The sequence below is a fragment of the Neolamprologus brichardi genome, chromosome 3 (genome assembly GCF_056152115.1).
Source record: "Neolamprologus brichardi isolate AB-2024 chromosome 3, ASM5615211v1, whole genome shotgun sequence".
In the NCBI taxonomy this organism is placed as follows: Eukaryota; Metazoa; Chordata; class Actinopteri; order Cichliformes; family Cichlidae; genus Neolamprologus; species Neolamprologus brichardi.
The window spans coordinates 5,365,798-5,437,376 of NC_142106.1; the positions used below are offsets into that span (position 1 = coordinate 5,365,798).

General features: G+C 42.7%; 3 protein-coding genes across 6 annotated transcripts in view; 2 read left to right on the forward strand and 1 right to left on the reverse strand.

The window, feature by feature from the left end:
• The first annotated feature begins 1,751 nt into the window (after positions 1-1,751).
• Positions 1,752-29,579, forward strand: camta2 (calmodulin binding transcription activator 2). 4 transcript variants are annotated; one of them, XM_087831476.1, is made up of 26 exons: positions 1,752-1,797; positions 2,774-2,865; positions 5,857-5,960; positions 7,916-7,983; positions 8,076-8,211; positions 8,515-8,586; positions 9,849-9,996; positions 10,092-10,220; positions 10,307-10,517; positions 10,714-11,743; positions 11,836-12,507; positions 14,564-14,690; positions 14,775-14,909; positions 19,121-19,290; positions 22,262-22,443; positions 22,529-22,607; positions 23,002-23,269; positions 23,352-23,567; positions 23,645-23,847; positions 23,944-24,125; positions 24,210-24,414; positions 24,846-24,917; positions 25,022-25,042; positions 26,809-27,002; positions 28,887-28,961; positions 29,038-29,579. In XM_087831476.1, the coding sequence occupies exons 2-26, from the start codon at positions 2,832-2,834 to the stop codon at positions 29,090-29,092; spliced, it is 4,788 nt and encodes a 1,595-aa protein (XP_087687602.1). In that variant the 5' UTR covers positions 1,752-1,797; positions 2,774-2,831; the 3' UTR covers positions 29,093-29,579. The 4 variants fall into 4 exon arrangements, with proteins under 4 accessions (XP_087687602.1, XP_087687608.1, XP_035771516.2 ...); XM_087831482.1 differs by lacking the exon at positions 1,752-1,797 and adding an exon at positions 2,015-2,378; XM_035915623.2 differs by lacking the exon at positions 1,752-1,797 and having other exon boundaries at positions 2,807-2,865; positions 23,645-23,838.
• Positions 29,580-43,163: 13,584 nt separating this feature from the next.
• On the forward strand, positions 43,164-45,027 carry LOC148103245 (nuclear factor 7, ovary-like). Its single transcript, XM_087839086.1, has one exon. The coding sequence runs from the start codon at positions 43,210-43,212 to the stop codon at positions 44,593-44,595; it is 1,386 nt and encodes a 461-aa protein (XP_087695212.1). The 5' UTR covers positions 43,164-43,209; the 3' UTR covers positions 44,596-45,027.
• A 10,423-nt stretch (positions 45,028-55,450) lies between these two features.
• The window catches only part of LOC102779340 (protein NLRC3-like), a 334,346-nt gene continuing 318,217 nt past the window's right edge, over positions 55,451-71,579 (reverse strand). The window contains exons 2-8 of the mRNA XM_087831536.1: positions 69,410-69,541; positions 69,224-69,325; positions 68,592-68,658; positions 68,225-68,429; positions 66,283-68,068; positions 56,501-56,547; positions 55,451-56,346 (exon numbers count right to left, since the gene is read on the reverse strand). Coding sequence (XP_087687662.1) covers positions 55,814-56,346; positions 56,501-56,547; positions 66,283-68,068; positions 68,225-68,429; positions 68,592-68,658; positions 69,224-69,325; positions 69,410-69,498 — 2,829 coding nt within the window. The 5' untranslated portion in view covers positions 69,499-69,541 and the 3' untranslated portion in view covers positions 55,451-55,813. The remainder of the gene's footprint in view (positions 56,347-56,500; positions 56,548-66,282; positions 68,069-68,224; positions 68,430-68,591; positions 68,659-69,223; positions 69,326-69,409; positions 69,542-71,579) is intronic.

Here is a 71,579-nt window from a genome sequence, read left to right on the forward strand (position 1 = left end):
ATCCAGAATGCCCATGGTGAGAGGTTCAGAGTGAGGGATACTAGAGTTATCCTGGAAAGAAAAAGGTAAAGCCTTTTTATTTTTGCTTTTGCACAAAAAAATCAATCCTGAAATCAAGAGGTTTTTTTTTTTTTTTTGGGGGGGGGGGGATTCTAGTAGTGCTTTGCACCCAAACACACAGACAGACATCACGTTCATATTGGTAAGTTTTAATTTCCCATCACAATCAAGACAAACAGGATTATTTGAAAGATTCACCCACTTAGGGTGGTGGAGTTTATATGCCCCTGATGATCAGGGTCTCATAATTCTATGCCTGCTTTGTACTGAAGTCTATAATCAGCCTCCTTAGTCTTGCTGATGTTTAGGAGGAGGTTGTTTTTCTGGCACCAGTTCTCCAGGTTTCTAATCTCTTCTGATGTTGTCAGAATAACAGTGTCGTCAGCAAACTTGACAATGGAGGTGGTATCTGATTGGTTACACAGTCATAAGTGTACAGTGAGTACAGCAGGGGGCTTTAAACACAGCCCTGAGGCGCTCCAGTGCTGAGTGAGATGGAAGGAGACATGTTTTTTTTTTTCACTGTCTGTGAGGAAGTTGAGGATCCACTGACACAGGATCAATGACACCTAAATCCTTCAACCTGGTGAAAAGCTTTGAGGGAATTATTGTGTTAAACTCTGAACTGTAGTCCATGGACAGCATCCTAGCATAATTCCCTCTGCCAGCGTCCAGGTGACTCGGGGATGTGTGGAGCAGGTGTGATATGGCATCGTCTGTGAAACGATCAGTCAGCTGTTTTTTGCTGAAGGATAAAATATTGGTCTAGACCTAATATCTATTATTTTCAAGATGTCTAAAGACACACTCCCACCTCTGTCACATTGCAGTGAAACAGAACAACCTTTTTGAATTCAGAACTTTTATGGTCAAAGTTCTCAAATGGCTTTTAGCTTGATTCACATCCGGTGACTGAGGAGTAGCAGGTCTAAGTGCATTGTGGGACAAATTCACTCGAATTGCATTAAGATGAAGTCCGTGGCTTTCAGGTAACAGCTCATGCAGAAGACTGTGCTGTTGGTCTTTACCCACCTGTCACAAGTTTTATCAGTGCACATACTCTCAAATATTCTGGGTGGATGTTGGATGCTATAAAAGGGGGAAGAAAACTGAGTTTCTGGATTAAAATGTTTTCATATTTTTTACAAAGTGATCACAAGGAGAGAAAAAAAAGTCCATAAGAAGAAATCATCAGACTAGCACAGACTACTACACCAAAAACAAGATTTAACAAGAACTGCACTAATACAACATGAACTGTGGATTGTTTCCCCCATATTTTTTTGTTGAAGAAAATTTCTTTAATCCAGATTTAGTACTTTTTGTCACACTTACAACAACAACAACAATAATATTGTTATACTACTATATAGCACTATTGTTTCTATTATTTGAAACAATGAGATCAAGATCTCTTAGTCAAAAGAGACCTGTGTACAAAAAATACAAAAGTTGAGAAAAAGAGCCACATAACAAAAAGACACATTATAACACACACAAACTCTGGAATAGTCCTTCCAGATAAATAAAACCTTTAAAGTGTAATCAGAGAATGCAACTGCATATTCTTTTACGTTTTTCATAAGTACAATTAAATTAACACAAGAAAGAACTTAGTATTGTATTTTTACAATATGCTAGTAATAAACAGAAAAAAACGAGTCCTCCCTCCCGCCAGACGTTTCTGCGCAGTGACGTCATAGCCAGAGAAGATGGCGGCTGTGCTGAAGGCGGAAGGTAAAGGAGCTTTAAACAGATTGTTTTACCTCCGAACTCTGTGCTGCTCTCGACTGTCTGCTCTCGTCTAGCTCGCTCTGTTTTATACGGTATATCTGGAAAGGAGCCACCGCTGGCTGGCTCGGTGTAGCGTGCTGTGACCCGCAAGTGAAGCCCTGCAGCTGGGCTCCGGGACTGCTTTAATCACCGCGGAGGCGAGCCTGTTACCAGCAGCTAGCCGAGCTCCGCCGGTGGAGTTAGACGGCTAGCAGAGCAGCTAACACCCAAACATCCGCACTCGCATCTGAGTTCCCCTCCGAGTGTAGATCACGAGGGCTTGAATAAATACAGCGCTGCGTTAAAACCTGTTGTTGTCTGGGTAACTGTGCTAATTGTTAACGCAAAGGCGTGAAACGTTAGCTTTGACCAGCCAGCTGCAGCTGAGCTCCCGCGGGCGGGGTGCTGTGCTCTGCGAGGCGGCCATAGCACCCATGAGAATCCGGGGTCTGAGCCCGGCCTGTGGAGACCGAGCCTGTGTGGGAGGAGGATGGATCCTCTACACGAGAGGCTCAGCGTCATCTGTTATCTGTGAACCTGCCTCAGTGAGCGTCTTGATGATTAGAACTAAATCAGATATCGATCAAGTGACAGCTGGCATGTTTTCTATGTGTGTGTGTGTGACAGCAGGTGATGTTTGGGTTTTATTCACGAATTAATCAAAGAAGTCATTCTGTGGGTTAATCATCACACACTCACACCGTGAAGCTGTTGTTATGTAACTAAACACACTCCTATCCCAACACACACCCACTTTACACGCTCTCCATGTAAAGTGGGTGCAAATTCAGCTGTTGCTAGGCAACAGGGAGCTATTGAAGAAGTGCGTGGCTGTCTGTGTGTGTTTGTGTGGAGCTAGCCAGTTCAGATATCAGATGTGTGTGTTTGCAGCTCTTGTTTGTCATTGATCACACTGATGACCTGTTCTGTGTGTGTGTAGCGGGGCAGTGCAGGCCGCCTTGCCTTGTGTGAGACTCATCCTGCATGGACTCGTCACCATGAGCAACAAGGAGATGGTTTCCCCGGAGACAGGTCAGTCCCATCCACCTGCACACAGACAGTTATTGCGTTTGTGTGTCCACCAGATCAATGAGTTCTTCGTTAACGGATTTCTGATTTCCTGCCAGGCCTCACGAGCTGCTGTGTTTGGTGCTGTGTGTCTTACTGTAGGTGTAGCTGGTTGTGTCTTTCATTGTGAGTCAGAGGATCAGTATGTCACTTCTTCTTGCAGTGGAGGTGTTTTAGCTCTTTCTGTCTTGTCATGTATTTGTTTGTGACTGTTTGTCCAGCTGGACCGGCTCTTAAACTTCGCTGACCTTCTTTTATTATTTATGTTGTTTCTTTGTTATTGTGTCTGTTTTCGCTTTGATATTTGTTGTTATTTACCTTTTTTTTTTTTTTTATAAAACTATTAAATAAATGTAAGATTACGTGTGTTTATTCTTATTTATTTAACCGGTTTTGTATTATTAGGTTTTTTGGTTCTGTCTCAGGTATATTATTACTGAATTGTATATTTTAATATTACTGGACCTAGTTTTATTTCAAATAAACAAAGAATTTTATTTTATTACTGATATTTTATTACTATTATTGTTAGTAGTAGTTATAAATTATGCTATATTATTTTAACTTCTACCCCTTTCCTTCAAATCTGTTCTAAAAAGGTTTATTTTTATTGAAGTGAAAAAATGAAAAAATAATTATAAAAATAATTATAAAAATAATTTTTAAAATAATAATTGTAAAAAACAAATATTTCAAGTTTAACATTTATTTACTGATTTAATGTTTTTTAATTATTATTATTATTAATATAAGTTGGATAATATTTTAAGCTTGTTGTCCCCATTAGCTCTTTAGATATTGTCTAAATTTCGTTTTCATGTTGTATTACTTTCATTTTGTTTTTATATATTTACTGTTTAGTTTACTTGATCATTTTAACTTTATGTAAAAAAAAATTGTTAAAAAAATTAAATCATGATTAAACAAAATCATTTCATAGCGTTTATTCATGTTTTAATTCATGTTAAAAAAGTTTAGATATTATACAATTTGTAATAATTATTATTATATGTATATTAACATGTAGTTTTTTTTAAATAATAATAACAAACATCTAGTCGTTCTCTTCAGAGCAACGGCTAGATGTTCTTAAACTAGCTGCTTACGCGTCACTTCCGTCATTAGTCGGTTAAAAGATTTATTTTTGTTTAATTAATGTTAGTGTTGCTAGTGTTGCTAGTGTTAGCAACACTAACACTAGCAACACTAACACTAGCAGTGTTGCTAGTGTTAGCAACACTAACACCGCTAGTGTTAGTGTTGCTAGTGTTAGTGTTGCTAGTGTTAGTGTTGCTAACACTAGCAACACTAACACTAGCAACACTAACACTAGCGGTGTTAGTGTTGCTATGACGATGTAATGGCGCCCCCTGTGACCTTTGCTCTCTGATGGAAAGCTGTAAATAAGACAGTAAGAAGCCGTTTTGTTGGTGTTCTGTGGTTTTCTGCTCTGTTCACGTGTGAAATGACTCAGTGAAAGGCTGAACGCAGGTCCTGTACTACAGGACGGTATGAAAACAAGAGTGCCTTTAAACATTAAGCATGCAGACATATTAATCTGATGAAAGCAAATGATGAACCTGGTGGAGGGCAGACGTTAGGAAGCTCCTCTGAGGGAACATTAGAGACGCTTTGGTTGCCGAGGTGTCTGCAGCTGTTTAATTTGACCTGTTTTAAGTCTTTACCAACGCTGTGTGCAGCTCACAGCGTTACGTCGTGTAGGATTTCATTGTGTGTAATCTGTTTCAGCTACCAGTGACATGGAGATGCAAAGGCTTCAGTCAGATAACGCCCTGCAGACTCACTGTGGTCTGATGATGTTTGCTGCTGTAGAGCTCTGTTGTGTGAGCTGTGTCTCAGTAAACCAAACAGAAGAAGAAGTCAGTGCTGCTCTGACTCTGTGACCTCATCCACTAAACTCCGTTTCAGTGTTTCTGAATGCTTTCCTACTTTTAGACTCAGTGACTTTTTCCTCTCGATGAAATGAATGAGCTCCTGGGTGCTTCGGTAACATATCGCGGAACAAGTGTCCCAGTTTCCTGCAGTGCATCAGAGTTATAGTGGGTCCCCGTGTATCTTTACTGGTGGAGGAGGGGTGGGGTTTGTGAGATCTTCAAGCTCGGCTCCTCTGTTAGAGACCTGAGAGTTTGAGGGTTACGTTTCTAATTGAACTTGTTTATATTGTAAACCCAGTGACGGTGCATGAAGCCCCTGACGGGCCATTTTCATACCTTTAACTCGTTGAACTTTGGCACGCAGTCGCCCACACCGACCCCCGCGCCCAGCTACACTTGAGTTCGGCGTCTTGGTGGCTTTTTGCTGCTCGCTGTGGTCAAACTGAGGTTGCACACGTTGCCGACTCAGAAGCGTCTATTTTTAGTCTCAGTTGTGAGTGAAGCGCTGGCTCTGCCCAGCTGCGATTGGTGGAACGTGTCCACTGTCTGACACTTTGTTCATCAGTCCTGGGTCATTTTGTCCTTCATGTCATATCCTGTAAAAACCTCTGTAAAAAACTGTTTTTACCTAAAATGTGACTGTTTTCTGCCGTCTTTGCTGAGATCCTGAGATATTCAGAGATTAATGTTCAGGATTCGGGCCTTTGATCGGTGCTTCTTCCACATCGCATCATCTACCTCCACCTCTTCCTATCCCAGCATGCTCCTCTGTTACACCAACCCTCTGCATGTCCTCCTTCATCCTTGAACCTCCTCTGAGCTCTTCCTCTGTTCCTCCTGCCTGGCAGCTCCACCTTCATCCTCCACCCTCCCTCCTCTGCACATGCTCAGACCTTCTCAGCCTCCCTGACTGAGCTGTCCCTGTGATGGACTCACTTCTAATCGTGTCCTCTCTCACTGAGGGTGATGATGATGAGAATTTGAGGTGTTTGTCCGCATCAGAACCAGCAGAACCACTAACTGTGTGTGTGTGTGTGTGTGTGTGTGTGTGTGTGTGCAGAGAACAAAGGACAGAGGAAGGTGTTTCTTCCCAACAAGCTGCTCGAGTGTCTCCCTCGCTCGTCCAGCCTGCCTAATGAGCGGCTCAGGTGGAACACTAACGAGGTGAGTTCTCGTGTGATCCTCGTTTCCTGTTTGACGCAACCGGCGGAGGCAGGAAGTGACATCACACGGAGAATATTATCATTATCACTGTTTAAAACAGACCTTCCCAAAGTGTGGGGCCCGCCCCCTAGGGGGGGCGCAGAGCCATTGCAGGGCGGGCGCGGAATGAAAAGGGGGGGAAAAAACAAAACGCTTGGACACTGCTAGCACGGGGCGCCCACAGAAACACAAAGCAGGAGATGAAGCATCGCTGAATATGTTTCCAAACCAACTTCTAAGCCAAAGACTAGAAAATATGATGAAGCAAATCTTCCCTTTGGCTTCACCTGCACAAGTGCCGAGGTAGGTCTCCCTGCAGGATTGGTTTTCCCTTCGTCAGAGCGTGCTGGGCTGTTCAAATCACGGACAAACAGTATCCTACAGTTGTTTATGTTTTTAAACCCATTTTGCACAGAGAGGCATTTTTTGAAAAATATTGACAGCAATGTTGAATATTATTACGCATGAAAAAAAAAACTACACGTAAAATAATCACATCGTGACGCCTCTGCCTTTCTAAATGGAAGGACAGTAACTGTGTGTGTATGTAAGCGTTTAAACCTGCAGATAGTCAGATTAACAGTATTTCGTCTCTATCTGCCATTCTGCAATTCATCTCATGTAAACAATAACGTGGCCACAGCGTGACGTGAAAATAGCCACATATCTTTGATGTTGCGTGATGAACTCTGTATTCCTCGTCCACACGTAAACACAAAAAGGGAGTTTTAAAAATCTCAGTTTTCGGTGATTCAAAACGCCGTTTACGTGTTTATGTGTGAACGAAACAGCTGCGTTTTCAAAAATACCCGTGTAGGTGTGGACGTAGTGTAAAAGAGTTAGTAGTTTATTTTCTTACTACCTGTAATTTATTGCAGATTACTTGTATTTGCTTAATTGTTTACTAAATGTTTGAGGTGTGAAAAAGATGTGTTTGTGCGCACGCGCGAGAAGGGGGGGGGGGGGGGGGGGGCGAGGGGGCGCGAACATTTTTCTTGTAAAACAAGGGGGGGCCCAGCAAAAAAAGTTTGGGAACCACTGGTTTAAAACAACACACAACAGACAGAGATAGGATCAGAGAAGCAGGTTAAGGATGAAAGCAGAATTTCAAACTTTAAAGGTAAGCTGTTCTATTACATTATTATTATTATTACATTCGTTCCATCACTGCTGTTATCATCACTTTTAAGTGAGGACTTTCGGGGCCAGGCTCAGAGGTGCGATCCCTTTAAAACTGGTGTCAGGCTCTGAGGAGGATTCGGTTTACTTGCAACTTTCCCCGCAACCCTCCCTGCCCCAGAAAGACAGTCAGAGAGGCCTCGGGTCCCCACCCACTGTGAGCGTAGGTGACTGCATCAGGTCGGACATGCACGTGAATACAATGGTGACAATAGCAGAGGGGCCGTTCTTTAAATGTGAGGCAGAAACCGTCAGTTTGAGGAACTAAAACCTGCACAGGCCTCGCTGCTCTGACTGTTTCTGCTCTGATAATCGAGCTGCTCTGATAAATATGAAACGGAAACTCAAGAAATCCCGTTATTTATTCAGTCTGCACACGCCACACTGTCTAAACCTGATGAGCCTGTTACAGTTGACAGTTCCCGCCGTCACCATCTGTGGGGTTTTCTGACTTTGAAAGGAAGATTTGGCAGTTCCAGCGTCACAGATGTGGCTGATTGTTTTATTTTACATAATTATAACTCGGATGTTCTGGTCGTTCTAACAAACAACTAACTGCTGCTCAGTCCGATGTTTTACTGGGACATTGAAAGCCTCCTGAAGTTTTCGGGGTCACGAAACGATATGACAGAAAGTGTTTTCTTTAGCGTGAGTAGAAAGCGTTTCATCCCGTATGTCGACTGTAACAGTTCACTCTGAGCTCTACGTGTGATTTTAAATCGTCTTTGTTTCTGCAGGAAATCGCTTCCTACCTGATATCCTTCGACAGACATGACGAGTGGCTCTCCTGCACCCTCAAAACCAGGTACAGACCCAGAGCACACCTGTCATACGCAAACAGCTGAGGGCCTCTCTCCTGTTGGATTTTATTGATTGATTGATGGGTTTGTGTGTCAGGCCGAAGAACGGCAGCATCATCCTGTACAACAGGAAGAAGGTGAAGTACAGAAAGGACGGATACTGCTGGAAGAAAAGGAAGGATGGAAAGACGACGAGGGAAGACCACATGAAGCTGAAGGTCCAGGGCATGGAGGTCTGCAGCACGTGCACACACACACCTGAGCACAGCTGCTCCCCCTGCAGGACGCGCAGCGTCACAGCACAGCAGATGGAATACTGTTTGTGAGATTATTGTGGGAGGAAATAAGATGCATTTGCTGCCCTGAACATTATGAATAAAGACGAAGCTCGTGTCCACATCCTGTTTTAGATCAGTTAGTTAGTCCAGGCTGCAGCGGCGACACAGCGTCTGCTCTTATTTTGAAAGGATCGTGCTGTTCTATTAGCGAGTGTCGAGGCTGATCCCTGCTAAACTGTGCTGGTCTCTGGGTTTCAGTGCCTGTATGGTTGCTACGTCCATTCCTCCATCGTGCCAACATTCCACAGACGATGCTACTGGCTGCTGCAGGTCAGAATAAACACCCCGCCACACACACATTAACACACACCACGCTGACACTGGTTTGCAGCCAGTTTTCCAAGTGGTGTTGATTCAGCACTTACAAGGAACCGTATAGAAAGAAGTTCTCCTCAGCTTGTTTACAGGTTCCTTTATTTACTGCAGTGTGTGAGCGACTGGGCTTAAACATCATTAAGATTAAACACTGAGATTAAAATGTTGGTGTTTCCACTGACAAAGTTCAGAGCTCGAGTTACTCCTGAAGTATGATGCTGAGTTCCCTAGTTTATTGATAGATGCAGTTTATTCTTCGAGTTTAGTTCCCAAATTTATTTACTGTTTTTAATTTAAAAGTAAAGTTTAGGTTTTAGTCTCAGACTGGTTCACCAGTTATGGTACCGAGTTTAGCTCAGAGTTTAGTTCCATGTTTTTCCAGTGTTTTCAAATTCTAGTCTCTCCTGGGGTTTAGTTCCTTACTCAGAGTTTAGTTCCCAATCTTGTCGTTTAGCTACAAAGTTTAATCTAGTATTGGTTCCAACCTGTTACCCAACTTGTTTCGTTCCAAATTTAGTTGTAAAATTTAGTTCCCAGTGATTTAGTTCTTACCTTAAGACCATGGTTTGTAGTTCCCAAACTGAACTTTTGGTTCCCAAGTGGTTACAACTTGTTTTCCAGTTAGTTAGAAAGTTTAGTTCCCAAACTACACCTTTAGTTCCAGCGTTAAGTCGAGAGTTTAGTCCCAGACTTATTTCCATGTTTAATATTTAATTTTTAATAATTTAATAATGTAATTAAAATTTAATTTAATTTAATTAATATTTAATTTAATTAATATTAAATATTTAATATTTAAATAAATATTTAATATTTTTAATATTTAATTCCATGTTTCATGTCTAAGTTTAGTTACCTGGGATTTGGCTCTTGACTTCAGACCAGAGTTTAGTTCCCGAGTTTAGTTGCTGTATTTAGTTCCTGGTGTTAGTTTCCAAGTTTATTTACCAGTGTTTGATCCTAGATTTATTATTTGTTTTATTATTTATTACTTGAATTGCTGAGTTTAGTCGCCAGTTTAGTTACGAGGCTGCAGGAGCAGAGTGTGAGGCTCCCTAAAACTGCAGAACTAAGACATCAACTGCAGGCTATAGTAAGTGTACGCACTTGCAGTTAGCAGTACTTCCCCCTGCAGACACACGCACACACATGCAGACACAAAATAATAGGAAACGTAAACCTAAAATAGTGTTAATCAGTGTGTTTCTGTGCGACAGAACCCAGACATCGTGCTGGTCCACTACCTGAACGTGCCGTCCCTGGAGGATTCTGGGAAATGCAGTCCACTGCTTTGCGCGGTGGCCGACCGCCATGACAGCGTGCGCTGGAGCCGAGACGACCTGCTGAGCCAGCTGAGGCCCATGTGTATGCACGAACACCTAACCGCATGTGTTTGCCTCATTGTGTGGATGCAGAGTGTGCGTTTTGTAGTACTAATGTGTAGTTTTACTGCGTTTCAGTCCACAGTATGAAGTGTTCAGTTGGTGCGGGAGATTTCAGTATTGAGGAGTTGGTTCAGCAAATCCTGGACCGACAAAGAACCAAACCACAGCCGCGCACGCACGCCTGCCTGTGTAACACTGCCCAGGGTGAGCCCTGAACACCTCGACTTCACTGTGACCTCGCTATGACATCACAGAGTGAAACTAACCACCCTGTTTATCCCTGAGCACAGTATCATCCGGAGTGAACATTCCCCACCGATGTAACAGCACCAAGCATCGCATCATCTCCCCGAAACTCCCGCCCTCTTCCTGTAGGCCATCCGCCTCGCCGGTGTCCTCTGAGCTGGGGGAGGTGGGGAGAGGAGGAGCGGGAGGAGAAGCCAAACTGCCTCACCTTCAGGCTCAGACCAGCCCGGTCTCGTCGCCCTGCCCCTCGTCCACGTGAGTCATCCGCACAGGAAAGAGAAGTTATCGGTCGAACTGTGAGCGCTCCTGCTCGAGTCCTTTTGGTTTGGTGGCTCGTTTTAAGCGAGATCGCCCAAAAACGACTAAACTGAATCTTGTGCCAGAAAGTCAGAGGCTATTGATTATGAGCTCATTTCCTGATTGATCGATTGGTCCTGTTTGTTTCCCACAGCTCCTCCTCCTCCCCGCCTCAATCCCACCGAGCCGCCGTCACCATGAGCAACAACGGTAACGGTTTCTACGGAGACCGCCACGGCAACCTGACGACGGTGGCGCTGCCACAGAACGCAGTCATTGTCATGGCGACTGCTGCCATAACAGGAGAGGGAGGAGGGGGCGGGGTGGCGAGAGCGGAGGAGGCGGGTCTGCGGAGGAGCCTGTCGTTCACCGGCTCTGGGCAGCTGCTGCTTTCCCCGGCCCTCCCTCCCCCGGGCATCAAGCCCACCTCCCCTTCCCCTCCAACTTCCTCCTCCTCACCCGCCCCCCCTTCCCTCCCCCCGCCTCCTGTGCAGGCACCAGGCGTGACCACCCTCTCGCTCACTCTTCTGCCCTCCCCGGTTATTGGAGGCCTTCTCTTAACCCCGTCTTCCTCCAACACATCCACCTCCCTCTGCTCCCCACCACCTCCTGCTGCCGCCGTTTCCCCACCCTCTCCCCCCTCCTCCCCCTCACCCCCGCCTCCCCCATCCCTTCCCCCTGCCTTTGATCCTGACTCGTTCCTCAACTCCCCCAAACAAGGCCAGACGTACGGCGGCCCCGTTCCTCCTCCCTCCTCCTCATCCACCCCCACCTCTGTCACGTGCACCACCTCCTCCCCCTTCTCTCCCCCCTCCCTCGCTCTCTCCCTGTCCCCCACCTCCACCCCTCCATCCTCTGTCTCCCCTCCTTCCTCGCTGTCCTCCCTCTCATCTTCCTGTGAAGTGGACAGGAGAGACTCAGTCCTCCCTCTTTCTACCTCTCCTTCCTCCTCCTCCTCCTCCTCTTCTCCCCACGTTCAGTCTACAATGCCCCCCTCCCTCTCCCTATCACTGTCTCCCACGTCCGCCGTGGCCCCGCCCCTGCTGCCGCTCTGCTTGGAGCTCGGAGCTCTGGGGGAGTCGGAGGCAGCGAGGGAGGATGCAGAAGAAGAGGTGAAGGACAGGAGAGGGGAAGATGACGATGATGAAGGAAGTGCTCCTCCCTCTAAACTCGCCCTCCTGCAGGTGAGCATGTGTCCTTCAGTGACTGTTTCCTGTAGCAGAAGCGTGTGACCCTCCTCCTACATCAACACCCTTTTTATTTCTGTGCCTTCCAGACAAACCACGCCTCCTCCAGCTTGGCACCACGGCAACAGACCATTAGCAGTTCTGCCTCCCTGCTCCTGGTGTGTCAGAGTTCGGCGACCCAGGCCTGCCAGCCGGCCAATCAGACTTACCGACAGGCTGACGAGCATCAGCATCCGCTAAACCCCGGGCAACACGCCAACCACCTGTGTATACCCGAGGCCCCGAGCCCAGCTCAGACATCCCGTCAGCCCTTGTTGCTGCAGCAGCAGTCGTCAATATTTGCCAACAGTGACGCTAACATGGACTCCACACCTGCTGCTGTTGCCATGGATACCGCTATCCAGGTGAAAGAGGAGAGCAGGCGGGGCTCCGACTCCGAGGACACCTGCATGAACACTCAGCTGGAGGAGGAGGCGGAGCCCTGCGAGCGGGGAGGGGAGGAGCTTGACATCTCCTTTGACAGTCAGTTTCCCGACCTCATCTCTGACCTCATGACAGAGGAGGCCAATCCCGTCGCGGCTCATTGCGCTGCCGTCTCCGCCGTGCCGAGCCCCGCCGTGTTTCCGGCAGGAGTCCGCTACGTCGTTCCTCCCCAGCCCTCCCCTTCCTCCTCCTTTCTCCCTTTTCCTCACCCGCTGCCCGCCTCCTCCGCACGCCTCGCCTCCATCACAGACTTCTCCCCGGAGTGGTCGTACCCCGAGGTAATCAGTCGCCAATAAATCAGCTTCACAGTCGAGCAATCAGTCAATAGAAAGTCAGTCAGAGAGTTTACAGTGAAGGAAGTGATCGGGACATTGATCAGACGAGTCAGTGATTGATTCTCTAAGCTTGGGTGGAGTTCAGCTGCTCGTCCACAAGAGGGCAGCAGAGTCCAGCAGCTGATTCAGTCTCTACCTTCACTGTCGTCATTATTTATCGTCAGTGAGGTTTTATTGATTTAACTGGTCAGAAGATTGAACCTGATGTCCATAAAACTGCATGATGCAGCTGACTTTGATTGGCCTGTTCACTGTGGTCAGACCCTCCTGCTGCTTCTTGTGGTGTTGGACATTTGTACAGGCCACGTCACACATCATAAGCCGCCCCCAGAGAGCGAGCTCGTGGCATGATGATTTCTTTGTGTTCTTACTCGTCTCTCAATTGAAAAATGTTTTTGGTTTCATTCTTTCTAACTGAGGGAAAGATGGTACAACAACATCTGCAACCAATAACAAGCAAACAACTTCCTCATTTTAAACTGAAATCTGAGTCAAAAAACCATATCCAATAATGATTTCTTACATCAACCCTCTGGGGTCTACAAACACACCGGTGCATCACGTGACCAATTTAAGACGACACAGCTACAAGATGCAGTGACCCAGAGTCTCCATTTCAAATTGGGTAGAAAGGGAACTTGAAACTATAGTTTTTAAATTGTGTCGATAGTAAAACCAGTTATGATTAAAAAATGGCGACGGAAAGCGGGCGAGCGGAAGAAAGAGAGAGAGTGAGTTTTCATATTCGAGACATTAGTGACGTTTAGTGTTTGGAGGCTGTAGTTAGTTTGTTGTGTTTTGTGTGTCAGTTATACTGCTGGATTTCATATTTGCTCTAAAAAAGCCGTCAAAGGCAGATTCCAGTGTAAACGCTGTTCCCACATGGAAAACTGGACTGATGCACCTCCTGCTGTCAGACCTGGTTTAGGCCTGTGCTGTTCTCCTCTGTCTTATACTGAACACAAACTATTTTTTTGGACTGGCACAAATCATTTGTGTGCCTTCTTATTTGATGCAGCACAGCTGATTGTTCTGGAAATAGATTTAAATGGTTATATAAAAAAACACCTGAGGCCTTGGCTGCATTTTTAGGTAAATAGTACCAAATAACTTTGTTGTATTTGCATTCCAAGTTATAAAAATGATTCGTTAAACATGTTTGTGGGTTTTACAGTAAAAAATATAACTTTTTTCTACTCGGATTTAACATTTTTTGTCTGAATTTAGATCAATTGTGATAATATAGTATGTCAAAATGAAAAAATAACTCCAGTTTCAGATATTTGAGGTTGTGCTGAAAATAGTGATACCAGACAAGGCAAGAAAAACATATTTTAAAGGTGAAATATAGAGGTAAAATCAAAAACGGCCAATTATACCCTGGACCCCAGATAGGTAGGTAAGGTATCTCAGAAAAATTCTGCGTAGATGATTGTAATAAAATATTATTTTTTAATATTTTTTTCATCGCTGTTGTTGTTGTTTTTTTAATGCAGACTCTCTATGGGTTTTAAAACACCCTGTACGTGATGGAGGGAACACAACTTTCAATTTATCCAAGATTAGACGCGACAAAAAAGATGGAAATCTTTGCTGGATGTAATTAAACAGATTGTCGTCTGCTGAGTTGGTGGTGTGGGCACCCGAGTTTGTGAACACGATAATTCAACAACGAAGTGATGTAGGATTTTGAAATCGTGCCACAGGTGCTTCTACTAAGAGGCTGAGGGGTAGCAAACTTTTAACATCTTTAATAACAAACTTCTTCTTTTGTACTTTGATCAGTAAACATGTCGATTGTCTTTGGAGACGAAGTGTTGCGCAGAGTCAAATGTCAGGCAAGAGGTTGAAAAAGTTATTGTCAGAATTACAGATGTGTCATCGTCACGTCAAAAGGATAAAGTAACTGTGTGTGTTATTAAATACATAATCAATATTATGTATTTAAATACATGTATGTAAAGTGATGACTCATCAGTCATCGTCGTGTCCTCTGCAGGGCGGAGTAAAGGTGCTGATAACGGGGCCGTGGAGCGAGCCGTCGGGTCGGTATTCATGCGTGTTCGATCAGAGCACCGTCCCCGCCTCGCTGATCCAGCCAGGGGTGCTGCGCTGCTACTGTCCTGGTACACACAGATTGTCCTCCTCCAGCCTGACTACGCTGATTGAAATGGCGCGTGTGACCTGACAGACTCTCCCATCTCTTTCAGCCCACGAGGCCGGCCTGGTCTGTCTGCAGGTCCTGGAGTCTGGAGGTTCGGTTTCGTCTTCGGTCCTGTTCGAGTACAGAGCGAGGAACGCCAGCTCTCTGCCCAGCTCTCAGCTCGACTGGCTCTCACTAGACGGTCAGATTTCCCTCTCTATGTCGCCACCTACACATGACAAATAATTAACGTTGAAGAGGGCTGAAAGAGACTTTAGAGATCCTGATATTTCAGATTTTGTACTGCCAAAAAACAAAAAACAGATGATGCTTGATATGTTTGAATCTCAGGCATTACAACCCCAACACAAGGCAGTCTGTATCCGTGAAATCAACCAATCAAAACCAAGCCTACAAAACATCGAAAAGTCAGTTCAGTCAGGTAAACTCTCAGAGGTCAGATACACTTCTTCAAAGCTCACTCCAACCTCAAAACCAAACTTTCACTCAGTTTAGGCTGTTCCAAAATCCCAGTTTGTTCTTATGACCGTGAAGAACAGCCACAAACCCACAGAAACCAACACAGAAGGACAAAAAGCAAACAGAAGTCAAGTATCTGGAAGATTATCCACCAGGCGAAGTGTCCCATCAGAGGTTAACCTCCTTAATCTTACTTATGAGGCGAAACCAGCCAAAATGTTAAAGATGTGAGGACCAACCAGTCTGTGGGCTACAGTATTTTTGTTGTTGATGGTCCTTATTCCGCAATGCAAACTGTTCCAATATATAAAGAGCGTCCAATTTGTTAAGCAATCACATCCTCCCTACACACATGGTGTCATCACCATTACACTCCCTCCAGTTGGTTCTCTGGAGGACTGTATGGACGTCTGTCTGAATATGTCGTTTGTTCTTGGATGAAAAATGATGTAGTAGAAAAAAAAGTAGTAGTAGAAGTTTTAAATAAGTTGTATCAGCATTTTGGGTTCAGTCCCTCTGTGCTGTAGTGGTTTACACATCACGTGTTCGTGGGTTCATGTTTGACTCATGCGGTCAGGAACAAATCGCCTGTTAATCAGAATGTTGATGGTTTGAAAGCATTTAAAGGCCAAAGTGCTGTATGAATGTGAAGTGTAGTTAGAAGGTTTACAGTGGAGGAGCTACTGTTCAGTGATCGGGATATTGATCAGACGAGTAAGTGATTGATACGCTGAGCTGCTCTGCTACAGTCAGTGTGGGCTTCAGCTGCTCGTCCACAAGAGGGCAGCAGAGTCCAACAGCTGATTCAGACCAGCCTCTACCTTCACTGTAGTTATTGTCATTATTTATCATCATACAGTGAACTTTTATTTTAACTTGGTCTTTTCTTCTGTAACTTTGCGTCTGGCAAAGATTTCGTTTCATCCGGGGCAGCAGCCTAAGCAGAGAAGCCCAGACCTCCCTCTCCCCAGCCACCTCCTCTAGCTCAGCGGTCCCCAACCCCCGGGCCTCGGACCAGTACCGGTCCGTGAGTCGTTTGGTACCGGGCCGCGAGAGTTGGTTTTCAGGGTTTTTTATCGGTTTTCAGTGTTATTTTGTTATCGTTTTTATCGTTAACTCGGTTTTCCTGGGTCTTTTCACGTGTGTTATGAATAAATCTTCTTTTTTTGGTACTGGTACTAGTTTTATTTTGTTGTATTTATCTGCGACACCTTAAAGGCCGGTCCGTGAAAATATTGTCAGGCATAAACCGGTCTGTGGCGCAAAAAAGGTTGGAGACCGCTGCTCTAGCTTATCCAGGGGAACACCAAGGCGTTCCCAGGCCAGCCGAGAGATATAATCTCACCAGCGTGTCCTGAGTCTGCCCCGGGGCCTCCTCCCGGATATTCTAATATTTATTCCTAAATTCATTTACAGTCCTCACATCTGTCTGCTGCGGAAACCTTGTAGCAGTATAGTGATGCTTCCTATTAGGAAGTCTTTCATCAGTGACAGTGGCTTATTGTTTTGTTTGTATTAATTAACGCTGCACTCACCGCTGTACGCTGGCGTCCACCTCCTAAAGATATAACTGCATGTTACGTCGATGCAGCTCACTGCAATAGTCTAATTTTTATTGAGCCAGAAGTGACCAGGATATCAGCTAATGCTAGCTGCCTTAAAATCAGATCCATCCTAATCAGCACTGAGTAACATTTAAATAAAGTCCTTGAATTGCACTCATTGAAATTAGAGCTTAGAATTCTTGGACAGAACATTTAACCACACAGCAGTCATGTTATTTGTCAGATTATTGGATTTAAAAATGCTTCGAGAGGATCCCACAGCACAAGTTCTAGAGGCCCAGTACAGGTTAGCTGATGCACGGCCTAGCAGACAGCTAGCAGCTACAGCTACCTGTCAGAGATCACGCCCCTAATAATGAATTATCATAACTTTAACACATGAAATTTTTTTTAAAAAAACACCCTCTGTACATTTGTAGAAGCAAACAAACAAGATGATATAATCTGAATAATAAGTAGAGGATCGGTAATAGAGCCTTGTGGAACTCCATTCTGAGTTTTCTCTGTGATCTCTGTCGGTTCCTGCATCCAGAAAAACTCAGATTTTAGTTGAAAATACTTCAGGTCAGACTTTTAAAGGCTGTTAAATGTGCACTCCTGTTTTTCTGACACAGAGACATGCTGATTTCTACTGTGAAGTTGGACTTTTTAACACTTACACACTTGGGGGGGCCTCTGGTGGACGTTAGTGGAACTGCAGCATCTTGTTTTCAGCTCGGTCGGTTGTTGTGGTCAGAGTGAGAGGGCAGCTGTCTGGCCTCAGCTGTCTGTCTGTCGAGGGTTTCCGTCTCACATTCAGGAATGTCACACAGTCAGTGGAGACACTCTATCAGCCTCCCCTCCCCGCCCCTCCCCTTCCCTCTTTGTGGGTTTCCCAGCATGCCTTTCTGCAGTGTTTGGACGTCCTGCCTGCTCTCTCTCTCTCTCTCTCTCTCTGATCCTCGTACCGCCGCTCAGTCTGCCTCCTCATGGCATGCGTGTCTTTGTGCGTTGCTGCACACATAAGGATCCCGTGTAGACTTATCCTGTGACATCACAGCGTACCCAGCATGCTCCTCACCTGAAATCAGACGCCCACAGACAGACAGACGATGGACACTCGGCAGCAGGATGGTGCCGGTAGGACCAACCTAAGAGAGTGTGTGTGGGTTTTTCTTTTTTTAATGTGATGGTTGTCATGGCTACATGGTTGCCACGTAACCACGGCAACCACCCACAGTCATCACAGAGGTAATTTTCTTTCTGTAAACTTGTATTGATTACGTGTTTAATAACAGGAACAAACATGAGAGCTGCAGGTGGAAGTAACTGTTAAAACTGAAGCCACGTCTCTTGCGTTGTGCGACGTGTAACGTGTAATCATTTTTGACCGTAAACCTAGAAAACGTTAACTTTGATGTGCCGTCTGTCATTCTCTGAGGAGAGAGCTAAAGCATTGATCATGTCATCATTTCTGTTTGGAGTTTAAAACTGTTTTTTTAGACTTTCAAAGCCGTCACGACGTTCAGGTCCCCGTTGCCGCCGCCCCGGCTGACGGAGTCCGAATCAGACGTCATTTTCTCTGAGTTTGTCTCTTTGTAGGTGTTTTTGTTCGTTAGCAGACGAAGGTCGATCCAGAGAAACGGGTAAAATAATCACAGCAGCTGTTAGAAAGCAGGGAGTCCCCTGTGTGTAAGAGTGTGTGTGTTTGGGTGGGGGTGGGGGGGGTGGGGGGGGGGGGGGGGGGTCCAGGTCACAGTGTATCAGGCTATATTAGGGACTCTGCTTTTATTTCCTTCACACACACTCGGTGTGCCAGGCGGCTGAGCGATTGAAGTCAGTCAGATAGTTTCCATGTGAGACACTGTGTGTGTGTGTGTGTGTGTGAGTGTGTGTGTGTGTGTGTGTGTGTGTGTGTGTGTGTGTGTGTGTGTGTGTGTGTGTGTGTGTGTGTGTGTGTGTGTGAGAGAGTGATAAAGAGGTGCTCTTTAAAAAGTTATTTAGGAGCAGCCTCATGGTTAGAGCTGTCAACACACACACAGTTTTCTGAGCTTCAGGTCTCCGATGATTGACGGTTTGTCCTTCTGTTGAATCTGCTGCAGTTTACCAGAGATAACCCTCGATACCGGTGCATCATGGGAAGTGTAGGACCCAGGGAGTTTTCTCACTCAGCAGCCCTGTTAGCAACACCCCTGTGTAGTTTAAGCTTCAGGAATAAGTGACGTCTGTTAGTGGAGACGACCTTCCAGAAATAAACCGATAAATATTGTAAAGTTTTGTTTCGCCATGCTAACGTCCTACAGTGCAAAAAAAATCACCCCGCAGCGCTGCGTCAGTAACTATAGATGATGGATGACAGGGTTTCACCCTCCGTGTTCTCTTCCTGCAGATAATCAGTTCAGGATGTCCATCCTCGAGCGGCTGGAGCAGATGGAGCGCAGGATGGTGGAGATGGCCCGCGACAACAACCAACAGCAGCAGCAGCAACGGCAAAATCAACAGCAGCACGGCAGCCAGCTGGCCACGCCCCCTCCTCCTCCACCAGAGGACCACGAACAGGTGAGACTGCTGTTCACCATCTGAAAACCATTTGAAGTCACTTCTAGGAAGAGATTAAAAAGTCAGTAAAGAGGTTTTGATCTCAGTGGGTGGACTGAGCTCTGCATGTAGACGCCTGCTGATCTTTGTTTACTCACATTTTAAGTGAGTTAAGAGGTTCTTAATGAAGTTCAGAGCAAAGCCATCCAATGCTTTACAGTTATTAATAAGATCGGAGCTCTGATGCTGGCGTAGAGGAGCACAATAATCATGGTGGGAAAAATTAAATGCACTTGTGACGTTGTGCAAAGCATTAGCAGATGCTCCAATTCTGAGCACATTTTAAACAAAGAGAACCAAGATGAACACTTTACCACAGCTTCTTACGTTTGTTCCAAGAACTGAGCTGACTGTAGGTCAGAGCGCACGCCGTGTTCATCATCGCTGAGCTCTTAGAAAGTGTTTAACACCCAGCGTCCCAGCACTGTCGAGGCTGACAGGGGAACATAGAGCTGCAGTGGGCGGTGTCACAGCTAAGAGTGGTCTGGCTGGGAGAAATCATGTATATATATATATATATATATAGAAAACAAAAATGGGCCAAGGATAGAGCCCTGAGGAAGCCATGATTAAAATTAACAGCAGAGGAAATGGAGTGCATGTTAATGGATAACTAACAGCGACAATTTTTATTTATCTAGCACCAAATCACAACAGCAGTCACCTTTATAGTGTAAGGTATGGATGATGTCTTTGTAAGAAAGCTGTAAAACTGAACTGTAGGTAACAATTCAGTCTTGTGACGCCGTCTGTTCTTCAAAAAAATTACAATGAAAAGTCGTTATTTTCACATCTTTCATTTGGTGCCCACACTCTGAAAGCAGTAACAGTTCAGCTGAACTTTTAATTTGAAATTCACTAAGACTGAAACTTGGATGGATCCTCCTCTAAACTGATCAAACCGCAGCAGAGGCCTCGCGGCGAGCGCGTACAGCTGGATCCTGTGAAGAACAAACGATGTGACCTCTGCTGAACCTCCCTCCGCCCCCTCGCCCTCCCTCTGATGTCATGGGAATTTGGCAGACGCCGCGGTCGAGTTAAAATAGCCTCGCTGTGACAGAGAGACACTTGACCTTAACTGAAACAATCTGCTGTTGTCTTGAGAAAGAAGAGCTGCTCGGGGAGGCCTCGTTAACCCTCTCGTGCCCGGGCTGTTATGCAGCTGTGCACATCTGTCAGTCGGCTGTGCACGCACAGATGTTTGTGTGTGTCAACGCTCAGGCGTCAGCATGGTGGCACTTGGATTTAACTCTGCCTGCTTGTTCCACCGATCGAGAAAATTAAAAATCACATTGTCTGAGCAGCTGGACGCAGCAACTAATCTACACTGAACTGTGCTAAAGGAGATTCACCAGCAACCTAAACTCCTAACGAGCAACATAAAGTGCAACTTTAAGCCTTTAACAGGAGCTTTAATGCCTAAAGAGTAGCTTGAAGAGCAACTTTCACCCGAAGGGTAACTTTGAAACATCAACAACACCCTTAATCCTTAAAGCTTCAACAGGAACTTTAATGATCAGCTTTTATTCCTAACAGTCACTTTTTTTGCTTAAAGGCAACTTTAAACTCCGAGCAGCAACAATAATCCTTGAAGAGCAACTTTGTCCCTTATAAGTCAGGCTAAAGCAGAGCTTCCCAAAGTGTACTTGGAGTTGCAGTTTATGTTTTTAAACCCATTTTTGCACAGAGAGGCATTTTTTGAAAAATGTTTTGATAGCACTGTTGAATATTATGGGGCCTAGCAAAAACAGTTTGGGAACCACTGGGTTAAAGGGAAAGCTTTACACTTAAAGAGCAACTTTCATTGCTTAAAACCAAATTTTAACCTTTAACAGCAACTTTAATGCATAGACAGAAACTTCAGCAACCTGAATATTTAAAGAGCTGCTTAAAAAGCAACTTTATTCCACGAGGAACAAATGAAAGAGCAGCTTTAAACCTTTAACAACAGCTCAGCTCAAACAGCTGCTTTGAAACTAACTTCAGTCCTTAAAGAGCGAATTAAAGTTAACAGGCTTAAAGTGGATTAAACTGGAACTGGATTAAAGTCATCCTTTAACACTAATCCGTTATTGCTTAAAGAGCACCTTCAGTACTTTCTCGGACTACAGAAGCTAAGGGTGGCTTGTGAAGAACAACACTCAACTTCGGCGGCAACTTGAATCCTTCAAGAACAAAATATATTATGCAAATAATATCTGCATAAAGTTAAAGAGCGATGCCTTAAAGATGAAATTCAGGCAGCTTCCATACCAAAAGAACAACTTTAAAAGCAACTGTAGCAACTTAAAGGCGTTTATGTTTCCTTAAACCTTTCATAGAGTAACTTATCCACCAGGAGCGTCAGAAAGAGACCCGGTGTTTGAGCTCGATCGCGGCGCTTTTGCAGACCTAGAGTCTTTGATTGCTGACCCGAGCGAACGTAATCAATCAGCCTGGAAACGTCGCTTTGAATTAAAATAAAAATGTTGAGCGTAAACTGGAGACCGCAGAGTTTATTTACTGCGCGGGTTAGCGTGCGGTTAGCGCGGTGTTAGCATGGCGTTGGCGCTGCAGCTGTCCGAGAGCCTGATGGATGACTGACAGCTGGGTGGATCACAGAGACTCTCTCGCTCCCTTTCCGCCATCAGTCATTTTTAGCCGCGCTTGTCCTCACGGGGAGGGGAGGGGGAGGTGTGCATGCCTGGGTGAGTCGCAGGGAAAACTGGAGGGGAGGGAGGAGGGTATGAATGTAATGTTTCCTACCAGCTGGAGGAGAAGGAGGTGATTTATAAACTATCATTTATCAAGCTAAAGGAGCTCCCCTGTGATTGGTCTAAAGTGTCACATGACCCTGTGAAGTCAGGTAGCAGGTGAGGTCAGAGCAGGTTAAAAGGGGCAAAGCTGACATTAAGCTGTCTGATCTGTGTGTGTGTGTGTGTGTGTGTGTCAGTCCTCTCAGTGGTTCGAAAGGAGGATTGTGGGAGTGTGCGAGCGGATGATGAGGGGCGGTCGGTGGTCAGGGGGAGGAGGAGAGCGGCTTCATCACTCCGTTCGTCACCGTGGCATGACGCTGCTCCACCTGGCTGCTGCACAGGGATACACACACCTGATCCACACACTCATACACTGGAGGTAAACACACACACACACACACACACACATTTTCCTGTTACTGCTGCTGTTTTTGCTTTGTTGACATTGTTGTCGCTGTTCACAGGAATGTAAACAGCGACAGTCTGGACCTGGAACAGGAAGTCGATCCTCTGAATGTCGACCACTTCTCCTGCACGCCGCTGGTAAATATACACACACAAACATCAGTGGCCAACGGGGTCAAAGGTCATTGTTCAATATTTCAAATTTGTACCAAGAAGAGGAACTTCTGCCTTAAACACCGAGTTTGATCCCTAAAGAGCAGCTTGCATCCTGTCGTATTACTAACTGAGTTGCAACTAAAGGTGAACTTTCATTCTCCAGCAGTGACGCAGTGAGCGACAACTTCAACACTAAAAGAGTAACTTTAGTTTTCAACAAATGTTGAAGAGCAATCCTTAATCAATACAGAATTAAAGCAAATCTCTTCACTTTTTGGATAGAGACCATCTTCCATCCTCATAAATGGACGCGTCAGAGTTGTCACGCCAACATCTGGTTGCTGCTTCCCTCACCTCTGTGTCACGTGTATTCCAGATGTGGGCATGTGCGCTGGGCCATCAGAGGGCGGCAGAGCTCCTCTACAGCTGGAACAGTCTGGCTCTGGGCATCCCCGATTCTCTGGGACGCTTGCCTCTCGCCGTTGCTCGCTCCCGAGGACACACTCGCCTCGCCACGGCGCTGGAGGAGCTGCACATGCAGCGCACGCTCGCTAACGTGGTGTCCAGAGACGTGCACACGCCTCCAGCAGACACGCACACACCGCAGCCACCACTGTCCCCTCTCTCCACCAGCCCAGATACAGGTAACGCTTACACCTGTGGCCCATCATGTGGCCTGAATCCATCTCTGTGATTGGCTGTAACAGCGTGCACTCTTCCCAACAGGTCTGAGCTCCTCCAGCAGTCTCCCCTCCCCCAGTGACCCCTCCTCACCCTCCCCCAGCTCTGCTTACTCCAGTGGCCCCGCCCCCATGGAGACATCGCCCTCTTCCCCTTCGTCTCCTTCCTCCTCTTCCTCACTATCTGTCTCCCCTCCCTCCCCCTCCTCCCTCCCTCTGGAGTCCATGTGGGGGGAGGAGACAAACACCACTTTCAGCACAGGTAACATTAGCGTTCGTTTATTCGTAATTCGCCGACGTACCTGATGAGGTCACTGATCGTCAATTTCCATCTTGCAGGTTTGAACCCTGGTGGTTCCAGAGACTCCCCCCTTCACCTCATGGACTATGAGAGCGTCTCTGCCAGTCACGCGCAGTCATACATGCACACGGCGAGCAGGCGGCGGTCGCACGCCACACTGGAGGAGCAGCTGCTGAGCTACAGTGAGAATGCCGAGAACGAAGGCGAGGAAGAGGCGTACCTGGAGGAGGAGGTGCTGCAGGTACCAAAATATAGTCCCGTAGTTTAGACTAATGTTTTAAATGTATTTAATGAAAAAAAATTCACCGTTGCTATGGTTACCATCACCACACAACAGGTTGACATGGCAACGCTAGCAGAGCAAATCATCGAGGCAACCCCAGAGCGAATCAAACAGGAGGATTTCCCCAGGGGGGCGGAGTCACCGCTCCGAGAAAGGTGGGACAACCCGGCCATACAGGACACCTGGCTGGCTACGTACCTGGAAACGGTCGACACCCACGCACACTCCCCGCCCAGGTAAGCCCCGCCCCAAAAGATGCCAGAAAAGTGTAACCATTAGCACCAAACGTTGTCATGAGATGTGTGCACGTGTGCTTGCAGGCGCGTGTGCCCCCCCTCACCACTCAGCGCTTTAGCCCTCCAGAGGCTCCGCCCTCCCTCTTCTGCAGCATGGGCAGAATTCCTCAACGCCTCAGCCAACGGAAAGATGGAGCGAGATTTCGCCCTGCTGACGCTGACGGACGGCGAGCAGAGGGAGCTTTACGAGGCCGCCAGAATCATCCAGAACGCCTTCAGGAGATACAAGGTGCACATGGCGTTATGGGAAGTGAGGGAGCGAGCAATGTTAGGGATACAGGTTTCCTTCTAGTGCGGGGCGAGCCGTGATCCGCCTCTACGTTTAGTCTGTGTCAGTCCCGTAATCTAGTCCGATCGTTCACTTCCTCCTGCCCCAGCTGAGTTTGGTCATGCTAGTCTAATTCTCCAAAGGTTTTTTAACAACTGAACTGTTAACAAAGCATTTGCACCCATTCAGCACCAAGAATGTCTTTCTGTACTCTCCACTGCTCTTTATCAAATTTGTGTCTGCGAACAAAGAAAGAAATGCCCTCAGTATCTCAAACATCCACATCATGCATGCAGGATGTCTGCAGTCAGCATAAATACATCCTTAAACTTCATCTAGGTTTGGTTTGGCAGTTTATTCCCAGGAATCTTAGTATTTTTCTTTATTTTCAGGGTCGGAGGTTAAAGGAGCAGCAGGACATGGCTGCGGCCGTCATCCAGAGATGCTACCGGAAGTACAAACAGGTGTGTGTTGTGCTGAGCTGTTTGAGTTTGTCTCGAGCTTCACTAACACTAAACTAACCTGCCATGTCTCTTTACCATCTCTCTCTCTCTCTTTCTCTGGCTAGCTAACATGGATAGCTCTGAAGGTAATATGGCTGACAGTAGACGTAGTGATGTGTAGTCAGTACATCGCCCTGTGTGTGTGTTGGTGTGTGGCTCACTGTTTAACGACCGCAGTAATGTATCCGTACTACCTCGAGCTCATGATGTCACTTTATTTTAGGTCCAGTTTTTATTCGAGCTGGAACAGAGAGGCCGAAACCTGGGAAATTACATAAAATTGTTAAAGTAGGGCTTCACTGTCCAGCAATAAAATACTCAAAGATAACAACTTTATTGTCAAGTGACAGAGAAAAATAAAAAATGATCACCTTTGACAGTGTAAAACAGCAAATATGTTCCCTTGTCTTTTAGTGGCAAATGCAATGTAAGATAGTCCCAGCTAGGGATGTGTATCGTTTAGGTTTTATCCGATACCAGTACCAAACCGGTACTTTTGAAACAGTGCCGGTGCTTAAAGAATGAAGAACACAAACTTTGTCCAAAAACCTCTCATGTTCAGCTGTTTTTTTTGTAAGAAGATAACAATGTTAGCCTTTTCTGCAGCTATAGGGCATATATGGTATCACTCTTGGCTGGAAGCAGCTTAAACAATGGAAAATACACCAATTTTGTCCAAAAACCTCTCATGTTTAACTGTTTTCCACTTTTTCTTTGGTCATTTTAGCCTTTTTGGCCAGGGTGAAGGGAGTATCTGCCATCAAACAAGAAGACAGCCGCATGTAGCTATGATGGTGTTTGCTAGTTCACCTTACATGCATTAATGTAATAACGTGGTTAGCCTACTCAACGTAAATTACACACGAACAACATTAAGCTACTCATGCAGAGAAGAACGGCTGCTGCTGCATCATCATCCTCATCATTTCTGCTACACTGGCAGGGCTAGGGGCCAGGACTCTCCTCTTCGGGTTTTTGGGGGATGTTGCTAACTCCGGGTCTGATAACAGGCACCACACCCGCAGTAGATGTGCTCGGTGTGAGGTCTCGCAGCAAGCTATCAAATACGGCGCATTTCTCTGCTTTTAAAAAAAACGCTATACGTCGCCAGGTGTTTCATCAGATTTGAGGTGTTACCTCCTTTGACAGTATCACAGTATCAGCTTAAAGCACTTGTTGCAGCTGCTGAGTTTGCATCTTTTGCTGTGAAGTACAGCCAGACTTTGACCGCTTCGTCTTGGGCATTTTTAGTCTGTAGCTCTGCTCTAAAAGAACGTACGTACCTGGACCCGCCTACTATCCTCGGAAACGTGAAATGATTGGCTGGAATCTAAAGAAGGAAAATAAAGCACCGAAATGTGCGCTGCTTTTCGGTCTGGTTACTACCGTTTATGTCAGAACCGGTGCCATACCGGTACCCATCCCTAGTCCCAGCAAGTTATGTTCATCGAGATATTGAGTTCATAGTGGGATAAACTTTTACTATTACTGTGAAAGTAAAACTGAGATTGAATCCAGTTTATGCCCTACATGAACATCTTAAAAAACATTGTTAAACTCTGCTCAGAGGTGAAATGGGCGAAATGGAAAACAAAACGAGTGCTGTCAGCGTTAATCGCGTTAAAATGATGTTAACGCCATAACCGCATTAATGCGGCAAATCTCCGTTAGCGAGTTGGTGCTGAGAGCACTCAGTAAAACAAAAAGAAAGTCAGATTTATAAAGAGTCCTGAACTGAAGTACACCAGAGTGACGACATCAAACAGAAAACGGATGATGGATCATCTCTCCGTCAGTTTCTCTAAACACTGTTTCTTCTGTACGAACTCTAACACCCCGTTTGCCCCCTCAGTACGCTCTCTATAAGAAGATGACCCAGGCAGCCATCTTGATCCAGTCCAAGTTCAGGTCGTACTACGAGCAGAAGCGTTTCCAGCAGAGCCGGCGGGCCGCCGTCCTCATCCAGCAGTACTACCGCAGCTACAAGGAGTATGAGAGGCTCAAACAGGCACCGAGAGGCACCGCCACCCACAACTCCAAGATCAAGTAAGACCTTATCACTCCTGAAACAAGATTCATGTCTGCCCACAAAAATAATGTAGTAATGACAAGTTAAGACGGTGTCTTCTTCCATACTCTTAAGTATAATAGTTTCCTAAAAGGAAAAAAGTTTCTGATTACAAATTGTTCCCTCAAGAAAACAAGGAAATTTTTATCTTTTCCCACAAGATAAAAATTTGTTCTCTCAACACAATAAACAAGTTTCTCCTCGTTCCTTCTGAATATGAATTTGTTCCTTCAAGAAATACAACTTAGCCCTTAAATAAATCATTCTTTAAAACAGGTTAATAACTTCAGTCAAGACAACTTTTTCCTTCAAAAAGGTCATTTGTTCCCTCAGGATAAAAACTTGAGGGAACAAGCTGTTGTCTTCTTTCTGTCGTCTGCAGAAAAATAATTTGTTTTCCCACAACAAGATCATTTGTCCCATCATGATAATAACTTGCTCCTTTGGGATATTCACCAACGTGTTGAACATCTGGACATATGTTGTTCCACACAAGAAAATAACTTTCAAAATCTTCTCTAAATATAATTTGTTCCCTTTGTTCCCTCAAGTTTTTCTCGAGAAGATCCGTTGCTGTGTTGCCTTCATGTCCAACAATGAAGCTTAATGTAAAAGTTCTCTTTAAATAAGCCTCTGCATTGAAACACAGACTGAGGCTACGTCCACACGTACCCCGGTATTTTTGAAAACGCAGATTTTTCTATGCGTTTGCACCTTTCGTCCACACGTAAACGGCGTTTTCGGTCACTGAAAACAGAGATTTTTAAAAACTCCGGCCAGGGTGGATATTTTCGAAAACTCCGTTTTTGCATTTACGTGTGGACGAGAAAAACGGAGAAAACGCAGCATCAAAGGTGTGCGCCTTTTTTGACGTCACACTGTGCGCCACGTTATTGTTTCGGTGAAATGAATTTCTACAATACTGTTACTGTTAATTGTTCTCTCTGCAGTGTTTAAATGCTTACATATACACACAGTTACTGTCCCTCCACACATACGACTCGGTTCTGCTTCTATGCCCCAGCTTTGTTTACTTTTTCCCACCGAGGCTTCTAGACTTCTGATTGGCCGACATTCTGCACGGTTAGGAATATAGCGCTACCTGCTGCTTTGGCATGTTCCTAGCAGCGTTTTCCTTCATTTCTGCCTTTACGTGTGGACGGGATTATTTTTTAAAACGGAAACGGAAAATCTCAGTTTTCAAAAATACCCGTGTACGTGTGGACGTAGCCATAGCAGCCTTAGTTCCTCATTTTTAAGTAAGTCTCATTTATTAATGTAGCACTTTTTAAGAAGAGAATGTGCTACAAAGTGCTTTACAGGGAATTCAAGTTATGTTGTTTTTGTGTGATGTATTTTTAAGGCCATAAAAGTAAGAGTGAGGATTTTAAACTGATATCTGTAGCTAACCACAAGCCATTGCAGCTAACAGTGGAGCGATATGTGAGACTTTGAGTGTGAGTTGAAAGCCTTGCAGTGACCTGTATCCGCGGCATCAGGAGGTCATTTGTGACTTTAAGGAGAGCTGTTCCTGTGGAGTGAAAGTTATCAAGAATATTATGCGCCTCAAGTGACCAAACAGCTTTTTTCTAATATTTCTGTAATGATGGGAAGTTTCAAAATGGGTCTGTAGCTTGTCTGTGGTGTGTAGTTCTTAGCAGAGGTTGAATATCTGCTGTTTAGAGCACGTGGGTAAAGAGCCAGAGAGCAGAGAATAATTGATCAAAGTGACCACAGAGGGCCCAATTTAAACTTTAAGATAAGGGTTTCGTTTGAGTTAGTAATCTGGATAGATCTCTGAAGTTGTGAGGTTTAGAGACTCACACTGATGCCAGATATTTTCTTTTCTCGTTGTCATTAAGGGGGTCGTTTCTGACAAAGAAACAGGACCAGGCAGCCCGCAAGATCATGAGGTTTCTGCGGCGCTGCAGACACAGGTAACAGGAGGAATTTTAAAATTTTAATGATATTTTTTCTGTCAGCTCGAATTGAGTTTTAAATATATTTTTACAGGATCAAAGAGCTGAAACAGACGAGGGAGCTGGAGAGGAGAGGACTGACCACCTAAACCATTTCAACCTTGTTTCCTCTCCTCCAGCGGAGAGAGGGATGATGGCGGGAACGAGAAGGTTCAGCAGGTTTAGTTTGATGTATACAAAGAGAAAAACCAAACGAGGAAACGACAGATGGAGAGAAGGACAGTGACGGAGAGATGCCTTACCCCACGCCAACTCTATCTATCTACTGATCTATCTATCTATCAATCTATCTATCGATCTATGTCTTCTCTCCTGTTGAATGTAGCTGTCTGTCTGCAGCTTGAAGCGCTCCGTTCGTAAGCGGCTCAGCCTCCGTGGGCTCGCTTCTTTGCCCTGAGCAGTGTCTTGTAGTGAGATTCTGGCGGTCTTTTCTTACTCCTCATCTGACAGGACAATCATTGAGCTTTCAGTCTATATTTACAAACTGAAGACGATATCAGGAATTGAACCGATCAGCAAGTTCACTGACAGAAAAAAATGAACCGTTTTTGTAATAAAATGAATCAAGCAGAAAAACCAATCCTCAGATTAATTGCTGAGGATCCCTGTTAATATTGACCGCACTGCATTTGTTTACCTTTATATTTATTTATTGATTATTTTCAGTAAAGTGCGGTGAATAAAAACCTTCAGTCAAAACTGCTTCCTCACACTGCCAGATTGAAATTCATCCTCTATCAGGTCTGCAGTTCGATTTTTCCTTTCCATAACAATCAACAGCAGATGAGTCAGAGACATGGACCTGAAGTTAAGGAAGAGCGCTTTGTTTTCACGAGGAAGCACACTGAGAAAGCTGCCTCCTGGGAGGCACAGCTCAGGGCACAGTGAGCCCACATCCAAGTGTTTTTTCTTTTTTTTTTTGTCCCATAATTCACTGCTGTTTGTCATTTTGGGGTTTTTTTTATATGAGGGATCGAAGGGACGTGTGAATGTTTGATTTCAGCTGCAGCACTTTTGAATGGAGCTCTGCTTCTTTTGAAATGTACATGATTCTATCAAAGCTACTTATAAATATATTTAAACACAGCCACATATAGAAACATATATAAATATATATATTCTAACGTTGGACTTTATAGATGCTCTGGATGTTTTTATTTATTACAGCATGAACTGTTCATGTGAGTGAATGTGTGAGTGTGAGTTCTGCACAGACTGTGAGGTCGAGTCTTAATAATCCCACCCCCCAGGCGACGGAAGCTTTCCCCGAACCCTGACCTCTGACCTCAGTCAGATGCTGATTTTTCTGTTTTAGTGAGAAGATCTGATCAGAAAACAGAACTAAACAGCTTGTTTATTGTTTACCTTAAGTACCTTAGAGATCTGGTTGTTGCTGCCTGATCTAAACCAGAAGCTCCATTTTTTTCTTCACATGTGCAAAAAGGGCTTCTTCCTTTTCCTGCCTTTCACAATAAAGGCTCTTAGTGTATCCACTTGCAGAAGATGGACATTGATAAAATGTAAAGCAGATTGTAGAAACAAAATCTAATTTTATTTTCAGGTTTATTAGATCTTAAAAGGAGAACACGTTAATATATATATTAATCAGTATTCATGTTAGATTTATTTGGTAGTTTTTAAGGAACCCAAATCTCAGAGAGAAGTCTGCTCCAGGTTTAGGGAATAAAAAGTAGTAAGTAAGTAAGTAATAAACAGTAGAGTAGATTTGTGGAACACAGAGTCCGAGGGAAGTAGAACTTGCAATAAGTACTGCCACCAAGGGAGTGGAGGGACCCAGATCACTTTATGAAAAAAAAACTCCACAATTTCTCTGCTTCCTGTTTTGATGTCTTCTACTGCGCGACACCTGTCAATTAAAAGAATGCAATGAGTGATTCGCTCATCAAGCACCTGGATAAGACTTAAAGGGCCCTCCATCCTTTATCTTCCATTTATCTGAATTCAGGCTGTGGTGGCAGGAGGCTCAGCTGGTATTCTGGATGTCCTTCCAGATGCTCACTGTCTAGATTCTCCTCCCAGTTGAGCGATAAACCTTTAAGTAAGATAGCAACACAGATGCAGGTAGTAAGATGTGTTTTTTTTTTTTTTTTAAATGATTATTATTAATGGTACTTTGAACTTTTAAGCACAGCCGCTTCCATTTGATCAAATCTCACATTATTCTTCCTCTGATGAGGTCAGAGGTCACATGGAGCTCCTTTCTCTTCCATATTTTAATCTGTGCAGCATTTAATTTCAGGGCAACATTGAGGACAAAGTACTCTCCAAGTCCTGCTGTGTTTTTTTTAAACGATGTGCTTTTGTTAGGCGGACACTGAAGCGCCCGAGCATGAGCTTTCATTATGAGTTGTTTGCTCTCAGTTTTTCTTCTTCAGCCATTGCAGTGAAGCTTTGCATGAGTTTGTATTGACTTGTTCTGCATTTTAAACCTTTAAGATGAAATCATTGTTGTATGATTCAGATGATTAAATCAACTGTTTGCTACTCGTCTCTGTTGTTTGGTTCCTTATTTTGGTAACTGAACCAAAGAGGGGAAAGCCCTAATATATTTGAGATTTTCTTCACCCTTTTGTGTATTTCTGTATTAATGTGTAAATTAGATCCTAAAAGCTTTTAAAACAAAGTTTAACCTTTGTTAAATTGCCATTCCTAAGGGGAGTCAATCCCTATAAACTCCAGTGTTAAGACTTTACAGTCCAACTTCACAGCAGAAATAAACATGTTTACAGCCTGATACATAAAACTGCTCCCCTCTCTCCACACTTGTGAACAAGAGGCCGAAATACTTACACTCCTACACTTGGGACAGTAACTTGTCCCTGACCCGAAGTGGGCTGTTTGCCATTTTCCATCTGAGGACCATGGCCTGACGGTGCTGATGGCCGCGAACCACTCCAGTGTGAGCTGGAGGCCACCTGAAGAAGCCATCAGAACAACATCATCTGTGAAAAGGAGGGGTGGAGCAGTGGCTTCAGGGTGTGGCATCATGAGCAGCTGATCCACACAGCTGTTCTACATCAGCTAATCATGCTTCTATATATTTTCCCACAATCACGTTTTACATGTAAAATGACAAAGGTCTGTTCTATTGTATATGAGCAGGATGCCGGGTTACGAAGAGAGCTGGAGAACAGGACAGAACTGAAGGGTGCAGCTAGAAAGCTGCTAAGAAGAAACAATTTAAAAGTGAACTGTAGATAAACATTAATTTACCTTGTAACACCGTGTGCACTGGGTTGTTTTTCATGAGTGATGCCAAAACCCAGTCATAGGATGACTGGCAAGAATGGTGACTGTTCTGGCTCCTTAAGAGTCACCACTCACGTTATGTAGTGTTATATAAGTTCATGCAATCTTTATTCGTTTCTGGCACACTGTTCATTTTATTTTGACATTCTACCGGAAGTGCTACTTCTCATTACTTCCTGTCTAACGGGAGAAGGACAGTTTGCTACTCCTGTGCCTGCCTATGCTGCCTCTTAAGCCAGCACAGTCTGTAAGTTGGCAGTAATGTTGTGTTTTACCAGTGAATGTTTAGCACTAACTACCGTGTGTTGTTTGTGATATTTTGAGAAAGTAAATTCACTCAATGATGCTTTATTAGTCATTAGCCTAGACGCTAATTAGCGCTAGCTAACCACTAACGTTAGCTTGTTAGCTTGTTTCGTTCTGCTTTGCTTTGCATAGTAACAGGTCATAGCATCTTCTAATTATAAGATTGTTTGCTTATGTCAGCTCACACGGGATATTTTGTGTTTGTTTACAGTTTTACCATTCATCCATTCATGCATTTCAACAAAGCCATGCTATGCATCCAATCAAATAAATCAACCAGAAAGGAACAACGGTGTGGTTTTTCTACATGGGATGATGGTTGTCTGTCTGCCTAGTTAAGTGCGAGGGCAGAATAGTGACAGAGCTAACCGCTGGATCAGGAGTAGGCGGTGGAGCACCATAGACAGCTCAACTGACTGCAGGACCAGGCCAAACACCGGACAAAACCACTGGAGGTTCAGTGTGTCTTGCCAACACTGCTTCCCCTGGCCCCGGCAGTGACACTCCACCAGATGGACAAGGGATATGACCCCCAGCCTTCATGGAGATCTTCCAAGCAACAGCAAAGGCGTACCAGTGGCCCGCACTGGAGTGGTCACTGCAGCTGCTGCATTTGCTGTCCAGAGAGTTGAAAGTGGCAGTGGTGACCCTTCCTGCAACAGCAAGGGCCAACTTTTCAGATGTCCTACAGGTAATACTGGAACCACTGGGGCTTGAATCAGAGGACCACTGCTGCCACTTCCAGAGAGATAGAACCGTGCCAAAGGAATGACCATTCATCTATGCCATGTCGCCAACCAGTAGCGGTTTTTGATATGGGCGACACGGGCGGTTGCCCGGGGCGGCATCGTGGTGGAGGGTGGCATCATGGGCATCAGCAAAAAAAAAATAATTGCTCGTACACATGCTGCCCCGATGTCAGCCAGCGCATAGTGGGAATGTCGTAGACACTGATCGGTTTTCTATCGCCCATTTGCTGGGAGTAAGGGCGCCCTCCGTTTGCGAGGTGCGCCTGCTGCTTGCGGCACAGGAAGGAGAGGGCGGGGCGGCGTGGGATTCTCTGACTGGCTGGAGCAGCATCTAATAACCAGCTCGCAAAATAAAAACAAACCAACAAACACACCAGACATTATGATACAGACTTTGGTGCAACTACAGATTTGCACCAATGTTTTTTCGAAATTCTGTACACGAAAAGTGAGCGCGAGAGCCCTCGGTGCGCCTGCTCGCTGCTGAAGTCAAAGTAAACTTTATTGTCATCTCCGCTACATACAGTCCAGTATATAGAGAGACGAGACGACGAGGCTCCAGTTACAGCAGTGCAAGTAAACAAACAATAAATATACACTTTAGGACTCGGGGTAAAGGGATCAATAACAATTTAAAATTTATATTTATTTGTTGATTTAAAGTGGGGGCGATTCTAGGATCAGAGCTTTGGGGGTGCTGAGCACCCAGAGAGCTGCCCAGCCACCCAAGATACACTTTACTCGTCACAATGAGACCTGCATCCTCCCTGTCCTCATCGTCTGTTGTCTTCATCTCCATTATCACTCATCATTTTACCATCTCTGTGCAAGTCTGCAAATTTCTTTATTAAATCATAAGATTCTTAAATTCATCAAGTCTCTCTGTGCCTGGGTCCTCGTCACAAAACATGACATCACTGTTTTGTACATTTTAACAATTTAATCCCACATTTGTGAAAGAAAAGCAAACACTTTTTTGAAAAGTCTGTAACAAAACCATCAAATCTGATCAAGGTTATTTAAATGCTGCTAAAGAAGAATGGATTGGAATAAAAAAAAAAAAAATACATATCCTAACCTTAATTACTGCGGGAGAATAATAAATGATGCTAATAGTGAGTAAGAAGTAAACTGAGTGCATTTTTTGGACAGAGATTCACTTTTAATGTGTATGTATAATATAATACAGATGCATGAAAAATACACTCCAATAACAGAAAGAAATATTACAAATAAATTATTAAAAAATATCAATAAAAAACTATAAAAATGGAGGCAACTTTGCCTGTGGTAGAATGTATACCATGCATGAAAAAATCTTTACTTCAGATACTAATTTTCTGTTGTAAGATTTATGCCTTTCATGCTTTCATGGTGGTACTTGGGAGAGCTTGACATTTTTATCAGGTGGTACACACTGTAAAAAGTTTGAGAAACACTGATAAGTGTATGTGTGCTTTTGGAAAGCATTTAAAGCTGCAGTACAGAATCTTTGAAACAAGCTTAAAACATTTTTAGAATATAAACAGAGCATCTGCTTCTCTTTACAGCTCCTCACTCCACCAGGGCTGTTTGGCTCTTTCTCATTGTGTGCAAATGTGATGTACGTACTGTGGCAGTCATACAGACAGCTGGACGGTCCAAAAGTTGGCCTACCTATTACTGGCTGAGGTTTTAGTAGAGTTGTGGCTGAACCACATAAAAATATATCATTAATTTTAATCTCCTCAATCAATTATAATGTTATGTTAGAATGTTGTTAAAGAGGGTCAAAAATGTTTCAACCCAGTTTGTTTTGCAGATTCTGTACAGCAGCTTTAATATAGTGAGGACACAACTTCCTGATTGTGTGAGTAAAATCAGGTTTTTTCTCTTTGTCAGTTTAACAGTTTCTGTTGTGCCTGTCACTGTTCCCTGTCTGTTTGCTTTCCTGGTTCTTCCTGACCTCGTACTTTCTCCTCACATTCCCCTCTTTCCTCTCTCCCTCTTTGGCCTGACAATCATACACAATTAGATTGTATTCAATTAGGAGGAGTTATAAGGTTAATGGGCATCCAGTCAGTTAGCTACTTAGTATTGTAGTGGCAGATTTATTTTCTCATGTATTAATCACATATTTAATCATATCATATTAGTTATAGTAATATCACTTTCTCACTTTACTATAGTAAGAGCACTCCTGCCACTACTTTACATGCATGTGGAAAGTTAACACAGTAAGGCCATTGTAATGGGAGACGTTAAACAGATAGTGAGGCTCCTTCTGCTTATCAGGGATGTAAATCCTTAGGTGAAGTCTAAGCAGAAAACAAGGTCATAATTCTCTCTGTGAGGGAGGAGGTATAGCCCCCCCGTGAGAGGGGCCAACATGTAAGAGTTTGAGGAATGTTCTTTGTCTGTGTGTCTGTTTTAGATTTTAAATAGGCTGTATACATTTCAATGGGAGCAACAGGACGGCCAAATGACACTGAATTTACTACAGAGCAGGACGGATTGTAGGGTAGCAAACATTGTTGGAAAACACGTTTTCAACACTGCAGGTTACCTGGTGTAATGTTTTTCAGCTAAAAAGAAACATGGTCTGACTCCTACCTAACTATATAAAGAGTAACTGAAGGTTAAATGCAGCTAATATGTCCTGTTTTAAGCCAGACACTTACACCTCCGCTCCGCTGCGTCTCAGCCACCAGCGCTCTAGCAGCAACAGTGCTAGAGCCAGAGCAGGGGAGAGCTGGAACAAACCATTTTGGGAGGGGGGGGGGGTTATCGATACTTTTGTTGTTAAAATGTTACATCTCAACCAAGTTCTGTATGCTTTTTATATTTTTAGTAGTGTGTCACACAAACAGCAAATATTGTCAAAAAAGTAAGAAATCTTTGGGGGTGCTTTGATTCATTTTGCTTCAGCACCCCCAAAATGGGCTAAAATCACCCGTGATTTAAAGTCTCTCACACAACCCGTCGAAAGGGGAGGAGCTGCTTCCAAATAGAGCACATTTCATTCATAATGTTGTAAATCCAAGCCCATTATGTATTCATGATTTGAATCCTGGGTTGTGTGAAATCCCAGAAATAAACCCTAGACAAAGTGAATCTGTGAACTAAGGTGTAGGTGTGTTAGGTCATGCTGTGGTGATCCTCGGGTTGAGGGATGGGTGTTCATACTGGAGTGCAAAATTAAAACCAAGATGGACAAGAAATGTTCAAAGCCATCAGGTGCTCAGTTTAGAAAAATAGAAAAGAAGAGGAGGAGAAACGAGCAAAAGATGCAGGTAAGCAGATGTGTGATTGGATAATGGCAGGTCATCCTGAAACAATCAGAATCAGAATACTTTACTAATCCCTAAGGAAATTATGTGCGTTACAGTTGCTCCAAGAAGAAATGGTAAAAATAGTAACAGTAACAGACTAAACTCCAAACAATACATTATGTTACAGATTTTAATATTAATTAGTCATTGTCAATTTGTCCTGTTCTCATTGTATGACAAATTATGATTGCTGTTTGGTAGCTGTTTGCATACTATGCACACTCTCTCTCTCTTGATATGTGTGTGTTGGGTCTGTGTTTCCACAAGCCCCACTGGTTTAGAGACTTATTCATCATGAAAAAAACAAGAGAGTCAGCGATCCATCGACTTGCAAGGGAGGCCTCGTCGGTGTCTACCACAAAATGACCCCAAATCCGGCTTCCGATTCTGCCTTTTATTGGAAACACAGTTCACACAAAAAAATAGTACCTCCCCTCATAACCCCCCTTGGTTACAAAGACAAGGCATTGTATGTATGTCTGTGTGTGTGTGTGTTATGTGAGAATGTGTATGTGTGACCTCCTGCTGACCGAAAAGGTCATAAAAGCAGGAAGCAACATCACAACAAACAGATCTTCCAGATAGGATGTATCTGCAATAAAACACTACAGCCCCCACCCAGAACCTCGAGAATCTGGGGAGGGGGACAAAAGGAAATTCCTTTCATCACAGAATTAAAACAATGTAGAGATGGTAAGCATAAAAATGATAACATTTAACACTTTACTCTAACAATGTGTGTGTGTTTCTCTGGTGAAATTCTCAATATGTTTTATATGTGTGTGTGTGGGGGGGGCACCATAGGGAGTGTTCGCCCAGGGCGCCAAACAGGCTAGGACCGCCATTGTCGCCAGCCCTCAACACCCTCCCTCGGTCTGAAAGGGATTCCGTCCTCGTCCACCATGCAGCTGCCCCTGGTGAGCCTACAGGAGGAACACATATCATATGTTTTGTAAATGTAAAGTGTCCAAAACTGTAAAACAAAAAACAAACACATGAAAAAACGTTTGAGCTGGCTGAATGAGTGACAGATTGCCAAATTGCAAAACTCTTATCTGTGTCTCTATCAGGTAACGTTCATATGTTGATTCATGGTTTTCTTCAGTTTTTGATCTACTGCAGAATATCTTTAAGGTTATCTGCTATAAAAAAAAAACCCAGGCCAGGAAAAGCTCCTTCATGTTTTTCTGTTTTATCCTCAGTTATTTTGACACAAAAGCATCTGCAGTGATGCTCACACCTCACAAGTGTCTGCTTAGTTTAGATAGATAGTTTACACTGAGTTTTTAATTGCAGAGAAACAGTCAAACAATTTGGAATGAAATATCTTTAATTTACAAGGTTTACAGGGTTCTTTTAACAGTCCATATCCAAAATAAATGATCATATTTATAATATTTCTGACTGACTCAAAATTGAATTGAATCGAATCATGACCTTGTGAATCAGAATAGAATCAGTTGTAGAAATCAGTGACAATAACCAGCCCTGCTCACACACTTCTAGATCTGAAAGTCTACTTTTACTGTTTATATAAAGAAAGACAAAGTCCTGTCTGCTGCTCTACACTCATAATAAAAGCACAGTAACGGTGACGTTATTACTGACTTTGCTCTGTTTGTAATATAAAACGCTATGATAGTTCTAATTTAGACAAAAAAGAGAAGAAGATGAGCTCAAAAACATGGAGGTACCATCTTAGGGTGGGCTCATCAAGTTGGTTTGGGATGAACTGGACAGAAGGTTAAAAAGCACCCCACAAGCGCTACACATTTATGGAAACTTTTGCAGCAGAATTGGGAAGAACCTTTTGAAGAACATCCCCAAGTGGGATAAACATTTCGTCACTTATTCAAATGACTTCTTCAGTCTCAGCTGTCTACAGGTTTGACCAATCTTATAAACAGTACATTTGCACAATGACTGAAGCTAGCTGAATGAACAATGAAATGTTTCTGCCACTGAAAATGCTTTTTCCAGATGAAGAAATCAACCTTTTGGGATTTACCTACCCAGATGACTGACCATGCATCAAGACCTTTCGAAGAATATTTGGTTTCCACTGTAGAGAGAATGACACTAGTGTGTTCAGCTGTCATAGGTGTCAAATAGGTTACTATTTTGAGTCAAAAGTCTAGAATAAATTTTGATTACAAATGGATTCTGTGATTTTGTTTTTTAACCTTAATTGTTTATTTGTTCTGTGCTTTCACTTCAAAATACAAAGAGACATTGAACTGCTTGGGTTTCAGTAAGACTCTGGAAGAACTGGGGCTTTTGACCAGAGTGTGTATATATAGAGAAAATATATATACTTCTGAGTCATATGTAAACATCTGTTTTCAAAAGAAAGAAGCTGCTGATAAAAACCACAGTTTTCAAAAGATTGTAATCAATAAACTGTAATAACAATAACTGGGGGCGAAGGCGTGGGGGGGGGGGGGGGGGGGGGGGGTTCCGGGGGCTCCATTCCAAACTCATTTATGGTGGTTCATTATTCTATTGTGAGAGTATAAATTCAGTTACAATATGACGGTAATGGAAAAAGAACTTCTAAATTTTAAAATTTCAAGATTATAATGAAATTTCAGCGGCAGTGTCAGTCCAGCAGACTGCAGAGTTTTCTCCATCTCATACCAGTCCAGCAGACTGCTGGCTGCAGTCCAGCAGAGTACAGGGTACAGTTCAGCAGGCTACAGTCCAGTATCTTATAAGCCCTGCTGTAAACAAACACATTTTTAAGATATTCTCATTTTTTAAAATGGAAGACATATTTTGAGAAATATGAAAGGAAGATGAGCCAATGAGGTGGTGTAACACCTGATTTTCTCTAGTTTTAACACCTGATGCACTGGGTGCATTTTTAGGTAAATAGTTTGATATAACTTTGCTGTTTGCAGTTTTTAACATGTTTTTTAAAAAGATTACAGTTTATATTTGCATTTCAAGTTATAAAAATGACTTTTTTTAAACATGTATGTGGTTTATACAGTAAAAAAAATACACTTTTTCTACTCAGATTGTATTTTTTTTTAGATTGTTTGTGTTAATGCAGCATGTCAATGAACAAATAACTGTAAATTTAGACATTTGATGTTGTACGGAAAAGAAAGATACCAAACAAGGCAAGGCAAATAGTTTTTAAAGGTGAAATATAAAGGTAAAATCAAAAGTTGTCTGAAACAGCCAATTATAGCGTTATAGAGCAATGGACAAGCAACAGAGCGAACATAAGAGAGCGACTTAAAATTTGCATCTTCCATTCTAAGTTTCAAACCCCAAACCAATGACTTACAATCCATTTGGCTTTCCATACACAGCTGACATGTCAGACCTGCATAGATGGGAAGTAACAAAGTACAAATACTTCGTTCCTGTATGCTGAAGTACCATGAACACAACGTATTACATTTTTGAAATTGTAGGGATTAGAAAGTATAGAAATTTGTTTAAAGTTGTAGGGGGAAAAAGTAAGATTTTAAGTGGCAGGTATATCAGCAAGCACACAAACAGTTTGTGTGCAGTTTGTCACATTCTGCAAGCTGAAGGTAAACCTGCTATAGTTCGCAGAATGAGAGGGAATGTCACTCAGAGATGGAAAAAACAGAGGTGATATTTAGAGGTAAGGACTGCTTAGTGGGAACTGAAAACATTTAGATTTAAAGCTTACATGCAATGTCTTCTTTTCTTAAAATCAGATTTTGTGTTTGTATATGATGATGATACAGGGCATTGAAGATGATAACAGTGGGTGGATTATATTCTTAAACTTAGTTACAGCGCTTTCAGAAAGACATCTACTTTGATAAAGTCTACTCTCCACTGCTGTGTAATCAATTATTGTAAATGTAAATGTTATCAAGAAATGATCAGACAGGAGAGGGTTTTCAGGAAACACTGTTAAATGTTCAGTTTCTATGCCATATGTTAAAACAAGATCTAGAGTGTGATTAAAGTGGTGGGTGGGTTCTTTTACATTTTGAGAGAAACCAATTGAGTCTAACAACAGATTAAATGCCATGTTGAGGCTGTCATTTTTAGCATCAACATGGATGTTAAAATCACCCACAATAATTATTTTATCTGAGCTCAGAACTAAATTAGATATAAAGTCTGAGAAATCAGACAGAAACTCTGTGTAAGGCCCAGGTGGACGATAGATGATAACAAGTAAGACTGGTTTCTGAGTTTCACAGCTGGGGTGGACAATGTTAAGCATCAGGCTTTCAAATGAATTAAAAGTCTGTCTTGGTCTTTCATTAATTAATAGACTGGTGTGAAAAATTGCTGCCACACCGCCCCCTCGACCTGTGCTTCGAGATTTCTGGTAGTTAGAATGACTCGGGGGTGTTGATTCATTTAAACTAACATAATCATCCTGCTGCAACCAGGTTTCTGTAAGGCAGAGTAAATCAATTTGTTGATCAATTATTAAGTCATGTACTAACAGAGACTTGGAGGAGAGAGACCTAATATTTAATAATCCACATTTCACTGTTTTACTCTCTGGTTCAGATGTGGATACTGTATTGTTCTTTCTTTGTAATTGTTTGTGTTTAAGTTGTTTAAAAACTGTTAGAAACTGTTAAACTGACAAAGAGAAAAAACCTGATTTTACTCACACAATCTGGAATTGTCTCCCTATATTAAAGCTGCTGTACAGAATCTGCTAAACAAACTGGGTTGAAACATTTCTGACCCCCTTTAACAACATTCCAACATAACATTATCATTTATTAAAATTAATTAGATATTTTATGTGGTTCAGCCACAATTCTTCTAAAACCTCAGCCAGTAATAGGTAGGCCAACTTTTGGACCGTCCAGTTGTCTGTATGACTGCTGCAGTACGTGCACCACATTTGCACACTATCAGAAAGAGCCAAACAGCCCTGGTGGAGTGAGGAGCTGTAAAGAGAAGCAGATGCTCTGTTTATATTCTAAAAATGTTTTAAGCTTGTTTCAAAGATTCTGTTCAGCAGCTTTAAATGTTTTCACACATACACCTACCCACCTTACCTACTTTACCAGTGTTTCATATTTCCAGCTGATGCTGATCACCCTAACCTTAACACCACAGACCATCCTTTGGTTCTTTTTCTGTTCCTCTTAAACTTCCTGCCTTTCAAATTAAAAGATCTCTCTGACTGTAAAGACTGGACTGTGCTGCAGCTGGTGGAAACAGTGTGTAGGTGTGTTGTGTTTGATGGAGGACTGAAGTGTGTGTCCAGCTGAGCTCTCTGTGTGCTCATATATACAGATGCTGATGAACAAATGTTTGTGTTTGGACCCTGTTACTGATCAGGACCTGCTGTGTGTTTCCTGTCCACAGGTCTACAAAGAGTCTCACTTCCTGCTGTGGTTCAGATGTTCAGCGTGTTGCTTTGTTTCTCACATGTTGGCTCCACGGTCTCTGCTGCTGTGGGCTGATGTCATGCAGCAATACAGCTGCTGAACATCTGGCCTTGTTTTGCTCCATCAGCACATATTTGACTTTTAGATCACATGATATTTGCATCCAACCTTCAAACACGTGTGGAGAATTCATTATTTCTTTGACAGATTTTTTAGTGAATAAGAGAAAAAAGAAAGTAAGAGAAACTTTTATTCTATAAAACAGTAAAAAATCCACACACATGTAACTCACCACTGTGTGAACATCACAGGGGAGAAATCGTTTCTCTGAGTCAGAGATGAGTGTCAGTAACACAAAAGTAACACTCAGTGTCATGCAGTGACTTTTACACAACCAGATCAGATGAACCAACTCACACTAAAACATGCATTTTGCTGCACTCTTTACACTTATTTCTTTTCTTTCTGCTCTTTTATATATTTTGTAAAACCACAAAAAATATTTTATATCAGCAGCAATTTCTCTCAAACTGCTGCATCACAGCTTTCATGCTCTGACCTGCATGTGAAATGAGATAAAAGCTCTTTATTAGTAACTTTTACAACTTCTGGCAGGTTAATGTTTGAACTTTGGAGTGAAACACACCCTTAGTTACAAGAAATAACACCACCGTCTGTAACTAAGTGAATCCACCTTAACACCACCTGTGTGTGTGTGACTGCATTACACTCCCACTGCTGGGAACCTGAACAAGAACCAGAACAAAGTCTAAAATAGAAGCTGACAAACAGCTGCACCACCGAGTGACGGTAAAAAGACACAAAACCTGTTTTACAGCTTTTGAGCTGCAGGCAGGATTGAAACACACCTTAGTTAAAAGTCAAACAGCAACATTTTTCTCCTCCCCTCACGTCACTCAAATGTGAAAAAACCAGGAAACAAAATGTTCTTCGTCCTCAGTAAAGAGAGACGCACAGACGATCAGACTGAGCTCAGACCAAACTAGCAGCTTCCTCTGAGTGAGTCCAGCTACAGGAGAGAAAAGTGGAAAACTCCAACACTGCTGCTTCAAGCTGCTGACGCTCCACACACTGAATGTGAGTTTGAGCAAAAACACGACTCAAAGGAAGTTTCAGTGAAGGTGGTAGAGGAGGGAGGGGAGCCAGGACTGACTGTACTTCCTGTCTGCTGTTTTCAGCTTCACTCACAGACTCAATGGCTTCCAGATCAGAGGAGGATCTCTGCTGTCCGGTCTGTCAGCAGGTCTTCAGAGATCCTGTTCTTCTGTCATGTAGCCACAGCTTCTGTAAAGACTGTCTGAAGAGATGGTGGAGAGAGAGACCAACACACGAGTGTCCAGTTTGTAAGAAAATATCAGTTTATGATCCACCTTTAAACCGAGCTTTAAAGAACCTGTGTGAGTCGTTCTTACAGGAGAGAGATCAGAGAGCTTCAGAGGCTCTCTGCAGTCTGCACTCTGAGAAACTCAAACTCTTCTGTCTGGACGATGAGCAGCCAGCGTGTCTCGTCTGCTGTGCCTCAGAAAAACACACCAATCACAGATTCAGACCCATCGATGAAGCTGCACAACAACACAAGAAGGAACTTCAGGAAACTCTGGAGCCCTTAAAGAAGAAGTTAAAGGTTTGTGAAGAAGTTCAAGTGAAGTTTGATCAAACAGCAGAACACATTAAGGTCCAGGCCCGACACACAGAGAGGCAGATTAAGGAGCAGTTTAAGAAGCTTCACCAGTTTCTAGCAGAGGAAGAGGAGGCCAGGCTGGCTGCACTGAGGGAGGAAGAGGAGCAGAAGAGTGGGATGATGAAGGAGAAGATGGAGGCTCTGAGCAGAGAGATAGCAGCTCTTTCAGACACAGTCAGAGCCACAGAGGAGGAGCTGAGAGCTGAAGACGTCTCATTCCTGCACAACTACAAGGCTGCAGTGGAAAGAGTCCAGCGCTGCCCCCTGCTGGATGATCCACAGCTGCCCTCAGGAGCTCTGATAGACCAGGCCAAACACCTGGGCAACCTGACCTTCAACATCTGGAACAAGATGAAGGACATGGTCTCCTACACTCCTCTCATTCTGGACCCAAACACTGCTCATCCAGAACTCATCCTGTCCGAAGATCTGACCAGTGTGAGAGGAGAAGATGAACAGCAGCTTCCTGATAATCCAGAGAGGTTTGAATTATACATCTCTGTCCTGGGCTCTGAAGGCTTTAACTCAGGGACTCACAGCTGGGATGTCGAGGTTGGAGACAGTACAGTGTGGGTACTGGGTGTCTTAGCAGAGTCTGTGCAGAGGAAGGGAAGCATATGGTCTGGATTATGGGTAATAGGGTTTGATGAAGGTAAATACTCAGCATGTTCACCACCAGGTCTTCTCACTGTTCTCTCAGTCCAGAAGAAGCTCCAGAGGATCAGAGTGAATCTGGACTGGAACAGAGGAAAGCTGTCGTTCTCTGATCCTGATACTAACACACACATACACACCTTCACACACACTTTCACTCACAGGATGTTTCCATATATTGAAACTGTTGATGAAGTGAAGGTGTGTCCGTTGAAGGTGTCAGTGTCAGTGCAGCAGATGAGTTGAGGATGATGATATTTCTAATGTTGTTTCCTGTCAGTGAGTTGAAGCTGTTAAACTGCAGCTGTCCTCCTGCTGCCTCGTTGTTCCAAAGCTCTTTGTTTCTCTTTTAGTTCTCACTGTTTCTTTCTGTTTCTGCTGTCCACCTTTTCACATGGAAAATCATTTCACTGTTTCTCACTGAATGACTCCCCAAACTAGATTTGAAATTCTATCAAGTTTCTAATCATTACAAGTGATTCATGTTTCTATTTGATGTGTAAATGGAGATGATTTAGTTTGCTGGGATATGGACTGACATGTGTTGAATGGGAGGAGCAGTTTGTTGTTGTCTTCTTGTCTGTTTATGACAACAATAAATATATTGTTGAAACAATGATTCATGTTTAACTCCATATATGAAATGTTTCTGATCTTTGAATTCTGCTTGATTAAAGACTTTCTTCATGACACAAATGAGATTTCAGTGTATTGATAGAACTAAATAAGCTCAGAGTTGAAAGGCTGGAGTATTATGTACGTGCTTCACTGTCAGGATCTTCAGGGGGATTCAAAGGGAAACATCAAACTGCTGTAATGAGATCAACTAGTTGGGCTGAACACACTTATCTGTAGTTTGTCTCCATCCAGGATCATCAGAATATAATGAACATGTGTGAAGAGCCAAAAAATGCTGCTGCCCTCTCAGCATGATGAGCTCCAGCCTTTGTTAACAGGAAAACAGGAAACATGAGACAACTTTCAGAGACAGTAACCAACTGTGGCCACAAGATGGCAGCAGCTGATCTGAGATCCTTTATTGGACAGAACCACTCTGCTCTGTGACGTCATCAGAGAGACGGCCTTCACTTTGATAGATCTGGGCTGTATCCCAATTGAGGGTCTGCAGCCTTAAAGTACGCAGCCTCAACGGTCCTCAAGGGCCGCGTACTCAAAGACCGCTAAGGCCAGAGTGTGAGGCTTGTGAAATGGGACGGTCTAGCCTCCGTCGCGCTGCCCAGGTTGCCTAGCAACCATAATAGCTGGAAACGTATGGTTGACAGAAATGAAGGAGAACATATTTTGTTCATTTGTTTGTTTGTTTCTACACGAGCTTTGTGTGATTTGATAAGTATCTTAGGCTGAGACCACAGGACTGTAAAACATGATTGTTGGGCTTCATATCTGTACTGAACAATCATGTAAGATTAGCTAGTAAATAACAATTAGCTAATGTTGTTCATGAGACTAAAGTCAGTGTAAATATGAGATGGACAATATTATAGTTATTATATTAATCATTATTAGTTATTACAGCAGTGAGTTTGAACTCTCAAATCAAATCACTTCTATTGTCACATCACATGTGCAGGTACACTGGTACAGCACATGTGAGTGAAATTCATGTGAGTGAACTCTGTGTCAAATACTGAGCTTCAGTAAAGATTCAAGTTGCAGCTATTTATATGTCCTATCACCTTAAATCTTCACTCAAAGACACTCAAGTATCTTTGACAGTGTATATATAGATATATTATATATAAGAGACAAATGTTGTTCCTCCAGTAAGTTGGCATTACTAAATTTGGCTCAATGCTTATATATATGGGTAAAAAGCAAATGTACGAGCTGTGATAACTGTGTCTGATAGAATGAAGAGTAGACTGATATATGAAATATTCCTTTATTGGGTGAGAAAATCAGACCATGTCATAACTGCTTTAAGTCATAGAGAATAGATATCAGAGCCTTAAACAGGCTGACTTCTGCTAAATGGGTCAAACTGGGCAGAAAGTACACAAACACATAACATCCTTATAGAATATGATGTAACACTATAGATCAACTTACCTCAGAATATATAAAGCATATAAACAATTACAGCAATATGATGCAACAAACACAGCAGTGCTACTAATCCAAAATACTCAAAGCTTCATAGAACTGAAACAAACATTTATTTTTAGCTCCATTCTGCTGCTGATACATACTTTAGGTTTCTGAACATTAAACTTGTTGCTGCCTTTCATAGTGTGTAACTTGAAGGCCCTGAGTACTTTCTCCCACACTGAAAACACTGGAATGATAACATTATTTGAACATTACCTAATAAGACTGATATGCCACCAACTATATACTTCTAAACACAAGTGATTACATGCGGTATTCTACCATATGCAAACTTATATCAATAAAAGATTATACTGACTACTAAATACAATTTTCCATTGACAATGACTGACTTTAATTATCCATAAAATCATCACATCTCTGTAGGATTGTCAGGTAGTGACCAGCTGATCACGGGGTCGGGGTTAAAAGATAGACACCACCCACCTGTTCTCCGCTCAGACATCATTCTCTTCATGTAAATGGCCTGCATTTGTATAGCGCTTTTCTAGTCCTTAAGGACCCCAAAGCGCTTTACACTACATTCAGTCATTCACCCATTCATTCACACACTGGTGATGGCAGCTACATTGTAGCCACAGCTGCCCTGGAGCGCACTGACAGAGGCGAGGCTACCGGACACAGGCGCCACCGGGCCCTCTGACCACCACCAGTAGGCAAACATGGGGTTAGTATCTTGCCCAAGGATATTTGGCATGCAGCCAGGAGGCAGCCTGGGATCAAACCACTGACCTTCTGATTAGTGGCTGACCTGCTCTGCCATCTGAGCTACAGCCACCCATAAGATCATGTCAGGAGCTCCGAATCCTTGCGTCAGTCAGTCTCCGCCTGCTTCAGCAACTGTGAGTGTTTTCTCTCTTGACTCATCTTCTCATCCCGGCTCCGTTCACTCTCTGTTTGTAACGTCCGTTCCGAAGCCGTGCTTCATGCACCGATCATTACTAGAGTAACTGCGTGCCTGTCCCAACCCATCACTAGCCTTCTCCCCGTTTGGGTCTAGCCAGCACGCCACACGGGCACGCCGAATTACTGTGTTTAATTCGCGCGTTTCCCCTGATCGTGACAGGATTAAGGTCGACTATTGAACGGCGTATATTAAAGGCTTTAAAACCAAGCTGACGCTGAAAGTACAAACATCACTAATGTCACATAACTTTGCCAACATGTGGCCAACAGTAATGTTTTAATGTTCTTCAGTATTAAACATTCACACATAAATAAGTGACATGATATTCAGTACTTACTTTTGATAGTTCATTTTTCGGCCACTCTGCTTTTGCCGTCTGCCATATTTTGCGGCAAAATTATCCACACCCACCGCCGCGCTATGAATTGTAATAATAATAATAATTGTAATAATATGTAATATATATGTGTAATAATGAATTGTGGGATATATGGGACCACGAAGTGTGCACCAGACCACGCTTGATATTTGCGGAAAATTTGGGGAAAACGCATTTGGAGTACGCATTTGAAGTACACTTCGAATTGGGACAGCCGTCGTCGCTTGGCGGTGATGTAATTGCACTCAAAATGCGTACTTACAGCTTACGGTCTCTTAATTGGGACACAGCCACTGAAGAACACACTGATCAGAGATCAAATGGTCACATGACCAAAGAGAAGCATTCAGACTGCAGTGATTGGTTACTGTTCCCACACATCAATAATCCACAGCGCCCTCCAGTGGTGGAAACACAGATAATACATGTGGAGAAACATGAAGGAGACTCACAGCAGAGGCAGACGCTCCGTCTCAGAAGGTCGTCGTCCCCACAGCTCCACAGGTCTGCTCCCGACCTCCTACATTACACAGAGCAACATCAGCACAGGAGGAGCCCCAACAACATTTACCTCAATGTGTTTCGTGGAGAAACATTCCCTCTTTCACCAACCACTCTTGCAACAGTGGGAGGAAAAACTCTCTTTTAACCCTTGTATGGTGTTCGGGTCTGTGAGACCCGTTTTCAGTGTTTTTCAAAAGAAAAATTAAACAATTAATTATTTTTTCAACCTGAAATTCATTGGCTTTGGCTTATTTTCTGTGAAGAACATAAATCTGGACAAATTTTCAATGACCTCATACTGTAGTCTAAGGAGCTTGGAAAGAAAAGCATCTGGACTTCTTTGAGTTGCTTGAAGACGTTTCACCTCTCATCCGAGAAGCTTCTTCAGTTCTAAGGGTCAATGGTGGAGAGTCCCAGATTTAAACGCAGTGGCAGTTTCCCCCCAAAGAGGGACAAAGGACCCCCTGATGATCCTCTACCTAATCACATGAGCCAAGGTGTGAAAGTGGGCGTGGGTCCAAGGGCGTAGATTTGGCATGGACGGAAGGGACATGTCCCCACCAATATCCAGCAATTATTGAATTGTCCCCACCAATAATTTGATTTCATCGAGTAAAGAAAAACAAACCCGATAGAAAGAAAAAAACGATCTGTCAACGTCTCATTCACCCAGCGGTGCAGAAGGAGTTAAATTACGTTCTCTACTGGAGTCCTACGTCATGTGACAAATATGGCCAATGTGATTGGCTGTGCTTTTCAGGGAGCTCTGTTTAGTTTTAGCAGCGGCAAGCCTGCGCTGCCAGGACCTGCAAGGAGGAGAAAATGGCAGCACAAAGGAAGAACCTGGATATAAGAAAGTATTTTTCAAAGAAACCTGTAAGTCACTTAAAGTCAAGTAAACTCATAAAACGTGTCCGTCATAATAACGTTACAGGCAATGTTCCCTCTAAGCTGCGCGTGTGCGCAATTGCGCACTGCTGGCACAGTCTCTGCGCACAGAAAATCTGCATTGCGCACAAAAAAAAATCTAACCTGAATTGAAATTAAAATTAAAACTTTAACAATTCTGTTTTGCAGTGTTTGTCAATAAGTGACTGGCTGCTCCAGTATGGGATCAAAACGATGCCACCTTATCCCATAGTCCAGCCAATCACGCGATTCACATTCACGTATATGTGCAGCTAATCAACATCGCTGACAGGCTATGACAGTGCTCTTATGTGCCGACACCGGTGTTTTAGCTAGCAAAGCGGCTGATGTGGAGTGAAGCCACGTTAATGACAACGTGTATAACCATTGGAGATGTGAGCAGGACAGACAGAACAATTGATGGGAAAAGTGTGGACTTTATACCAGTTTTTAAATTGTGTTGATCGGCCACGTAAAACCAGAATTATGATAAAAATATGCAATGTTTGGTTTTCTTCTGAATACTGTTGTTGTTTATATTTACTGTGGGAAGAAATGGTAAAAACTTGAGTTTTATAAGGAAAACGCTCGAAAGCACTTCTCGCCTGTGAGCAAAGATGAAACCAAAACACCCCCCACCCTTTCCCATTGGTCGAAAAATGTACCATGTCGACCAATCACAACATGGCATTTAGTTGTTAAGAAACGGGAGGAAGTTTTAGGAGTGACGGCGGTGTTTGGAAATGTGAGAGATTTGCAACGTTTAGCGCAAATCTTGTGTAGTTAGTGTGTAGTGTAGTCAATAGTTTTGTTGTGTGTGTCAGAACAATGAGGCGACTGCTGAATGTTACAGGTGTTACAGCAGTGATACATCTGCTGCTGTCAGGCCTGCAGGTATCAGGCTGTTGTTCTCCTTCATCTCATAGTGGACAGAAATTATTTTTTTGGAGAGGCACAAATAATTTGTGTGGCATCAGATTTGATGCAGAACAGATGATTGTTCTGTAAATAGTTTGAAATGTTTCTTTGAAAAAACGCCCTGGCTGCATTTTTAGGCTAAAAGCTCCAAAAAACTTTGTTTTTGAAGAAGTAACTATATAATTAATTGCCCAGCATTGGTCATTTTATACTGTATTTTGCAGACAGAGAGTTACAGACTCTCTCCCAGACCACAGACTCATTATACAAGTCAGACTTTTATTTTTTTTTTTTAAAAAAGAAAAGAAAGTTGTGTTTTCAAAATTGGAGTTCAAGTTATTTTTACTTCCAATAGTGTTAACATCCTACACAGGTCATGAACAAGATTTTTATTTTTTTAATTTTCATTGTAAGTGGGCTAAAGCAGTTAATTAAAAGTAGTCTAACATAAATGTAAATGCTGTAATTTGATTATTTTAATAAACCATGTAATTTGGATGGATTTGACGCTGGCATGACCACAGTGCACACGTCTGATGTTGCTCACAGTGGTCCAGTCCACGAGATCGCTCAGGGAATTTGTGTGTTCGCTCAGACACATGAAAAATTAGAGGGAACATTGGTAATGGGATTTCCGGCTCTTTTTGGAGAACCGGCTCTTTCGGCTCGGCTCACCAAAAACAGCCGGCTCTTTCGGCTCCCAACCGGCTCTTCAGGTTGTTTTGTTGCTTTAATTAATTTATTATTAACAATAATATAAAATTATGCACAAAAAGAATTACTGATGAAAAAAAGGTTTTTATTTATATATGTTTATATATAAATATATTCGGTGGCCCCTAGAGACAAAACACATTTCTAGCGTTAACTGAACTTCCAAAACAGAGCTACCTACATCACTTAAATTACACAATTGAAAGCATGTGTGTATTGTTTGTGTATTTATACACAAGCACTCACATATATTCAAATAATTTAAAAAAATGTTCATTTACCTGTTACTACCACACACCAAATTCGGTCGTTGGTACTTGCTGGCTTGTGTAGCCACTAGGTAACAAAAGCTCAACACTGCGCCCTAGCATCCTGGAGCATTTCTGTTGTCTTTTGTACATGTTTTGGAGTTTGTACGTGCTTCTGAGTTTTTACGTGCTTCAGGGTTTATACGTGTTTTGGAGCTTTTATGTGTTTTGGAGTTTGTACATGTTTTGAAGTTGTGTTTTGTCTCTAGGGGCCACCATAAATATACTTTTATTTATTCACTCCACATAAAATTTAATTAATACATCATATAAAACAAAAATCAACTATTTACATTTCAACTTTTAACTATTTAAATTTTCAGCTTTTTCAATTAAATATAAATTAAAATATGAAAACAAAAAGAAGATGCATATTCTCTGCCATATGGACCTGCATGAATAAACTTTCTGAATCCTTTATCATCTGCAACTAAAAATAGTTGTGGATGATTACTATACCTTTCTAATGTGATGTTGTTGTCCCTGGCTCGCTTTCTCTCTCTCTCCCGCTCTGTTCCTGTGCTACTGAGTGTAACTACCGCCCCTCCCCCCTCTTCCCAGCGCAAAGCACAAGGCTCGCGTGCAGAGTGAAGCGGGAATAAGTGTGAGAGAGAGGGTGAGAGAAAGAAAAAAAAACCCCACGGCTCGCATCGTTCACTTCAAAGAGTCGGCTCTAAGAGCCGTTTCATTTGCGAATGACACATCACTAGTACCAAATGAAGACGTCAGGCTTGGATAGCAGCGGTGAGACGAGCTGATATCGAGTTCTCTGCCATCATTTTTTGTTGGTGTGCTCCCGACATTTTCATTCCGGTAAGTTCTAAAGAAATTCATATTGCTCTTTATAGGCTTTTAGTTTTATTTTCAATGTGCTGAGGTCATAGAAAATCAGAACAAAAAGCCTAATGTGTGATGCAGCAGAACTATGTTCTGTTTATGGAGTAGCTTATCGGTGACAACTCCTCCAGAGTAGCATTTGCCTTTTGTGCGGACGGCTCCTTTTTCTCCTTTTCACTGCAGACGATGTGTTTACGTTTTCCTCTGGAGCAAATTTTGGGGCAGCTGCTGAGGAGAAGTCAATGTTATGTGCAACCTTTGGCTGTATCTTGGTCATATGGTCAACGTACTCCCAACGTGGAGGCTTAAAAATGGCCAAATCTTGTACCCAACCATTTGTGAATTAGATGTGCGCCTCCAGGGATTTATAATTCCGAAAATGATTCGCCGTGTATGTGCTGACTCCACAGACAAGGTACGAGAAGGTATCAGGGTAGGACAATGGCGATAGGTCTTCAGGGTTTCTACTCCACTGCCGTATTTCATACGGGTCCACATTACCAATGCATGCTATTTTTTTCAAGTTCCGTCTCACATTTTAGACCTATCTCTAAGCTTCCCTTCCCAAGTAAGATCCTGGAGGGGATTGTACATACCCAGCTGATGAAATACCTGATTGAGTCACAACTGTGTGAGGTCTTTTTAAATCTGGTTTTAAGCCCTTTCACAGTACGGAGACAGCTCTTGTCAAAGTTATGAATGACATTCTTGTTGTAACTGATCGTGGTAAATATGCTGTGCTTGTCTTATTGGACATGACAGCTGCATTTGACAGAGTTGATCACGATCTTCTGATTTCCCGCTAACACCACTGGGTGGAAATTTCAAATATGGCACTGTCATGGATAAAGTCATACCCTTTAAACACCTGGATACCTGTGCCTGTCAATCTTTGCTTGCTTGACAGTGACGTTAAACAGTGGATGGCAAATAACTTTTTAAATTATCCATTTTATGATTTAATGATCATAAAACAGAAGCAATTTTATTTGGCCCACATTGCTCTATTGTTTCTCCAGATGCTGATTTCGGTGTTTTGACCTCCCATCTGAAAAGTTCAATCGTAAATCTTGGGCAAATTTGGAGATGAAAGTGGAAATGTGCAGATTACAGTCAAAATGCCACAGCTGCTCTACCCTTTACAAAATGCCTTATGTAGATGAGTTAGGGAAACAAACTGATCAGCTGTCTAGTGATACAACATCCATCCTCTTTATTGCACGAGGACAGAACCATCGATAACCTTCCAGCTGTCCATGACCAGCCATTTCATTTTCTACAAATCCGCCCAACTCTTCCATGTTTGTTTTTTGTTTTTTTTCTACATCATCTTTTCAACGTCCTTATACTGATAACCACACTGTGTTTATGAGCTGAAAGAAAAATAATTTCCTTGCAACTAAAACCAATTCTGAAGTAGGATTTCTCCAACTCAGAGGGAACAGCAACCGTGGCAATTTGTCCTGAAACAACAACTGTAATCTCCACATTTCTACTTTATTCTCAAAATGATCAATAATATTTGTTTTCTTAATGTGGTCCTAATACTTCTTGGTATGGTTCTATATCTAAGATACATCAATAAAAAAGAAAGTGCGCTGTCTGTCTCCTGCTGTGCCTGTAAATATAGAGACCCAGAGCTCAGCAGCTCTCCAGACGTGTGTCTAGTCTGATTTACAGCTCTGTAAATGTATTCCTGCTCAGATACTGTGTCCAAACTCACATTTGATTATTAAATGTCAACTCCCACGAAAATAAGACCTTTTGTTTATTATTAATGATCTAATGAGTGAAAATGAATCAGATTGAATGTTTCTTGTGTAAACCTGACTCACAGAGGATGGTGTCCCAGTTAGAAATTAAACCTGACCCCCAAACATAGGTTCTTTCCAAGCTGTGAGACACCATCAGAAAAGTGGAGGCATTGGAGTTGTTCACTCAAACCAACCTGTGTGTAAAATGATGGACCTCGCTACTTTGACTTCATTTGAATACTTAGCTGCTGATTTACACATGAATTTGAATGAATGAATTGAATGAATCATTTACACATGAAACAAAGTATCCTCACTATCCTGTCCTCACTATTAGAAAAGCACCAAGACAAACAGATTGCCTTCAAGATCAAAATAATATATTTGATATCAAACTTGATTCTGAGTATGATGATGATAGAGTGGTTAAACTGATTCAAGTGACTCTTTTCTCCAATGCAGAACAACAGATTTTATTGAAAACTCAGAGTTTTTTCAAGCTGTTTCCTGGAGCAGGATCCTGAAAAATTAGAAAAAGCAGATTTAAAAACATTTCATGTCATCTGTGTTCATGAAAATGACATCATGCAGTATATCTTCTCACTAGCAGAGGGCCACAAATCACCATCAGTGATGAATTCAAGGAGATGTTAGTGTCTTTTTCAGCCATGGAGCATCCACACTGTTTTAAGAGGGTTAGACAGAAAATAAAAGCAAAAACCATGCAAATGTTCTCTTAATGTGAAAATATACTCATTTTGAGAGCTTTCTTCCTTTCGAATTTCAAAAGCAAGTGAGCACATTTGGAGAGGTTGGCTTAAAAAATGTAAAAAAAAAGAGAAATATAACATTTGGATTCTGTACATCCTCTGCTATGATTTGTCAGTCAGCTAAACTCCTTCCCCACATTAAGACTCTAATGACACAGTTCCTGGTTCAAAGGTTTATTGACAAAGGGAAAGCTGAAACTGCAACATACAATTCAAGGCATATGTACAGATAAAATGATGAAAATAAAATAACCACTTTTTTAATACAAGTCAACATATATTCCTACAATATTTATGTGAATTTCTTCCATTTCTAACACACATATAAATATTAAATTATGATTTTAAACAACTCTTGCTGTAATTAATTGCTTGCACCTCTATTTTGTTTTTCCGATTGCCCTTTAACTAACTCAGTGATCGATCGCTAGTATAAATTGTAGGAGATTGTTTTTTTTATCATTATACTTAGAGAAAATTACCTTACTTCAACAAGAATGATCCATACATGAGCATAAAAAATAAAACAACTCTGTATATACATACATACCCACAAAGCCACCAAAGGCAATGGATGTATCCGGACAAAGCTGGATTTAACTAGCTGAGTACAACCTTTCTCCTCAATTTACTGACTACCTTCTTGTTTGCTTATGACATAATTTCCTATTACAGATTAGATTTTAAGGTGGTGCAAGTCAGTTCTGATTACATATTTAACATGTAAGAAATTAAAATAATATACCCACCATCTACCTTAAACTGACTTTTCTTTTAATATCATATATCAATAATAGTTTGTGTGATCGCTCAGACACATGAAAAATTAGAGGGAACATTGATGTTGACCCCCCACTAAAGATCTCAGTCAGTAAGCGTGAAACATATAAACCTGCTTTCATTTTCAAATGATGAGCTTCCAACAATGAGTGAAACAGTAAGAGCATGAGGAGAGTTTGAAAACATCCCATTAAGAAAGAGAAATCAAACATTTAGATTCATTTTAATGAGCTCAGACTTGTTGAAAATGCAGAGGAGCTGGTTGTGAACTGAGCTTCAGAGAAACACAACATACTGAGATTCACTGTGAAGCTTTGAGTGGAAAAAGACAGAAAACAACATGTGGATCCTGGAATAATGGGAGCTTCCATCTTTAAAGGACTGAAGAGGAAGAAGTTTACAAGGAATCATTTAGAAGAGTTTCAAACATCAACTGATTGAATCCATGAATCTGGAAACGTGTTTGTGAGTGAAAGAGACAGACATGTACAGACTGAACTATCTGTTCAACCGTCAGAGTGTTTCTCTAACAGGAGACACTCTTTAAACTCCACTCAGCACAGGGACACTGAGGCACCAGGAGACCAGAGCCAAAATCCAGGATAGAGAGTTTCAGTGAATGTGGTGTTGAAAGTGTGGAGGTGAATCAGAGTGTCAGAGGAGACTCTGTAGAAGGACAGAGTGCCAGCAGGACAGTCCACATACACTGCTGCTCTGTTAGAGACAGAGGAGGAGGAGGAGGAGATGGATGTGTGGCTGTTATTGTGACAGATATAAAGAGGACCATCCTCAGAGCAGATCAGACTCCAGGAATGATCGTTCCATCCAAACGCGCAGTCCTTGCTGACTCCTTTCCTTCTGATTCTTCTGTAACTCACTGATATCTCAACTGTTTCTTTCCACTCGACCTCCCAGTAACAGCGACCAGTCAGACCATTTCTACACAGCAGCTGTTCACAAACATCAAATCTGTCTGGATGATCAGGATATGACTGAACCTCCTCCACTCGTGTCACCTTCTTGTTGTTGTCAGACAGTTTGAGGTGTGTGTGTACTGTGTTTGTGTCGATTGTGAGTTGACAGGAATCTGATGGAGAGAACAAACACAATCCAGCTGCAGTTATTGATCCATCATCTGTTCATTGATTGACACTTTGATGATGACTCCTGACATCAGAATGATAAAGATGGTTGAATGTGTGCTGCTTTGTTTTCATGAAACCCATTAAAAACACACTTACACTTCCTCAGACTTGGTCTCAACCATTGGACTCCAGCAGGCTCCACCCTGAAAGGAGGAGGGGGGTCAGAGCAGCACAGTCAGCATGCACACATGGACATTACATGGCTCTCATACACATACTGTTAGACACTGTATAAAAGGCCCCAAAGTTCATAGAATAGTTTTATTGGTGTTTATAAGTTTATTTGCAGTTCATTTAATATTCAGTCTTCTGTCGGTTTGGGCCAGCCCACCGTCTAGTGACATCATCCGGTTAGTAAGGTGGGCAGTTTAATGTCGGATGAGCAGTGTTGGTCCGGAGGGGGTGCACTTAGGGTTGCCAACCGTCCCTTAAAAAACAGAATCGTCCCGTATTTAGAAACAAAAGTACACGTCCCGTATTGAGCTAATAAGGGACGCACTTTATCCCGTAATACAGTGAGAATCAAAAGTAGTCTATAAGTTTTAATGGAATTAACGCTTTGTTTGAAAACATAATTCCCAGCCCCTCTCCTGCTTTGTGACCAATGAGCTGACAGCACACTTATGACAATTCGAGTATGACAATTCAGATTACCGCTCATCTCATTGGTCGAGGAAAGGTCGCTTACGGAGAAAATACCGGAAGACAACAGATGACCACAACAAGAAGCATGGCCAACAGGGAAACAAACGCCGACACTGCGGTGCAAGTCTCAGACGACAGTACACCTAAAGCTGGGCAAACACTGTGCGATTTCCAAACTGCACGATTGACTCGCAGGGGTTAGAAGTTCATAGGTCACGATGCAGGGTCTCACACTATATGGCCTGATGCTCTGATGCAACCTGAGTGCTCACACTGTGCCTCCATAAAATGAAGGTTATAACCAATGTTCCCTCTAATTTTTCATGTGTCTGAACACACAAACTCCCTGAGCGATCCCTTGGACCACTGTGAGCAAAATCAGACGTGTGCACTGTGGTCATGCCAGCATCGAATCCATCCAAGTAACATGTTTATTAAAATAATAAAATTACAGCATTTACATTTATGTTAGACTACTTTTAATTAACTGCTTTAGCCCACTTACAATGAAAAAAATAAAAATCTTGTTCATGACCTGTGTAGTATGTTAACACTAGTGGAAGTAAAAATAACTTGAACTCCAATTTTGAAAACACAACTTTCTTTTTTTTTTTTTTTTAAATAAAGCTCTGACTTATTATGAGTCTGAGTCTGTGGTCTGGGAGAGAGTCCTTTAACTCTCTGTCTGCAAAATACAGTAAATAATGACCAATGTTGGGCAATTAATTATATAGTTACTACTTCAAAAAAGTTACTGAGTTTTGACAACAGCAGATGTGTCACTGCTGTAACACCTGTAACATTCAGCAGTCGCCTCATTGTTCTGACACACACAACAAAACTATTGACTACACTGCACACTAACTACACAAGATTTGCGCTAAACGTTGCAAATCTCTCACATCTCCAAACACCGCCGTCACTCCTAAAACTTCCTCCCGTTTCTTAACAACTAAATGCCATGTTTTGATTGGTCGACATGGTACATTTTTCAACCAATGGGAAAGGGTGGGGGGTGTTTTGGTTTCATCTTTGCTCACAGGCGGAAAGTGCTTTCGAGCGTTTTCCTTATAAAACTCAGTTTTTACCGTTTCTTCCCGCAGTAAATATAAACAACGATAGTATTCAGGAAGAAAACCAAACATTGCATATTTTTATCATAACTCTGGATTTACGTGGCCGATCAACACAATTTAGAAACTGGTATAAAGTCCACAATGTTTCCGTCAATTGTTCCGTCTGTCCTGCTCACATCTCCAATGGTTGTACACGTTGTCATTAACGTGGCTTCACTCCACATCAGCCACGCCGCTTTGCTAGCTAAAACACCGGTGTCGGCAGATATTTACTTTAATTTCAATTCAGGTTAGAATTTTTTGTATGTGCGCAACGCAGATTTTTTTCTGCGCAGAGACCGTGCCAACTCACACTTTCACTCACACAGACACACACCACCATCAGCTTTGCTAAATTGCTAATGAAAAACATTGATCAGGCAGCTGTGATTGAGTAGCAGTGTAAATCGAACTATTTTCACGGTTGTTGTGGTCGTGATAATTTTGTGAGGCCACATCGAAAAGGCTCGGATGAGCTTTCCAAAGTTCTACAAGTTGTGCCTCCATCGCTTGTGTCCAGATCACACGCTGCACTGATGCTCCGTCTTTTTCACCGACATTTACGTGTTTGCGCATGGGCGGTGTGAGCAGCCGCGGTGACACCCTCACGAGCGACTGATGATCGGGACCTGGTCGTGAGGTGTTAATCGCTTCTCGTTACCCCACGTATACTACACAATGCACGATGAAGGCCAAAATCGGGCTGATCACCAAATCGGTCGCACGACTCAAAAATCGGCTCAAAATGGGCCAAAAATCGCACAGTGTGAGCCCAGCATTAGACCAGCAATGTTTGTTCCTCTCAGAGAAAGAAAAAAAGGCTGCAAAAGTACAGGAAGGAATGGGAAAAGGAAAACACCTGGCTGAAAAAGTGCACGATAACACCTATAAAGCGCACTGCACTGTGTGCCGGTGCACTTTTTCCATAGGCGTGCTTCTAATGGTGGGCACATGAAGAACATGAGGGGCGTGAAAGCTCGGGGAACCCTTAACCAATTTTTCGTCCACCAGGCCACGGCAGAAGCAGATATGGTATGTAAACACTGGTTTGTTTTTTTAAACCCTCTGGTTAAGGTTAAAATGGGCATGTGCAGTGAATATCAGCGCTATGTGGCCAGAAGTGTGGTAATATAATTTATTTGATGAGTTATGATGCGTAATCATGGGAACAAGCAGGTTTACAAATGGTAGAAGCTGATTAGCATTAGAAAAGCTGAAATAATGCCTCAACTGAAGCCAATTGTACTAAAAGCACTATATGCACTGTTACAAGAATGTTTTTCGTTCTATTGTTTTCTATTAATTTATATAATTTTAAGTTATATAAAGGACAGAGTTCTTTTAAAGAAAGATTTACTTATATTCTCAAAAGTTAAGCATGACAGGCTTCTGTTTAAGTAAGATACCTGTTTTATTGTGTTAATGTTGTCATGTTGAGCTAAAAATAAATGGCTTAATGTTCATTTGTTTCCCATGTGTTCATATCACAAAGAATATGCATCTACTTAAATTAAATTCAAGTCAAATGGTTAAAGAAATAATTTCACACATACAAAAAAGAGCTACAAAATTCACCACACTGGGAAGGGTGAAGACAACTGGGTTGCCCGGACCACGAGGTGTCCCTTATTTATTTTTCAGGGAGTTGGCAACCCTAGGTGCACTGATTCCAGGGGGATGTTATGTGTGCGTGAATGACAAGTGAGTTTTGGCCTGTGTTCTATTTTGCCTTTGTTTGTGTCAGTACTGTAGTATGTTACCATTTAGGAGCTAATGTAGTCCATAGTTGGAGCGGTAGGCCACGCATGCAACGCGTGAGTTCACCCTCATTTCATATGCTAATTTATGTTGTTAGCTTATCCCGGTTTAGCTTTGTTGATGCATGTACGGTCGCTCGTAATGTCCATAATGTCATTCCTGCGTTATCAGACCTTCTGTGTACAATTAGGTACGAGGATTAATAAAATAGCGATTGTAGTTTGACCGGAAGGATCGCGTTCCCGCTTACCGTTCACATTAAGAGCATTACGGGTGATTATAATGGGCTTTTATTCATTTTTCTTATTTAACGCTTTTATTTTGTACAACTGCCGGAAGTAGTTCCTATGTCCCCACGGTAACTTAACCTCGCACTAATGCAGTTTAATTGCATAGTGTGAGCAGTTTGAAGTGGAATAAATTGTTCTGATCTATATATAGGATTATATTAACTATATTGTATTATGTCTATATTTGAGTATTTTACTTCTCTATTCTCTTTATTTATCTTTTATTTGTATTGTTTATTTCCTTTGTAGAAAACCACACACATATGGGCTGTGTTTACAGCCCCAGAAATTGAGTGGGGACAATAAAGTGTCTCAAACGGTACCTCAAGCTCCCTTCTTCTGTCATACTCTGGGACAATTTGGCCTTAAGTGGTGTTCTGGCCGACACACCAGGGTGACCGTAGTGCTCAAAGACTGAATCAGTGCCACAGCCGTGCCTATCTTTGATATCTCCACTGTAGACACTGATAAAGAAACAGTCCAACATTTTCACAAATACACTTCAGTTCATACGTGGATCAAACTGCTGATGATTTCGAGTGGCTAAAGTCTACCGGCTCGGACATTGTCTGGATCGACAAGGCCAAAATCAAGGTGGTACGGAGGGAGGTTAGCCAACTACCGAAGCTGCAAAAAGGTGCAATAATAAAAGTGCCTAAGAAGTACAGCAAGCTGTGCATACCAGAGGAAACTGCCTTGCAAAGACTCACAACCTTCACCAGCCTCTTGAACACTGCAGAAACTCAAAATCTTGCCAAGTATATTTGTCTTATTTTTGAGTCAAAATTATTTCATTACACATAAAAGAGAACACAATCAGCTAAAGTGCAACATTTCAGTAGGCTAAAGGAACTTGTTTCAGGACAGTGAATCTTAAAGCTAAAATATCTTGTATTAAGTGAAAAAAATCTGCCAGTGAAACAAGTGAAAATACTACAGAATAATTTTCCTAATGTTGTCAGTGGGTTCCCTTTGCAAGTTCGAAAAAAAAGTCACTCTTTGTTCAGCTTTCCCTAAATCAGTTAGTTACAGTGGCATGCAAAAGTATTCGGCCCCCTTGGACTTTCCCACATTTTGTCACATTACAGCCACAAACATGAATCCATTTTATTGGAATTCAACGTGAAAGACCAATACAAAGTGGTGTACACGTGAGAAGTGGAACGAAAATCATACATGATTCCAAACATTTTTTACAAATAAATAACTGCAAAGTGGGGTGTGCATAATTATTCAGCCCCCTTTAGTCTGAGTGATGTCAGTACAAATACAGCTGCTCTCTGACGGCCTCAGAGGTTGTCTAAGAGAATATTGAGAGCAACAACACCATGAAGTCCAAAGAACACACCAGACAGGTCAGGGAAGTGATGGCCAAATGAAGCTTTCTGAAGCACTGAAGCTTGTATTGAAAAACGGTTCATTACTCGAGGCTTTTCAACACAGTCCTCTCTGGTGACATCTTGTGGCCAAAAATATGAAGAGCAGTTTGAATCCACAGAATAAAACCAACTGCTTCATAATGATTGCCCACTCTACAGAGTGGAATTCTGTCTGATATTGGGCCGCTGTTGTGTTGCTTTGAACGTGTATTTTTTCGTGTTAAAAAAAATGTGGTTTATTTGTTTAATAAATAATTTTGACCAGTAAACTTTCCTTGTTTAAGCATGCACTATGGTGTGGTCTTTCTTTGCTTGTGACTTCTTGATGTTGGTAAATGCAATATTTGAAAAATACCACATTACATATAACATACATATAATAATGCACATTATGGAGTATGCTTCTGCTGTGAGGTCCTGCCTCCATGTACTTATGCAATTAATTGCTAGATGGGTGTATTTATAAATAATATTATATTAGGGAACTTTTTCTATACATATTTTTGACCTGGGGGTAGAATTGATTGTGAACTGGAAGGGAAAATGCTTATGAACTTGCAAATTAAAAACATGATGCATTTAAGGTAACCCTTTTTCATTTTTATTTAAGAAGAGAATTTGTTCCACTGTGCGATGGCCGAACCTGTTCCTTTTCGTGGAGATCATTTCTCCTGCCTTAAGGAAAATCCCTTCACGTGGAACAGAGGAGACTGGAGTGCAGAGAAACTGGTAGAGATGCAGTTATACAGTCTACCTGGGCCCCACCAACTATCAGCTAAAGAGAATAAATAAATTAATTTGCTGCACATTTTGTAGACTAACATTTTAAGATTATTTTAAAAATACAATATATATTTTTATAACATTAAATGTTACGAGTCAAATGGAAGTCTTTCTAAAGTTATTTAATTATATTTATATTTTGAAAAGCAGATTTTTGACATTTTAAGTTTTTCCTGTTTTCAGATATAATAAACAAGCACAAAACAAAAGCAAACAGCCAGAACACAAAGATGGAAAACCCACCCGATTGACCAAAATCAACTCAAAATACTCCCACACAACAGAACCTCTTCTATTCCTCGCTGGCTCCAAATCTCTCAGAAGAATGATCAGTGGTTTGCTATCTGTCACCATCAAAACACTCCACAAATCCCGCGAATGATTCACCTGCTTATAATCCAGTGAATCAGATACAGAAGCAGTTAGGCTCTAAATGAAGCTTCGGACGTCACTGATCACGTGACTCTGGCAAAACAAATCAAGCTTCGACACAGTGCTTCTGAAGCAGTGTGTTGATTTACAGTGGGGCAAAAAAGTATTTAGTCAGCCACCGATTGTGCAAGTTCCCCCACTTAAAATGATGACAGAGGTCAGTAATTTGCACCAGAGGTACACTTCAACTGTGAGAGACAGAATGTGAAAAAAAAATCCATGAATTCACATGGTAGGATTTGTAAAGAATTTATTCGTAAATCAGGGTGGAAAATAAGTATTTGGTCACCTCAAACAAGGAAAATCCCTGGCTCTCACAGACCTGTAACGTCTTCTGTAAGAAGCTTTTCTGTCCCCCACTCGTTACCTGTATGAATGGCACCTGTTTGACCTCATCATCTGTATAAAAGACACCTGTCCACAGCCTCAACCAGTCAGACTCCAAACTCCGCCATGGCCAAGACCAAAGAGCTTTCGAAGGACACCAGGAAAAGAATTGTAGACCTGCACCAGACTGGGAAGAGTGAATCTACAATAGGCAAGCAGCTTGGTGTGAAAAAATCAACTGTGGGAGCAATCATCAGAAAATGGAAGACATACAAGACCACTGATAATCTCCCTCGATCTGGGGCTCCACGCAAGATCTCATCCCGTGGGGTCAAAATGATCATGAGAACGGTGAGCAAAGATCCCAGAACCACACGGGGGGACCTGGTGAATGACCTGCAGAGAGCTGGGACCAAAGTAACAAAGGTCACCATCAGTAACACACTACAACGGCAGGGAATCAAATCCCGCAGTGCCAGACGTGTTCCGCTGCTGAAGCCAGTGCATGTCCAGGCCCGTCTGAAGTTTGCCAGAGAGCACATGGATGATACAGCAGAGGATTGGGAGAATGTCATGTGGTCAGATGAAACCAAAGTAGAACTTTTTGGTATAAACTCAACTCGTCGTGTTTGGAGGAAGAAGAATACTGAGTTGCATCCCAAGAACACCATACCTACTGTGAAGCATGGGGGTGGAAACATCATGCTATGGGGCTGTTTTTCTGCCAAGGGGACAGGACGACTGATCCGTGTTAAGGACAGAATGAATGGGGCCAAGTATCGTGAGATTTTGAGCCAAAACCTCCTTCCATCAGTGAGAACTTTGAAGATGAAACGAGGCTGGGTCTTCCAACATCACAATGATCCAAAACACACCGCCCGGGCAACAAAGGAGTGGCTCCGTAAGAAGCATTTGAAAGTCCTGGAGTGGCCTAGCCAGTCTCCAGACCTCAACCGCATAAAAAATCTGTGGCGGGAGTTGAAAGTCCGTGTTGCTCGGCGACAGCCCCAAAACATCACTGCTCTTGAGAAGATCTGCATGGAGGAATGGGCCAAAATACCAGCTACTGTGTGTGCAAACCTGGTAAAGACCTATAGTAAACGTTTGACCTCTGTTATTGCCAACAAAGGTTATGTTACAAAGTATTGAGTTGTATTTTTGTTATTGACCAAATACTTATTTTCCACCCTGATTTACGAATAAATTCTTTACAAATCCTACCATGTGAATTCATGGATTTTTTTTTTCACATTCTGTCTCTCACAGTTGAAGTGTACCTCTGGTGCAAATTACTGACCTCTGTCATCATTTTAAGTGGGGGAACTTGCACAATCGGTGGCTGACTAAATACTTTTTTGCCCCACTGTATTTGACACACGCACCGGAGCGTCAGCTTCAAGCGAGCCATCACTAGGTCAGGGATAAAGTTATTGAGAAATTTAAAGCATGCTTAGGCTACAAAAATATTTCCCAAGCCTTGAACATCCCACGGAGCACTGTTCAAGCCATCATTCAGAAATGGAAGGAGTACGGCACAACTGTAAACCTACCAAGACAAGGCCGTCCACCTAAACTCACAGGCTGAACAAGGAGAGCGCTGATCAGAAATGCAGCCAAGAGGCCCATGGTGACTCTGGACGAGCTGCAGAGATCTACAGCTCAGGTGGGGGAATCTGTCCATAGGACAACTATTAGTTGTGCACTGCACAAAGTTGGCCTTTATGGAAGAGTGGCAAGAAGAAAGCCATTGTTAACAGAAAACCATAAGAAGTCCCGTTTGCAGTTTGCCACAAACCATGTGGGGGACACAGCAAACATGTGGAAGAAGCTGCTCTGGTCAGATGAGACCAAAATGGAACTTTTTGGCCAAAATGCAAAACGCTATGTGTGGTGGAAAACTAACACTGCACATCACTCTGAACACTCCATCCCCACTGTCAAATATGGTGGTGGCAGCATCATGCTCTGGGGGTGCTTCTCTTCAGCAGGGACAGGGAAGCTGGTCAGAGTTGATGGAAAGATGGATGGAGCCAAATACAGGGCAATCTTGGAAGAAAACCTCTTGGAGTCTGCAAAAGACTTGAGACTGGGGCGGAGGTTCACCTTCCAGCAGGAAAAAAACCTTAAACATAAAGCCAGGGCAACAATGGAATGGTTTAAAACAAAACATATCCATGTGTTACAATGGCCCAGTCAAAGTCCAGATCTAAATCCAATTGAGAATCTTTGGCAAGATCTGAAAACTGCTGTTCACGAATGCTGTCCGTCTAATCTGACTGAGCTGGAGCTGTTTTGCAAAGAAGAATGGGCAAGGATTTCAGTGTGTAGATGTGCAAAGCTGGTAGAGACATACCCTAAAAGGCTGGCAGCTGTAATTGCAGCAAAAGGTGGTTCTACAAAGTATTGACTCCGGGGGCTGAATAATTACGCACACCCCACTTTGCAGTTATTTATTTGTAAAAAAAATGTTTGGAATCATGTATGATTTTCGTTCCACTTCTCAAGTGTACACCACTTTGTTTTGGTCTTTCACGTTGAATTCCAATAAAATTGATTCATGTTTGTGGCTGTAATGTCACAAAATGTAGAAAAGTTCAAGGGGGCCCAATACTTTTGCATGCCACTGCAACTAACTGATTTAGGGAAAGCTGAACAAAGAGTGACTTTTTTTTCGAACTTGCAAAGGGAACCCACTGACACCATTAGGAAAATTATTCTGTTCACCACAAACTGCAGAAATTGAGTAATCATACAAGTAACGCCAATTACAGCACATAAGAATGAAAATGTCTTTAACTTAGCATTGTCACAAAACATTTGGAACATGCGGAAAAACTGGATACAGACAGTGCAGTAACAGAACAATGGTTTGTTCCATATATTGCATTTTGAAGAGTTGTTTTCACTACAGGCTGGATCTGGGTGTCACTTTAATAATAATTACACCAAGGAATATTTAAGAAATTCTGAAAATTTATCCTGCTACATGAACATTCACTACTGAAATGAGTATTGACGAACACTTAAAATTTGATCCATTTTCCAGACACTAGCACCCATTACAGTTTTTTTTTTAATTGTACACACCAGCTTTTTGCTTATTAGAATAAATATTAACAAAATAAAAGGATGAGAGCATCTTTACTTACAAAGATTTATTAGAGGCACTAATCACTGGCGGCAGCCTCAGAGGAGTCTCCTCTGCAGAGAATTTCTTCTGGTCAAAAAAAAGTAGGTCTTTTCTTGATGACATTAAGATGAACAGCAGAGCTGACCACTGAGCAGGAGAAAGAAGTGAGAGACTTCCTGAACTCAAGTACCGCTGAATCTCCTCCACTAAAGAACAGTCATTTAGTTCATTCAGAGAGTGGAACAGATTGATGCTTTTCTCTGCAGACAGATTCTCACTGAGCTTCTTCTTGATGTACTGGACTGTTTCCTGATTGGTCTGTGAGCTACTTCCTGTCTGTGTCAGCAGACCTTGTAGGAGAGTCTGATTGGTCTGCAGTGAAAGACCCAGGAGGAAGCGGAGGAACAAGTCCAGGTGTCCATTTGGACTCTGTAAGGCCTTGTTCACAGCACTCCCATAAAAGTCTGCCTCTACAGATTTTCTTGTTTTAGACTTCTGGGAGGTTTGTTTGTCTTCCAGCAGATTTTTTCCAGAGTTGATGAAGGTCAGATGGACATGAAGGGCAGCCAGAAACTCCTGAACACTCAGATGGATGAAGCAGAACACCTTGTCCTGGTACAGTCCTCTCTCCTCTTTAAAGATCTGTGTGAACACTCCTGAGTACACCGAGGCTGCTCTGATATCGATGCCACACTCTGTCAGGTCTGATTCATAGAAGATCAGGTTTCCTTTCTGCAGGTGATCAAAAGCCAGTTTTCCCAGAGACTCAATCATCTTCCTGCTCTCTGGACTCCAGTGTGGATCTGTCTCAGCTCCTCCATCATACTTTACCTTCTTCACTTTGGCCTGAACCACCAGGAAGTGGATGTACATCGCAGTCAGGGTCTGGGGTAGCTGTCCTCCCTCTCTGGTTTCCAGCACATCCTCCAGAACTGTAGCAGTGATCCAGCAGAAGACTGGGATGTGGCACATGATGTGGAGGCTTCGTGATGTCTTGATGTGGGAGATGATCCTGCTGGCCTGCTCCTCATCTCTGAATCTCTTCCTGAAGTACTCGTCCTTCTGTGGGTCAGTGAACCCTCTGACCTCTGTCACCATGCCAACATAGTCAGGAGGGATCTGATTGGCTGCTGCAGGTCGTGTGGTTATCCAGAGGTGAGCAGAGGGAAGCAGTTTCCCCCTGATGAGGTTTATCAGCAGCACATCCACTGAGGTGGACTCTCTGGGGTCAGTTATAATTGTAGTTTTGTGGAAGTCCAGAGGAAGTCGACACTCATCCAGACCATCAAAGATGAACACAACCAGGAAGTCTTCAAAGCTGCAGATTCCTGCTTCTTTGGTTTCAGTAAAGAAGTGATGAACAAGTTCCACCAAGCTGAACTTTTCCTCTTTCAGCACATTCAGCTCTCTGAAAGTGAATGGAAATATGAACTGGATGTCCTGGTTGGCTTTGCCTTCAGCCCAGTCCAGGGTGTATTTCTGTGTTAAGACTGTTTTCCCAATTCCAGCCACTCCCTTTGTCAGCACTGTTCTGATTGGTTCATCTCTTCCAGGTGAGGCTTTAAAGATGTCTTCTTGTCTGATTGTTGTTTCTGGTCTGTCTCGTTTCCTGGATGCTGTTTCAATCTGTCTGACCTCATGTTCATCATTGACCTCTGCAGTCCCTCCCTCTGTGATGTAGAGCTCTGTGTAGATCTGATTCAGAAGGGTTGGGTTTCCTGCTTTAGCGATCCCCTCAAACACACACTGGAACTTCTTCTTCAGGCTAGATTTAAGGTTACGATGACAAGCGGCAGCTTGAAGTTCTAAATTAGAAGAAATATGTAGACTATCACGTGCAAGTGGAAACAAAGACTTAATTCCAAAAAGAATGAATCTTTAAAACCTGTTGGTCCGTCTCTTAAGACATTAGAAAATTTTCATTCATCCAAATGTTTAAATCTTTATAGAAATCCTCTTACTGCTCTGCAGACGGTCAGCCAGCTCCTCCTGCTTCATTCTCCTCAGGAAGTCCACTGTGATCTTCACAAATGCCTCTCTGCTGTTTCTCCTCTGCTCAGCATCCTGCCTCTGACTCTCTAAGCATTCTTGGTAATCTGGACTCAGAACCTTCTGGATCTTCTTCAGCTCGTTCTTCACAAAAGTGATGATGTTGTCCTCCAGCAGCTGGAACAGAATACTTTATGAATGATCCAATCAGAGTGAAATCATGGAGCCAAACATCAGATCCATGTTGGACACACTGACAATCCACTGGTCTACAAAGAGCAGCATGGAGATGACTGTGAACAGAATAGATGTAAAAGTAGTTGTTGTACATGTACAGACCATAAATATGGAGTCCAGCTGTGTTGGATGCTGGGCAGACTGATCACTGGGAACCTGCTGGTCCACTCTGTGTAGGAACCATGGACACACACACACACTTTAATTATTGAAATTTAAATTTAGCCTCTAAAAGCTGTGTTCAGTCACTTTTGCTGCTTCCCTTGTTGCATTTGTATTTGTAGTTTTGCTGTCAGAGATCAAAATGATCAATAATACAAATTACACTCCAGAGTCCTTCCACTGTTATCCTGACCACTGACACTTCTTTGTTGGGTTTTTCACTCAACAATCATTTTTGTGCTTTTCCAAAGTTAATAAAAAGTTAAAATATATCAGGAGGTCAACAACAGTTTGTTAAACTCACAGCTGAACTCTGAACATCACACTGCTGGAATCAAAAAACTACTTTCTGTTCAGCTGCTGCTTGCTGTATTTCATTAATAATTAATGAATTGATTGAAGGAATTTTTCTGCAGTCGCAGAAATTTTCATTAAACACTTCAGTTCATGAAAATGGCAGCACTGCTGAGGAGCAGGAAGTCGGCATCAGACTGAGTGAAGAGTTTTAGGACAGAGAGTTTGAGAACATCCATTTATTCACAAACACACAACAACATTTACACACACATTACCTCTCTGCTAGTCGACACACGTCTGATTTAAAGTCAATACCATAACCTTTAGACCGGTCACTCTGTAAGGACACAGAGCTGGGTGGAGGTCCAGGTGGGTTCCTGTGAATAATGATGGAGCAGTGATGTGAGTGCTGAGCTGTGACATGGAGAAGAGTCATGGACAGTTAGAGATGGTCATCTCACCTCTGAGCTTTGGTCTGGCTCTCATGTTCCCCACACAGAGTGCTTTTAGAGGGAGGGACTCCCTCCTCTCTGTCCTCACACTGATCCATGCTGCTCAATTCACATCAGCTCACACACACTTTCTTCCTTCACCTGCAGAGGAAACACAAATCATTCATGTGCACATTAACTGAAATCCTCCTTTCCATCATGTGTGCTGTCCAAATATCAGCTGCTTCTTTCCTGCTTCATCTCAGTGTCAGCTGAATGCTGTCAGACAGCAGTGTGAGGCAGAGGAAGCTGCCATCAGCTGCTCTACTTCTACTATTAGTCCACTAGATGGAGCCATGAACCACACACGATGCATTCAGGGCACAACCAGGCTCTACCATCAGCCAACAGGCCACAGCCCGTCTGCAGCATCAGCCACCAGGCCACAGCCAGCCTCCATCATCAGCTAGCAGGTCCAGCCAGCAGGCCACAGCCATGCTCTACCATCAGCCACCAGGCCACAGCCAAGCTGCAGCATCAACCACCAGGCCACAGCCAGGATGCAGCATCAGCCACCAGGCCACAGCCAGCCTCCACCATCAGCTAGCACAGACCTTCCCAAAGTGTGGGGCCCACCCCTAGGGGGGGCGCAGAGCCATTGCAGGTGGTCGCGGCATGAAAAAGAACAACAACAACAACGCTTGGACATGGGGCGCCTACACAAACGCAAAGCAGGAGATGAAGCATCGCTGAATATGTTTCCAAACCAACTTCATTCTAAGCCAAAGACTAGAAAATATGGTGAAGCAAATCTGCCCTTTGGTTTCACCTGCACAAGTGCCGAGGTAGGTCTCCCTGCAGGATTGCTTTTCCCTTCGTTGGGAGCAGCGCTGGGCTCTTAAAATCACAGACAAACAGTATCCCACAGTCTTGATTTTTAGTTCACTAACACTTGTTGTAATGACTAACTACTCCTGATATTTTGGAGATGTGAGCTCTTTATACAGTAAAGTTACAGCGGGATATAAATAATATCAGGCTGATCCTGCCACGATTTGTTCCCCCGGTTCAAAACCCGGACAAACAGTATCCCACAGCTGTTTATGTTTTTAAACCCATTTTGCACAGAGAGGCATTTTTTTTGAAAAATGTATTGATAGCAATGTTGAATATTATTACACAGGAAAAAAACAACTACATGTAAAATAATCACACCGTGACGCCTCTGCCTTTGTAAATGGAGGGACAGTAACTGTGTTTATATGTAAGCGTGTAAAACCTGAAGATAGTCAGATTAACAGTATTTTGTCTCTATCTGCCATTCATCTCATGTAAGCAATAACGTGGCGCACAGCGTGACGTGAAAATAGCCACATACCTTTGATGTTGCGTGACGAACTCTGTATTTCTCGTCCACACGTTTTAAAAAAATCTCGGTTTTCGGTGATTCGAAACGCCGTTTACATGTGGACGAAACAGCTGCGTTTTCAAAATCACCCGTGTACGTGCGGACGTAGCGTAAAAGATTTAGTAGTTTATTTTCTTACTACCTGCAGATTACTTGTATTTGCTTAATTGTTTACTAAATGTTTCAGGTGTGAAATAAACAAAATAGCAAAATATGAGCAAAATATGGGTGTGTGTGGTTGGAGGATGTGTTAGTGTGTACGTGTGTGTGTGCGCGCGGGGTGTGTGTGTGGGGTGGGGGGTGGGGGTGGGGGGCAACATTTTTCTTTTAAAACAAAGGGGGGCCCAGCGAAAAAAGTTTGAGAACCACTGAGCTAACAGGTCCAGCCAGGCTCCACCATCAGCTACCTGGTCCAACCAGCAGGTCACAACCAGGCTCTACCACAGGTCTACCGGGTCTACCTTATTTTTTTTTTCCTCTTTCAGTCAGCATGTTATATTCAGTAGCCTTTTTTTCCTTTATTGACAGCTTTTTGTCTACATGAGGTGCAGGAACAGTCTGCGGAGCAAGAGAAACCATACTTCTTACTCCTCTCAAAGGGAACAAGGTGGGATCTTACATCTTTTAGAAGCTTCTCAAACGTGATCAGCAGAGATCTCGATCCAACGGATTTAACTGATTTATTTATTCCATATCACTGGTTTATTTCCCAATTCTCTTACCCCCCAAAGAGATTGGGCACTAAGAGAAATCAGTCTGTAATCCTACAAAAAAAATCTGTGAAAAGAAAAT

Excerpts from the sequence above, each read along its gene's own strand:
- camta2 (XM_087831476.1), top strand. The coding sequence starts at position 2,832 with ATGAGCAACAAGGAGATGGTTTCCCCGGAGACAG. Across the intron at positions 8,212-8,514 it reads TGAAGGTCCAGGGCATGGAG|TGCCTGTATGGTTGCTACGT; the intron begins GTCTGCAGCACG and ends TCTGGGTTTCAG. Across the intron at positions 24,415-24,845 it reads ACGCCTTCAGGAGATACAAG|GGTCGGAGGTTAAAGGAGCA; the intron begins GTGCACATGGCG and ends CTTTATTTTCAG.
- LOC148103245 (XM_087839086.1), top strand. The coding sequence starts at position 43,210 with ATGGCTTCCAGATCAGAGGAGGATCTCTGCTGTCCGGTCTGTCAGCAG.